This window comes from Cydia splendana, chromosome 3 (genome assembly GCF_910591565.1).
Source record: "Cydia splendana chromosome 3, ilCydSple1.2, whole genome shotgun sequence".
Classification (NCBI taxonomy): domain Eukaryota; kingdom Metazoa; phylum Arthropoda; class Insecta; order Lepidoptera; family Tortricidae; genus Cydia; species Cydia splendana.
In genome coordinates this window covers 26190909-26262997 of record NC_085962.1, presented here as the reverse complement: position 1 = coordinate 26262997, position 72089 = coordinate 26190909, and the positions used below count along the sequence as shown (strand labels likewise).

At 38.6% G+C, this 72089-nt stretch overlaps 1 protein-coding gene across 1 annotated transcript; it reads left to right on the top strand.

The window, feature by feature from the left end:
* The first annotated feature begins 33906 nt into the window (after positions 1–33906).
* On the top strand, positions 33907–62981 carry LOC134806711 (uncharacterized). The gene is made up of 3 exons (XM_063780035.1): positions 33907–35147; positions 48201–48372; positions 62651–62981. The coding sequence occupies exons 1-3, from the start codon at positions 33929–33931 to the stop codon at positions 62979–62981; spliced, it is 1722 nt and encodes a 573-aa protein (XP_063636105.1). The 5' UTR covers positions 33907–33928.
* The last annotated feature ends 9108 nt before the right edge of the window (positions 62982–72089 follow it).

The following is a 72089-nucleotide window of genomic DNA, read 5'->3' as shown; positions in this document are numbered from 1 at the left end:
CCTCTAGAACATGCCACGTAAAGCATTGATCTTTTAAAGTTCGAACTTAAATGGACCACAACTTTATCCATCGTTGCTCCTTGGCTCTTGTGAACTGTTATCGCCTCAGCCGGAACCAAAGGGAACTGCGTTTGGCGGATTTGCAGATTCGAAGCTTTCCACTTCTTAATAATGTAAGAAACACATTCTAAAGGGGTTCAGCTCTTCTGTAGCCTCCTTTGAACCGATTTTCTTTTATTTTGCCCTGCTTTTATGTCGTCCAATTCTAACCACAGTCTTAGTGGTCTTCTGTCTCCCGTTGATTTATTAATACCATAGTCAATGGCTCTCAATCTGCCAGTAGTCCCGTTTACCAAGCCATCCTCAGTATCCACGTTTACAGTTATCATGTACCTAGCTGATATTTTTAAATTTAATTGTTTAGGTAATCCGTACGTTTGAGCAGTAGGTAAAGATGAAATCGTTTTTAAGGCGCGATTTTTAGCCGTTTGATTCGGTTCTCAGAAAACTTCATCCAAGGCATCAACGATGGCACCTTCAGTGACCATTCCGTTTAAAACTCTTTCGTTATGCGCGTTAACTAAAGCATTACTGTTAAATAAGTGCACAGCATCTCTGGCGTCCGTAGGTAGTTCGTTGATTTTGAAACATCTCTCACTCATTAACTCCAGGTCTGCAGACGTCATGCTTCCAGAAGCTAGATTGTTTAATGCAGTTGCAAAATTTTAATCGTTTCTCTGCCGCATTATAATTTTTAATTCGAATAATTTAAATAAATTCCACAAAGATGGGCCTGCTAGTGATGCAATGGTTTTACCAGTAAAATTTTGAAAAATCCAGTTGTCTCCGACTGGAGGTAATTGACGCATATCACCAACAGCAATAATTGATATACCTCCAAATAGAGATGTTGTTTGAAATATTTGCTGTAAACGGCGGTTGATTTGATTAAATATTTTTGAACCAACCATTGAAATTTCATCAATTATGATTAGTTTTAGATGAGCTAATTTGCATGCGAGTGTATTTGACACCGAAGCTGATAATTCAGGCATCGTGTGACCAACTTGATTGATCGGTAAATTTAAAGCACTATGTAATGTTTGACCGCCAATTCCGAAAGCCGCCTTTCCTGTTGGTGCAGTCAAAAGAATTTTGATATCGTCTGGGTTGGACCCAGGCGATGAATTGAAAAGTCTTGTCAAACATTGAAATAAGCTGGTTATGAGTAAGCTTTTTCCCACTCCTGCTCCTCCACTTAAAAATAAATAAAATGGCTTCCATTCAGGATCCTGATTATTATGAAAGTATTGTAAGACATGAATCAGAAAGTCGCGTTGGTCTACATTTAATTTTCGAGTCAGTTCCAAATACGCTTCCTCAGGTATAAGAACAGGTGCAACAAATGTAGCAGGTTCACCTCTCCACCAAATCCAGCATTTCCCCCAGGCAAAATATCATCTGCAACATCTGCAATTTGGTCTTCGTACTCGTAACCCTCTAGAGGCCTTCTGTTTCCCTGACCTACAGCCACCTTATCACTTTCTTCACTTTTTACCTCAGCTTGCCTTATGGCATCTAGAAGAGCTTCAAACTCTTCAGCACCTCCGAGTTGATTAAAAGCGATACTGTTTGATCGTATTGTGTCAGCTGCTAAATGGAACTTGGCTTCTAAATTAATTGAATCTGTCAAAAGTTCTTCTCCTTCATTTCTCCAAGGTAGATATAACATTAGTTCATTAGTTGTTCTCTATAAAACTGTTCCGAATCTGTGGTACGACTGAAACGGCAAAACCGGATAACACGGGGCTTCTGTCTACGCCTTATGTAACCATCATTGTTTAACAGCGCTATGCAATTACCCACTGTTTCTTCATTTCCACAATTCCCTGATAATATCGTTTCACAGTCTTCATCTTCATTACTTTCATCCCCTAAAGATGTTCCACCCCGCTTATTACCTTTTTTGGAAAACATGTAAAATGCAGCAAAATAAGCAAGGCTCATGTTTTCAAATTCTTCAGTACGTGGACGATTGACATAGTGATCGATCAGATTAGGCATAAATATGTCGCTAGATTTAGGATCCATAGTTTGTAGTTCTCGAGTGCTTTTCAAAATTTGGACTCGTTTTTCGGGAATATTTGTATTAATGAACACTTCACTTTCACTGCCACGTGATAAGGGAAGGCTTATTAAATAATATACAGCCTCTTGTGCTGATATTTCAGAAGCATTGAGGAACACATTCGATATGGTTCGCAAAGATTCTCGAACTGCTTTATTCCCTTTTCTTGTCTCTTCGACTGCTTCTCTGAGAAGTTTTGACATACCGCGATCAGCTTTGTTAATATAGTTAACTATGTGTAGCGAGCAAGCAAACGGGTCTAATATGTACTGAATATCCATATTGGCGCGATGAAGTTGTATAATTTTTTTTGAGTAAGGATTTATATAAACATCTTTAGGGTTTCGCTTTAATATAATTGTTGGTCTGGAAATAGAAGCTCTAATGGCAAGGATGTACTGTTCTCTATTAAGTCCAACATATTGCGACAAGCTCTCAAAAGTTATTATGTCTTCAGGAATATTATTAAGTTTTTCTTTCAGTTCACTCGCCATTTTTTTTTGTTATTTTTATACGTAGGTTCATCTTTATTCAGTTCTGTTAAAACTATTGTGCTATATGTTATATGGGTAGAATGGTATATCAAATCTGCATGGTCGTCCCGGCTTTGGGTGACAGGTATGTGTATGCTTATGCCGCTGTAATTCGATGAGTGAAGTCTCAATGTCTTCGCTGTTAGAAGTTATGATATTATCAATAAAGTTAACAATCTGCGGAATTACCGTTACATCACCTGGCTTAAACACAGGTGCTCCTTGTAGCCACAGCATTATGTGGGCATGAGGAGAACCACGGTGCTGGAACTCTATTCTGTAGTAAAAATGATCTATTTTAAATGTACCGAAAGGACCTGACGTACAAGACCATGTTTTTCTTAAAGCTTGAAGTCGAGTTTCAAAATACGTAGCGCACATATAGGGGTCGCTTTGGATAAGGCGAGCTTTATCAACATAAGACAGCTGTTCTGCTTGCTCCTTAGATATTTCCTCTCCGTCCACAGTCTTTTTTAACAATTTAATTAGTTCAGGCCACTTTGTTTCTGCCGCCGAAAGAGTTACAAAAAGTGTTGGAACACCAAATTGCCTAACCATAGCGAGTATTTTTTTTTTCTCTGCTTCCCAGTGAGCTGGCGAAGTTTTTATTCCTCTTAAAACTCGATACCCGTCATCTACTTGAACTAAACTATCAACGTAAGCAGAATCTAACATATTCTCAACTAAAATAGGTTCCCCAGCTCGATTTTTCTTTCTAAGACACATCGCAATACTATTTTGCACTCTGATAGTTTGTTGCTTTTTTAGAGCAGTAAATAGATAATCAGGACGGACGTCACGACGATCTTCTCGAGATATTTCTGATTTTGTGATAAATTGACCATATTGACCATATGACTTAATTTGACCTTAAATTCTCTTTTCTTACCACAATGAATTTTTACAAAAGCTAATTCTTCCATGTGTTCGTCGAAAATGAGAGATAGCGGCCGTTTTCCTTCACCTGGCGCAATTATTAAAGTGAAATCTTGATCTAGTAGGGTTTCATTACCACCAGGATTAACTTCTTCGTCTTCTTTATAATAACAAAACTTCCGTGAGACACAGACATATTAAATATATTAAAAACGGATTCGGTACGGAGTGAAACATGTCGAGCGTTTAAAATACGTGAGTGACCCGTTTTTAATATATGTAATATATCTTCGTCTTCATTTGTATTCTCATTTTCATTATTCAGCTCATGACACGTACATACATCTTCATTACTCTCATCATCAAATGACCAGTTCTCATCAATTTGAATGTTTAGATCTTTATAAAGATTACATTGAATCAAGTACAGAGCAGCTTCGCATACTTTTTTGGGTCTAATACGCTCCTTGCGTCCGTGTTTATAGCACATTTTGCGTTTCAGTTCTACTGTAATAACATGCGTATCTGATACTGCCCTAGGTAATGAAGTAACCATAGTGTTTACTTCAACAGGTACATTTATTACATTTCCTGCAAGGCCATGCTGATATCCCAAGCCACTTCCCCTTCTAACAATTTTTATGAAAATATGTCGAGCACATACTAGGCGTTCTTCGAGAGGAGTAAGATCTTTCAAGACGTCAGGGATTTCAGGAAATATCAACCCATTTGCTCTGGCTAAACGTGGAACTTTGAAACATTGTATATCTGTTGCGCACGTGTTACAGAAAGAACCTTTATCTGCCTCTGGGTGGAGATGGACAAATATATTATTAGCGTATTTGTGACAAATAGTCATCGGTATATTTATGACTTTTTAATCTCAATGAAGATTTTGAAATAAATTTTATACTCTTTTTATGCCACAAACGTCCACAACAGTGAAATGGGTTAGAATGCCCTTCTTGTATTGCAGAAATATAATCTTGGCGAACTGCTTCCCAGTTGGACATAAACCTTTCTTTACGGGACTTGGCTGCATTTTGTTCATTAATTCGATAACATGCATCTTGACGAGCATCACGATGTGCTTGAGTGTTTCGTATTTGCTCTGCTTCGCGGTATTCAGGCTCGAGTCGAGCTTCACGATGTGATTGAGTGTTACGTATTTGCTCTGCTTCGCGGTATTCAGGCACGAGTCGAGCATCACGATGTGCTTGAGTGTTTCGTATTTGCCCTGCATCGCGGTATTCAGGCTCGAGTCGAGCATCACGATGTGCTTGAGTGTTTCGTATTTGGTCTGCTTCGCGGTAGTCAGGCTCGAGTCGAGAAATACGATGTGCTTGAGTGTTTCGTATTTGCTCTGCTTCGCGGTCTTCAGGATCGAGTCGAGCAATACGATGTGCTTGAGTGTTTCGTATTTGCTCTGTTTCGCGGTAGTCAGACTCGAGTCGAGCAACACGATGAGCTGCTGTATTTTTTTGCTGTGATGATTTTGACCGTTTTTTAAATAAAGACCTATCTTTTTGAGTTTGCAGTCTGTCTCTTTCCATTTCCTTCAATCTTATTTCCGGTTTATTTCTCGATGCCCTTTTTTGTTCAGCTCTAGTTATTTGCTTTTTTTGTAGATTTTTTACCACAAAAATATCACGCTTAGGATTCCCCCGTGGCCTCCTCGGAATTGATGGAAACTGTATCAGTTCTCTACTCTCTAGAATGCGCAACAAATGGGGACGCATTTCTGCAATGATGAAATTTTCAAACGCCGGGTTTCGTTTCAATGCAAGTGATGTAGCATAGGCAACAGCAAAGACACCACAGTCGTAATTGTTCGACTGCTCCTGTACATCGGGGAAAGAAGTTGATGGCTTATGTGGAAATAGAGCATCCACAAACGCCTGCTGTAAAGGCGGTATAAATTTGCCCTTAAGACCATCATATATGCGCAATGAGTCGCCATTGTAGAATAGACACACCCAGTGTCCGACCCCACTGTAATTCTCTCCATAGTAAAGTAACTGGATGTGGCTCTGATTACGATTAATAGGTGATATGTCGGACACAGAGTTCAAAAAATCCATTGGACAGGGCTGGGAAGACGTATATCGATGTAAAATGTCATGAAAAACATTAACACAATCGTCCTCAACATAATTAGTTTCATTTAATAAGTATTGGAAATCGAAATTAATGTTTCCGAAATCCATTTTTATTAATCAAATCTTTGTTACAGATATCTAGTTAGCGGAATAGATAAGTAGGTCAATCATACAGTAGATACCTAAAAAAATGCAAAAAGAAGCTAAATTTATCCACTGAAACGTTCAAGAATACCGTGATAGATATTTAATGCTTGCCACTAAATAACTACAAAACAACCTAAAGTTATAAAATAAACTAATTGGTAAATAAATAAATAAATAAATATTATAGGACATTTTTTACACAAATCGAATAAGCCCCACGGTAAGCTCAAGAAGGCTTGTGTTGTGGGTACTCAGACAACGATATATATAATATATAAATACTTAAATACATAGAAAACTACCATGACTCAGGAACAAATATCTGTATCATCATACAAATAAATGCCCTTACCGGGATTCGAACCCGGGACCATCGGCTTCGCAGGCAGGGTCACTACCCACTAGGCCAGACCGGTCGGTAAGTACCTATAGGTACTGACTTAGATTAAGTACTTGCGTACACCTATCTACTTATGATATCTAACTTAAAATAATACCTAATTAGTTATGAGAAGATATTTATTTCGTATTATTTATTCCAATTGCACAGTTAACTAACTTACGTAGTTAGTTACGCAAAAAATATCACCTAGATACTACAAAGTTTCTATAACTATGCTAAAAATCACCGAAATTTCGAGTAGCAAATTGCAAACTTATAGGCAAGATTTCGATGCGCAGACGACGCTCGTGCGGCTATAGCTCGCTGCGCGATGTTACCGCCCCCCCCGCTACCCGAACGGTGGAGCGACCGTTGCCTAGCAACCGCCTCGCGCCACGAGCCCCGCGCCGCCCGCCGCTAACGGAGCGCACGTACCTACCGCGTTTTGTTGATACACCATGTTGATTTATTATTTTAATTGTTTAAACATTCCATAATTTTAAACAAACATTTTCACCTAAAATTTTAATTGAAACTTGACATTTACACGCCAATTTTGCTAAATTACCTTCGTAATGTATACCTATCAACATTCACTTCTGTATACAGATAGCGAATCACGTGTAACAGTTGTACCTACTACGAATAGCAGTCCCAGTGCTGTCGAATACATCTTAATTTGAACTTTAAATTAAATATTTCAAGTTTCTACCTGTTATCGTTATTGGAACTGAGAAAAAATAATAATATAATTATTTATTTGTATAGTGAATATATAACTAAATATTCTGTGAATATTTCAAGCGTCCACCTTGTTGCAGTTATCAATATTGAGCGAAAACGCGCAAAAAAACACGTTTGTTGTATGGGAGCCCTTCGTAAATATAAATGGCTGCTATTTAACTGATCACCAGATTTAGTAAAATTTAATACCAAAAAAATCTATTTTACCACCCTAAAATAATGAATAACCACCAAAATTATAACACCATTTTAATGTGAAATGATTACCAATTTTATTACACTTTACTATCCTTTTAAAGGAAATGACACCAAACTAATCATTATTAACCCAAAAATACTAAATGATTACCAAATTTCAAACCCCATTTTAATGTGAAATGATAACCAAATTTTTACATCTTGCTATCCTATTAAAGAAAATGACACAAAAATAATCATTGTAAACCCAAAAATAGTAAATGACCACCAAAATTAGAACTCCATTTTAATGTAAAATTATAACCAAATTTTTAAATCTTGATATCATATTAAAGCAAATGACTCCAAAATAATCATTGTAAACCCAAAAATAGTAAATGACCACCAAAATTGTAACCACATTTTAATTAAAAATGTGCAAATATTTAATATAATTACCGTTATCCTATTAAATTAATTAATCCACTTCGTCACCTTTTTCTAGTAGCATTTTATTTCTGTAACAGTCGTAGTTCTAACCTAACCTAACCCACTTTTCTTGCATTTCGTTTCTGTAAGGGTCGCAGTTCAAACCTAACCTAACCTAACCCACTTTTCTAGTAGCATTTCTTTTCTGCAGGGGTCGCAGTTCAAACCTAACCTAACCCACTTTTCTAGTAGCATTTCTTTTCTGCAAGGTTCGCAGTTCAAACCTAACCTAACCCACTATTCTAGTAGCATTTCGTTTCTGTATGGGTCGCAGCTCAAACCTAACCTAACCCACTTCTCTAGTAGCATTTCTTTTCTGCAAGGGTCGCAGTTCAAACCTAACCTAACCCACTTTTCTAGTAGCATTTCTTTTCTGCAAGGTTCGCAGTTCAAACCTAACCTAACCCACTATTCTAGTAGCATTTCGTTTCTGTATGGGTCGCAGTTCAAACCTAACCTAACCCACTTCTCTAGTAGCATTTCTTTTTTGTAAGGGTCGCAGTTCAAACCTAACCTAACCCACTTTTCTAGTTGCATTTCTTTTCTGCAAGGGTCGCAGTTCAAACCTAACCTAACCCACTTTTCTAGTAGCATTTCTTTTCTGTAAGGGTCGCAGTTCAAACCTAACCTATCCCACTTTCGTAGTAGCATTTCTTTTCTGTAAGGGTCGCAGTTCAAACCTAACCTAACCCACTTTTCTAGTAGCATTTCTTTTCTGTAAGGGTCGCAGTTCAAACCTAACCTAACCCATTTTTCTAGTAGCATTTGGTTTCTGTAAGGGTCGCAGTTCAAACCTTTTTTTTTTTTTTTTTTTTAGGGGGGAAAATGCATTCCGCATACCACCCGGGTGCGGGGGGTGACCCGAGTGGTTATGTGGGACTCCCGTCTAGGCTAATGAGGCCCACGGTATACCCACTAAAAAAACCCCCCCATATACCTCGCCTCGCCGCCCTATTGGTGGGGTTACAGGAACGCTTGCGTACTCATCCGCGACCCCACCGGCGGCAGCCGCCCACGAGCGGCTCCTTCGCAAATGCCCGAAGGCCCTTCACGCTAGGCGCGCCAGATGGTTCGACGCGCCTTCCTCCTCCGCCTCCGTTCTGCACTGTAGCGGACCCCCCCGAGCCCGCCACAAGGAAGCCACGGGCGCCAGAAAGTTCTTCGGCGCCCGGCGACAGATCAGGTCTATGGTTCTGTCGCAAAACCACAATTCGGCTGCAGAGGACAGGGAGAACGGCACATCGTAACACCGACACTCCTCTTCCTCTGCAGCCCCACCAACGCCGCTACAGCGGAACGGCACCGCCAAGTTCGCAGGGGATAGGGCAAGTGGCGATCGTAATACCATCACGCGTCTTCCCCTGCGATCCCACCTCGGCCGCCGAGGATAGGGAGAACGGCTCACCGCAATACCGACACTCCTCTTCCTCGACGGTCCACCTCCAACGCGTCACAAGCGGGCTTAACAAGCCCACTTGGAGCGTCCTCCTCGGGCCAGCCCGACCCTCAAACAGGCCGGCCCTGGTTGCCTCTTCGCTTCACCGTGGGTGACCAAGCCACGGTTACTAAGCCCCTCCACCACGACACGGTGAGCAACCCGCGGGGGGAATCGCAGTTCAAACCTAACCTAACCCACTTTTCTGATAGCATTTCGTTTCTGTATGGGTCGCAGTTCAAACCTAACCTAACCCACTTTTCTAGTAGCATTTCGTATCTGTATGGGTAGCAGTTGAAACTTAACCTAGCCCACTTTTTAGTAGCATTTCGGTTCTGTGAGGATCGCAGTTCTAACCTAACCTAATCCACTTTTATAGTAGCATTTCGTTTCTGTAAAGGTCGCAGTTCAAGCCTAACCTAACCTACTTTTTTAGTACCATTTCGTTTCTGTAAGGGTCGCAGTGCTAACCTAACCCACTTAACTGATAGCAGTTTGACTTACTTTTCTAGTAGCATAACGAAATGCTACTAGAAAAGTAGATTAGGTAAGGTAGGTATGCGGTGCGGGGTACGGGGGGTTGAGCGGGAGGGGCTAGTAATTTTGGCATCAGTTTACTTTATTTGGTAATGTATACATTTTTTGGTAATCATAGTGGTTTATTTAGGTGAAAATATCGCATTAATTTGGTCTTCAAGATTTGGTGATCATTAATGATTTTTGGTGATCATTCAATATATTTGGTATTTGAATACAATTTGAAGTGCAGTCGTAATTAAAATGGTGGTACTTTTGTATTTTTAGGCCTTATTTTTTTGGTGTTCAGTAATTTTTTTTGGTAAGCATGATTTTTTTATTTAGGGTACCAAAGTATTTTTTGGTGGTCATTATATTTGTAGCCAATAGGCTGCTATGTAACTGATCACCAGATTTAGTAAAATTTAATACCAAAAAAATATATTTTACCACCCTAAAATAATCAATGATCACCAAAACTATAACACCATTTTAATGTGAAATGATTACAAATTTAATTACATTTTACTATCCTTTTAAAGGAAATGACACCAAACTAATCATTGTTAACCCAAAAATTGTAAATGATTACCAAATTTCAAACCCCATTTTAATGTGAAATGATAACCAAATTTTTACATCTTGCTATCCTATTAAAGAAAATGACAAAAAAATAATCATTGTAAACCCAAAAATAGTAAATGACCACCAAAATTAGAACTCCATTTTAATGTAAAATTATAAACAAATTTTTAAACCTTGCTATCCTATTAAAGCAAATTACTCCAAAATAATCATTGTAAACCCAAAAATAGTCTATGACCACCAAAATTGTAACCACATTTTTAGTAATTTTGGCATCAGTTTACTTTATTTGGTAATATGTATACATTTTTTGGTAATAATAGTGGTTTATTTAGGTGAAAATATCGCATTAATTTGGTCTTCAAGATTTGGTGATCATTAATGATTTTTGGTGGTCATTCAATATATTTGGTATTTGAATACAATTTTAAGGGCAGTGGTAATTAAAACGGTGGTACTTTTGTATTTTTACGCCTTATTTTTTTGGTGTTCAGTAATTTTTTTTGGTAAGCATGTTTTTTTTATTTAGGGTACCAAAGTATTTTTTGGTGGTCATTATATTTGTAGCCATTCCTGAATACCTAAAACCTACATTGAGCCCCGACATATATATGATTCATATTGTTATTATATTATTTTATGATTTCTTTGTTTTTTCCGCAGGAAAAAAAGGAAATTGGACAGTAATGAAGACCAAGAGAATATTGTGCAATGCAGGGCTTCTCAAAATTTAGAAAATGTACAGCTCGAACAAAATCAATTCCTCACCCAACAACTTCGTATATATGAAGAGAGTCACGAATGCATTACCCCCAAAGTCATTCTACAAAGAAACACAGATATTCCAGGTGATGGTAATTGTCTATTCCACTCACTCATACGTGTTCTGCAACTTCAAATTTCGACTTGTGATTTGAGAAGACAGTTACGTGATTCACCTTATTTAAACTCCTGCCACAATCCACAGGAAGCATATAACATACTCTCAAGTAACAATGAATATGGAGATTTGGATTGTTTATACTTGTTTGCAAAATTTTACAATCAAAATATTTGTGTGCATTTCCACTATTTCAACGTAATTTCAAAAAATGAAGACACTCGCTTCTGTCATTTTAAAGCAAATGATACACATAACTGGATTCATCTTGATCTTCGTGAGCTGCACTTTACGCCCTACTACTCTCATGATGAAAAGAAGGAAGAAGATGAAAGAAAACAAAAGCAGAAAAACAAAGAAAATTGTAAGCGGTATAAAGATAAAAAAAGAACATCAAATTTACAAACAGGCCCGTCCGCCAGAGATATGTTAGATGTACAACCAGTCATTCATACTTCACAAATTGCAGGCCCATCTACCGGAGGTGTTCCATCAGTTATCTGTAGTTCCCAAATTGCAGATTTATTGTCGAGAGATGTACCTTCAAGTCTATCAATACATTCTAACTACAATTCTATCGAAGATATAGTGCGTCAAAGGCATTTTCCTTCTCAAGTTGTGGAATCATCTCCACCTAATATACATCTTCAAACATACGCTGCTTTTCAACAGAATTCTTCTGCTCATCGACAATTTAAAACAGATTTTGTGGAAAATGGATTTGGTCATGCTTGTGACATTTGTGACAGACTGTGGTTTAGAAAAGATTTGAAATATTTGCAGAATAACGATGCAACTCCAAATATTGAATTTATAAGAACATTGCTCTCAAACACTGCTATACTGAAAATTAAAATATGTTCGACTTGCTTTACAGCCATTCAAAAGCAACATATCCCACCACTATCAGTTTACAATGGATTCAAATATCCACCACTTCCAGACTGTCTTAAAGACTTTCCTTTGGACTTGGTAACTGAAAGGCTTATATCGCCAAGGATTCCATTTATGCAAATTCGAAGGCTTCGGCAGGTTCACGGTCAATATGGAATATACGGGCAGGTGATAAATGTTCCAATTGAAGTAAACACAATGGTGCATCAGTTACCAAGACAAGTGGATGATGATCATGCCATAACAGTTCACATTAAAAGGAAAAAAAATCACAAATCTAGCTACGTGTATGGTATAGTGACGAAAAGAAAAATAAAAGTGTGGTTACGATATTTAAAGGATACTCCTCTTTACAAGTCCTACGGCGTTTTAGTTGACGATGGTTTTTTGAACGATAGAAGTTATGACGTTGAAGATGAAATCATCTTTGATGAAGATGGCGACAATGACATTTTAGAACAAATACCCATCGAGGAAAGTTTAATGGCACAGCAGCAAACATTAATGTGGAAACACGATATGTACTTGCGAATCGCTCCAGGCGAAGGTACTTTTTTATTTTTATTTTCATGTTTCTTTAATTTATTGAACAAGAAGATACATAATATATATGATTTACTTTTGCTTTAATTTTTAGGTAATGCTCCAAAGAGTTTGGTATTTGATGAACATGCTGAAGAATTATCTTTTCCACAAATATATTTGGGGCAATTCAGAGAATTTAAGCGTGCGGTCACACCCTTCATGATGGCTACAAGTGAACTAAGGAGATCTGATAGACGAGGAGTAACCCCTCAACACTTGTTGTACATGGCTATGAAAATAATGAGAATTAGAATTAAGGACTCTCTTCATATTGCATTCAAGCATGTCGGCCAAGGTATTGCAATAACTAAAGATCAAATACAATCTGATGATTATATTCACGGCTGCATTGAAACTAATTTGGCATTCCTTCGTTCTATTCCGAATTCAGCATATTATTGGGCAGAAAGAAAAAGAGATCTTTTTGCTATGATTCGGCAATACGGTAAGCCAACTATTTTCTTTACCATAAGTGCTAATGAGATTAGATGGCCTAAATTATTACAATTGTTGCATAATTTGAAAAATAATGCGGAAATATCGGTTAAAGAGGCTGCAGATTTGCATTTTATTGAGAAAAGCACTCTTATTAATGAAGATGCCGTGACATGCGTTATATACTTTAATAAGTTAGTCAAAATTCTTTTAAAAATATTACAATCTAAAAGGCACAGTCCTTTCAAAAAATACAGGATTTTGCATTACTTTACAAGAATTGAATTTCATCGAGGTAGTCCACATGCGTATATTTTAGCTTGGTTAGATAATGCCCCAGAAGACGCCCTTAACAGAGATTATAATGAAGCTATCGATCTTATCGATTTTCTGGTGTCAGTATCTGCTGCCGAGGCTTCTGGTGATATCCGATTACAAACTCATAAGCATACTTTTACTTGCTATAAAGGTATAACATCAATACGACAACAAAAATGTAGATTTGACGCTCCGTTTATGCCAGTTAAGAAAACCATGATTTTGACGCCTATGCCAGATACAGACAATGGTTTCCAACAGTACAAGGCTAAATATAATTCAATCCAAAAAAACTTGGAAAAATACGAATACAATGGTTTTCAATCGTTCTATGATGAAAATGATATTGCTTCAGATGACGAATATGTCAAAATTATTCGAGCAGGAATTAATAGACCACGAGTTTTTCCAAAACGTGAACCATGTGAAAAGTGGAATAATCCATTTAGTCCATTCATATTCAATGTTGTCAGATCCAACACTGATTTCCAATTTATAACTGAAGAATATTCTTGTGCAGCTTACATGGTCGAATATTTTAACAAAACTAACAGAGGTGTTAGCAATTTACAAAGACAAATAATTGAAATAATGGATGAACATCCTGAGTTTAATTTATTTGACATTACTAAAAATATTAGCATTAATCTTTTGAACCACACTGAGATGACGAGTCAAGAGGCTGCATGGTATTTATTGAGAGAGCCAATGTCAAAAAGTTCAACTGTTATTGTCTATATACCAACCATTTGGCCGGTCGAAAGGCATAGAATAAAGAAGACAATGAAAGAATTAAGTGAACTAGAAGATGTTTCAACCGACGTATGGAAGGAAAATTGGTTCGACCAGTATGAGAAGAGACCTGAAGATTTAGCAGATATTTCTCTTGCTCAGTTTGTTGCTAAATATTATAAAAATAACAAGGGTGACTATGTACTCAGGGAAGAACCAAAAGTTATACGATATCGCAATTATGATATGGGTACAGACTACAATGATTGTCGGAGAGAAATGGTTACTTTGCACCTTCCGTTCCGTCATGAAGAATCGGATATTCTTGCAAAATCGCGATATCTTCAGTTATACGAAGAAAATGAGGCACTTATTCTAGATCGAAGTAAAGAGTTCGAATCAAATCTTGACATCGAAAAAACATTGGAAATCTGCAGGGAGTTATGTCGTGAATATGTTTCCGATTATGGAGAGGAGGTAAACGACGTCATTGGCAGAATTCCTAATGAAACCCCATTTGCTGAATTATATGATAATCCAAACGCAGATTTAAATGATGATTTACGGCTTGCGTTGTTTGATAAGCTTGGAGCAATTGCTAAAAAGAAAGAGAATATCTTACCTTATCCAGAATTTTATGGGCTTATGCGCAAAGCAAACGAGGAACAGCGAGAAATTTTGGTTCACACTATGCATCATTTAATATCAAACAACGACCCAATGCAAAAACCATTGCTGATATATTTGACTGGGCCAGCTGGTAGTGGTAAAACGTTTGTAATAAAAGCACTCATGGAGATTTATAATAGATTTTCTGACACAGATGGATTTTTCAACGCATACATTGCTTGTGCTTCAACTGGAAAAGCTGCTTCAGCCATAGGTGGAACAACTGTGCATAATGCTTTAAGCATATCACTCTCAAGGCTATTGCCACTCAACATCGAAAAAGCTCATCAATACAGAGCGCTATTTGAGTTCATTAAGGTTATTATCATTGACGAAGTAAGCATGGTTTCAGCAGAATTATTAGAACAAATTAATGAACGTTTGAAGCAAATAACTGGATTGTTTACTAAAGCTTTTGGTGGATTGGACGTGATCCTTATCGGAGATTTGCGCCAATTACCCCCTGTAAAAGCCACACCGATCTTCAAGCAAATTAAAAAAAAAAATACGGGGGAATCAATTTGGCGAAAATTTTATCAATTCGAACTCAAGAAGGTAATGCGCCAAGAAAATAGACTTTTTTCTGACATTTTAACAAAAATCGGTAATGGGTTCATTCTAACAGAAGAAGAATTAAATATGATAGAATCCAGATTTGTAACTAAAGAACACGGACAATCACTATGTCCGGAAGGAACTAGACTTATGTTTACGAATAATGGGGTTAACGAATACAACAGTACAATTTTGAACAGTTTTGAAAATAAAATTGTTTCATTGGCATCGGATGTTTTCGTTGGTTGTCATAATGCAGAGCAAGAAAATTTTGTAAGGCAGAAGTTACATAAAATGAAACCTGACGACACTGGTGGATTACCTTATGAACTAGTTCTAGTTCCTAACCGACCCTATATGATAACTATAAACATAGATGTCGCTGATGGTTTATCTAATGGCACTGTAGGAAAATTACTTCTCATAGAATCTGATGAAAATGATAAAATCGCAAGACTTTGGTTCAAATTCTCAAAATCCATTGGTCAAAAACGTGCAACAAAATTTAGAAGCAACATTGCACGCTTGAAAATCGACAAAGACGCTCTTCCAATTTCTGTACAATCATCGTCAATACTACTCAACAAAAATAAAACTATAGTGGCAAAAAGAAAACATTTTCCACTGATTTCGGCTTTGGCAATGACAATTCACAAATCCCAAGGAGGTACTTTCGATGCTATTGTTTATGAATATAATCGTTCTCATTCAAGAGAATTGGTGTACGTTGCGTTATCAAGAGTAACTAGTATAGAAGGTTTGTTCTTAGTCACTGAAGAAAACGTAAGGGCGAGCTGGAAATTTTATCATGGCAGAGTAGGAAACCCACAGGTGGAAGATTCAAATTCAACAAAAAATCAAAAGAGATCAACAACTCATCGAGTAGATTTATCAATTGCATTGAAACGATTACATGAAAATCCTTTGCAAACCATCACCAAAACACTTCTTGATTTTATTTCTAAGAATAATAGATTGTCTATTTTTTCATTCAATTGTCAAAGTTTACGTGCGCATGTGGATGATCTAGCAATTGACGCTCTTGTTAAAAAGATAAATGTGTTAATTTTATCAGAAACTCATATGGGTAACGATGAAATAATTGACATTCCGAATTTCATCTTTGTTGCGAGTTTCAGAAGAAATGATCGTCCAGCGGGAGGAGTAGCTATTTATCAAAATATGAACACAATTCATTATTGCACAAATTATATGGATGTGCAAACGAAATACACCAGCATGTTTAATCCTACTTATTCTGATATCGGCGATATGTGTATAAGTCGTTGCCACTGTGGTAATAATCAGTTCATTATTATGGTTGCCGTTTACATTTCTCCAGATAAGTCATTGCGTGCTATACGAGACTTCTTGTATGAAAATTTATTCATTTATTCTCATGACGCATCTGCATTGCTTAAAAAAAAAATTGGGAAAAGCTTTGATGATTTGCCAATGATTTTGAGTGGAGATTTCAACATAAACTTTGCAGACGATAAAAATCAATTATTAATTGAATTTTTAAATAAGGAATTTGGTTTAACGATGTCGAATGATCGCAATCTTAGCACTACGAAATACAAAACTACTATTGATGCGGTCTTTATTAGACATTTAAATAGGTTCGAATCAAAATTGTTCGTTTCTTATTTCAGCTACCATAAACCTATCGTATCAGTTTTAGCCAATCTCTAAAACTGATAATTAACCGATGATGGTTCTAGTAATGATTCGTGAAAGAGTCGTTGAAATTATGGATGGAAGTTGTTTTTTTTTATATTAAATTGAGAATCATCAGATACCTGCTATGTATATGTTAAAATGCAAAACGCAGTCCTCCAATTGCACCATGCCAATATGTAAATTTTATCAAAACACGTGTTACTACAGTAAAAGTATAGAGACGGCAAGACTGCATGTTGTAAATTGTCAGATGATGTAGAATAATTGTATAGTGAAATAAACTGAAATAAGCTGTTCTCTGCAGAAGAGGTATATCGTATAATAACTAAAGTTATTCCTCATAAAACCACGAGAGACCTGTACGGAATTTCTATGGAGCTTTTATTCATCGCCGCGGCTCCCCTGTCACCAGTACTAGCGGGTCTGTTTAACCAATGTATCTTTGAAGGTGTGTTTCCCTCCCCCTTGAAAATGAGTAAAATATCTCCTCTGTTTAAGGGGAAGGGAAAAAGAGAAGACATTGATGCCTACAGGCCCGTCTCCATTATACCGGCGGTGGCAAAAGTATTCGAGAACGGTCTTAGTTCTCGCTTAATGGAGTTTTTAACAGCCACTGATGCCCTGTCCGAACGTCAATACGCCTACCGCGCGGGCCGCTCGACGTGTGCGATGACGCGCGAGTTGGTGCGCCGTGTGTTGGATGCTCGAGAGTGTGGCCAGCAAGTCGCAGCGTTGTGCTGCGACTTATCGAAGGCTTTCGATGTAGCAGACCACGGCGTACTCGCTATTAAGCTACGTCATTACGGCATTGGAGGCAAGGCCCACGCACTCGTATGTGATATGCTGCGCGGACGGTCACAGGTGGTTGTGTCTGATGGAGGCAGAGTGAGGTCAGAGCCTATATCTACAACAATGGGCGTTGCCCAGGGGTCGTCGGTATCCAATATACTTTTCTCATTGCTTCTCAATGATCTTCCAGAAGCCATAGTAGAGGGAGAAGTATATATATATGCCGACGACGTAGCCGTGGTAGTGTGTGCACCTGACATTGACAAACTCGAGCAATGTCTAAATAAAGTCGCAAATCAGGTGTCACAGTACTTTAGAAGCAATGGCCTGGTACTAAACCTTAATAAAACACACTTTCTCCACTTCTATCTCGGGGGTAGAGGCCCAAGAAACCTTGGAGTGTTTGTGGATGGTGTCCAAGTGGGTCAAGTGAAGAATACCACCTTCCTGGGTTTTGGGCTCGACAGAGGACTGCAGTGGGAATCGCACATAGGCAAAGTGTGTAACAAGCTAGCAAGTGCCTGCTTTGCCCTGCGACGTCTGGCGAGAGTGGTGCCCAGGAGGGTGGTGCGGTCTTGTTACTTTGCCACTGTACACTCACTCCTACAATACGGCGCAGAGCTGTGGGGCCGCGCTGCCGAATGGGAGCGTGTCTTTCGCATGCAAAAGAGAGCCGTCCGAGCGATTGTGCAAGTGAGTCAGAGTAACTCTGCGAGACCTCACTTTAAGGACCTTGGGATACTCACTCTGCCCTCCATTGTGATTTTCCAAGTAGCTACATACGTGCGATGTCACCTTGACGAGTACTCGAGTGGATCCGATATTCATGGACGAAACCTGCGAAACGCCCGAAAACTCGTGGGCGTGAAGCGTAGATTGGCAAAATCCGCAAAACTCACCCATGTAATGGGACCAGCCGTTTACAACCGTCTGCCACCACACGTCACAGATGCGCCGTCACTGACCAGCTTTAAATTTAGGCTTAAACGATGGCTTGTAGAGCACACTTTCTACAGTTTTGCAGACTTTATGAATTAAGTTATTACCTATGTTACCGTAGGTACCTATATCTTTATTTGACATTTTATTTATTGTTCTAATTTTAATTTTATTTTAATTTAAATTTATTTTGTACTATACCTACTTTGATGTAACATTGTAAAATGACATGTAATATGAATTATTATTAATAAACGAATATGAATATGAATATGAATATGAATAAAAGAACGTGTTAAATGTAGTCATTTATTGTTTAATCCTCCTCCTCGTCGTTGGCGCCGCCGCCCGACTGGCCCTTGCGCAGGTTCTTCCTCTTGATGCGTCCCGGCCCCCGGCCGGCCGCCGCCGAACGGAGACTTCAGCAAGAAGTCGATGTACTTGCCAGAGTCCAGTCGCACGATGAACAACGGGATGTTGCTTGCGGCCCCTCCTCGCGTCGGTTTCCTCAATGCTGAGGGTATCTCGTCGAAATAAGTAGTTTTGTGCGGACCACTCGGCGCCATACACTTTTATCTGCTGCCTCGTGGAGAGCGTCGTGTACGGTGGTGTCGAGGGTGGTGCGGACCTGGTCAGTCCAACGTATCGGGCTTCTGCCCCTAGGTCTGTTTCCTTCCACTTTGCCAGTGACCACTAATTTTTCGAGATTATCGCTGCTTTTCCTGGCTATGTGTCCGAAGTACTCCAGAATCCTTCGTAGGCAGGTGGTAGAAAGCCTCGCCTGGATCTTGAGCTCCTGAAGAATCGATACGTTGGTGCGATGTGCTGTCCAGGGAATCCCTAGCATCCTGCGCCAGCACCACATCTCAAAAGCATCAATGCGGTCACGGTCGGCTTTCTTTAAGGTCCACGTCTCTGCGCCATATAAGAATATGGAGAACACCAAAGTGCGCACAAGGTTGGTCTTGGTTTTCAGGGTGATGCTCCTGTCCTTCCATATCTTTTGAAGCTGCGCTATAGCTCCTTTTGCCATCCCGATTCGACGTCGCACCTCAGCTTCGAAAGAGCCATTATTACTAATGCTCAAGCATTAGCCCAGGTATGTGAAGTTGTCAACTACCTCCAAGTCAAGTGTTCCGGTGAGCTCAAGCTTGCCTGTGCGATTTACGATCATTATCTTCGTCTTGGATCTATTTATAGAGAGCCCTAGTTCTCCGCTTATGCGTTTCATCCTATCCAATAAGGTGGCCATCTCAATCTCATCTGACGCTAGTAAGGTGGTGGTAATTACATTATTGAAGTGAAAACTTCTTTAGCCGCGCTGTGCACTTTTTGTGATGGGGAAAAAATGTTAAACTCGCAACAGGTGTCACGTGACCGTAAGATTCGTAAGACGTAAGACGGACACGTGACCTGATCGAAAAACTGTTACAATGTCATTGAGTTTTTCTTTATTGATTTAAATGCCATCTATATAGTGAGTTTCCCTCTAACTGGTACTAATATAACTCGAGTACTAACAGTGATGTGCTTAGGGGTTTCAAGTAATGCGACGAAATAACGCTAGATGGCGTTAACCTCAATTATACATAGTGCTGCGGACATTTTGCACTAGATGGCGCTGTTATTAATATTTTGACGTAAGACGTAAGACGCTTCGTAAGACGGACACGTGACCTGATCGAAAAACTGTTACAATGTCATTGAGTTTTCACTTCTACCGGCACTCCCGGAGTGCAACCCGTTGTTTTTTGTTATTATTATTATGTCTGTCTCTTACAAATTCTCGGGACCATGGGGTCCCGGACATTTGGAAGGCGTGCGTGGGGCCGAAGCCAACACGTAGAGGCCCCTTGTAATAAGACAATTTACTCTAAATGTAGTGTGACACCAACCGACGAATATCCCTGTTTGCACTATAGTAGTGCACCCAAGGACAAGCCCCGGTTAGTGTAGGACTATTGTGAGAAAAAGGTACAAAAATAAACCGGGCTATTGGGTTGAGTTGCTAGTGGACTAGTAACCGGGACTATGGAGGAGACTATGGCACCTGCCCTGCTCATATGTTAAAAAAAAACATGAAAAAATGGGCCAGGTGGTGACTCGCCAACTCACAATATGGGTCCCCAAAAACGGCCGCTCGCACGGAGCGACAAGGGGACAACATCACGTGAGCGGCTCAGGGCGTGGAGAGCTGTGCACCGCTTTCTACCCAGTGGCTGTAAGCAGCCACTGTGCCAACTCGCGTCTTAGGCATATTTCACTTCCGCCCTGCGAGCATAATAATATAGCTCTGACACCCCACTCTGGATGGCCGGTTAAGGCAAGCCAGAGATGAGAGTCCTGCGGCCCCTGCTCAGTGTTCATTCACTCCAGCCGGCCAATGAAGGCGAGCCGGAGAGAGAGGCCTGACCGACTCTCGGGGGTATGGGACCCAAGGGACGTCACTTCCCATTCAGCTCGCCACAAGCTGCCCTGGGGGCTTATTATTATTACTAGCTGTGCCCGCGGCTCCGCCCGCGTGGAATTCGGTCTGTGTCAGTAAGCGGCTAATTTCTAATCCTAATTTCTCTCCTTCTTCCCTGGAGGCGGAACTTGAAGTAAAGTTGACAGATGGATATGCTAAAGGACTGTAGTCCAGATAAAATATTTTACAGTTAGGTACCACTAAATAAAACTACACTCCTAAATCTATAGGTTTTTTCGCCCTTATTAAAATTTTACACGTGATTTAAACGACAGAGTAGTGGGTGTATATCGAACGATACAGTAAGGCAAAGAGTAAAGTAAGTATATAGGTAAAGAGAGCCCTCTTGAAGCATTTTATGGAAACTCATTTGAAAGCGCCATCTCTGATTGTCCCCCGAAACTAAGTATGTATGTGTGCGTGCACAACTACATATGCATCCATACGTGTACTTTCGTCCCACATAATATTAGGTCTACTTGGTCGATTCCATCCAGTCCATTTTTGTTTGGTTTCTTGTAACAAATAACTTTAATTGTTTACAAGAAAATAAACAAAAAATGTACTTGTAAACCGCCCAAGTAGACCTAACATTATGTGTAAAAGGTTAATGTTATCAATAATGGAATAAAAAAACAGAATATTAAAGTAAAATGTTTATTGCTTTAATTTTGTTGATAGCGTAAGTAATTAAATAAGTGCAGGGAAAATAGTAACAGAGACAACAGAGTAACTGTACTCGTAAACTTGTTCTCATTACCTCTCGTGCTTATATCGAGGTCAAAACATGCGAAATATTCCAAAATTAGTAGTGTATAGAGAGATTAAAAAAGTGGAATCTTGACCGTTGCAGAGTCACGAGAAGCGAGCAAACTTTGCTGCCGAGAGTAATACATGTTTTACACCACATTATCGCTAGGAAAGTACAATTTTAGGTAAACAATAGAAAAGAAAGCGTGAGGTAAAAAAGCATTCACACACAAGAAAATACATGTTAATAAGAAAATAACACAACACAAAATAACAAACACAATACACAACACATAAATCAGCGAATGCAGAGAACTGGAATTACTTCTCAACGACAAGGCGGAGCAACAGAGATACAACTCAACGCACTTTCTGGGGGTTTCACAACAGGGCATGTGTTTTCATTCGGGCTATAATCGAATTTCCTCCAGAATCATAACGAATAAAATGGCTCAACCATCACTAAAATATTTTAAATTTAGGTACCCTCTTCCAGTGACAGCAAAAAAATTGCATGTCTTGGCATGGTCTTGGCGATTATGCATGTGTTGCCAGCATAAACAAACAGCATAATTAATCACATTTTAACAAAATTCTTATTTTGTCGCAAAATTAATTGAAAATTATAATAATTACAAATATTAATTCGTACTTATTTTAATTTAAATATTAATGCCACTAAAATTATATAAATTTTATAGTGACATCTGGTGACGTAGTTTGTGTAATCGGAAGTCAACTAATGTTGTCGGGAGCAAGATATAGAAGTCGCCTGTATCTTTACTGACGTTAACTACATTTCCTAGTGTCCCCCCCCTGCAGTAAGGTATACGCGCGCGAGCGAAGGCGAAGCGGCCTGCCTGGCTCGAGCGCCGCTCACCGTGGTCTTCTTCAGACTCCTGAGGAAGACCACGTGGCCCTTGTAGCCTCAATGCGTTGCGAGACTTTCGCGAATGATTCGATTTTTTTCGGGAAGGCATGGAAATGCGTATAAAATGCGAGTCCCAAATCGTTTGACTCCGCAAACGACCAGTGCCGGATTAAGATATTTTGATGCCCTAAGCATTTCTAGACCATGGTGCCCCCTCTCCCTAGGGTCATCAAGATTACGTTGAATTTTTTTAGTAAATTGACTGACGTTCATTGCCGCATTACAGCTGAGAATGGAAATCAGTCACATCATTTTATCACGAAAATTGACAGTGCCGCTGCGGTAACGTTGCAACAGAGTACCTAATGCTGCTGCAGTCGCCACGTGAATGTCACCCATATAACCATTCCAGTCGCAGAATCACAAAGTGGTAACTAAATGTCAGATGTGTCGTAACAGAGTCCACACAATGTGTCTAGAATTGTTTCGAAACAAAGTGTCGTCGCCGTGTCTACACTTTTCCGTAACAAGGTGTCGACACATTTGTGTGCACTTTGCGTGCGGTTTGCGACTAAATCTGACAGCAAATTTGTGACAGCAAATGTCAATATAAAATACCTCTTGAAAACCAAGGTTTGTCAAACTACTATTAGTGTCTCGTGTGCTCGTAATTCTAGTAAGTCATCATGGGCAATGCAAATGCAAATGTCAACCTTTTTAGCAGGAGATCTAAGGTCCCGTTTTCTAAGGGGACCTTGCATTTTGGAGACAAAGCAAACCGCTTGGAACGGGTGTTCCTGGGGGTGACCTGAGCTGATTAAGCCCGGTTGCCAAGAGGTTCCCCCCAGTAGGTGGGCAGGGGAGGGGGGGTAAAAGTGCCTCCGGCGCGCCTCACTCTAAGCTTTATATCTGCATACATCTCGCAACTATATCAAGTTTCGTGTCATTTTCGTATAATTCGAGGATGAAGAATTCAGTTCTGTGACTAAATTTTCACTCACCCATACAAACAATTCGAAAAATTCAAAATTCAAAAAAAATCTTTAGATTTTTTTTACGAAAATCCTCTACAAAATGTATACTATGAGGATTTGTTCTAGAAAAAAAATACCTGTGAATAGCACAGTTCTCCTACTATACAGAATAGTAAACTTGTCAAACATTTTTTTTCATAACTCTGTTAAAAAAAATGTTTTGTGTCGCGCAGCGTACTTGCATTGTAAGAGTGGTATGCAACGTTTAGGATTTTTAAGTATGTTTAGATGATTTCTGATAAGTTGTTATTCTTCTGGTAGTAGATTACATTAATAAATTACTTTTGGACGTCATATATATACAAATATAAATTAAATATATAAATAAAGATGTTGGGAAAACTTTCGCTAATAGAGTTAAGTATTATAAATGTGATAAAATTAACATAGGAGATATTTGACAAAAAATGCGGGTTAAAATAAGATTTTATATTGTTCGTAATTGCCATTACATGCCCATTTAGGTTTTTTTAACGCAGTTGCACCTCCCTGCGCATTTTGTTTTGCAGCGGCAACGAATAAGCTCTAAACAAGCAGCAGCCGCCGCAGGTAGGCTTGTCCATATGGGCTCCCAATAACCTTGTTGTTTGGACCAGCCCCAGTCAGCAGGGCATGGTGGCTGTTGATGTGGGGCTATAATCTGTCCCCAAACATATACCAAATCGCGCCGTGCGCCAAAAACCGCCGTGTCGCCGAAATAATTTTCAACCAGGTTGACAAGGTGCAGAAAACCCTAGAGGAAAAGCAAACCGCTCTATGTGCGTTCCTTGATGTTGAAGGTGCTTTCGACAATACGCCCACAGAGACCATACTCAATGGTATGAAATCAAAGGGAGTAGACGAAACCACCAAATGGGTACATAGCATGCTCTCAAACAGAGTAGCCACTCTGACCATCAATACTATATATATAGCATGAATTTTATACCTCTAAAGGGTACCTACAAGGAGGCGATTTATTCCCACTATTATGGACCCTAGCAGTGGACCAACTTCTTGCAATCATGTCAGGCCAAGACTTTGATACACAAGGATATGCCGACGACCTTGTAGTCATCGTCAAAGGCCCTTGCCTCAACACAATATCCAACCTAATGCAAGGAGCTCTAAACACAATATTCAAATGGTGTAGAGAAAATGACTTGTCCATTAATCCGAGCAAGACTGTAATAGCCATTTAACCATTCACAAGGAAACGGAAGCTCGATAAACTCACAAAACCAAAACTTAATGGACAAATAATACCGTTCTCGGCAGAGGTCAAGTATCTAGGGGTCACCTTTGACCAAAAGTTAACTTGGAACCCTCACCTGAGAAACATTATACAAAAAGTGAAAATGGCCATGTGGTCATGCTGTCGAATGGCAGGAGCAAGATGGGGCTTAAGATCCAAATTGCTATGTGGTTATACACAGCGGTAGTGAGGCCAATTGTCACCTACGCCTCCGCAGTCTGGTGTAACAAAACCAGCCAAAAGACAGCAATAGACACTCTAAACAGCCTGCAACGCACGGCTTGTTTAACAGTAACAGGCGCCTACTCCTCGACACCGGGAGCGGCCCTAGATGCACTGCTGGACATCATACCACTCCACTTGCAGGTGCAAAAGGAGGCCAAGCAGTGCGTCTACAGAATATGCACGCTAAACAGGCCAAAATGGCGCTCTCAGGCATTAACCAATCTAAAGGCCTGGGTTTTTGCAAATAGAGCCCTTAGCATGCCCACTGATGACGAATGTCATCTCACCAAACTGTACACAGTAGAAATACCTCCCAGAGACAAATGGATCAACAACCAAATGTACGTCGAAGAGGGAAGCCACATCTGGTATACAGATGCTTCCAAGAAAGGCAATGATGTAGGATGTGGGATCTATGGTGAGAGATCTAAGCTCAGAGCTAGCGTCAGCATGGGCACATTGGCCTCAATCTTCCAGGCAGAAGTCTTCGCCGTCAACAAATGTGCGGAGATCAACCTGGATAGAAACCTAAGACACCAGCTTATCTACATCAACTCAGACAGCCAGGCTGCTCCGCTGGCACTAGAATCCCTTGAGTCAAACTCAAAACTAGTCCAGAACTGTAAAACAAACCTAAATGCACTGGTTTACTCCAACAAAGTTACACTTAGATGGGTACCAGGGCACTCCGACATTAACGGAAACGAAGAAGCGGACGAACTTGCTAGAAAGGGCGCAGACACACCCCTGGTCGGCCCAGAACCCTTCTGTGGAAGCACAAAACGAGATGCATATTCTCTGCTCAGAAACTTATAAAAAACGAGAGCAATCGATTGGTGGAAGTTCGTTAAAGGACAAGAACACTCGAAAACTCTGATCAAAGGGTTCAACAGCAAAACTGCTAAGGAGCTTTTAAGACTCAAAAGGCACAAAACCTGCGCGGTGACCAGAATACTGACTGGACACTGCAAGTTGAACAAACATATATGTTTCAAATTGGCAAGAAACAAGATGCGACATGCAGGTTCAGTCAGGAGTTAGAGGAGACTGCAATGCACATTCTCTGTTCTTGTGGACTACTAATGTCAAAAAGAAGTACCTACCTAGGGCGACACGTAGTGCAACCCTATGAGGTACAAAACATTACGGCCCAAAGAACTGGAACTTTCTGGATGCAACGGGCATTAGTAATGAACTTAAAGGGCCGTCACAATAGATCAATGCTGGTCAATGCGACACTCAAAGGCCCATAACACCACAATAATAATAAAACGTCCCGCGGGGGCAGCTTGTGGCGAGCTAACGGTGAGTGACGACACCGCGGACCCCTATTCCAGAGGGCCCTGTCATCTGGCCCTCGCCTCTGTGCTTGCCTTGATTGGCCGGCCAGAATGGAGTCGCAAGAGCGGGACCTATGCTCCAGGTTGGAAGTGTAAAATGTCATAACGCCGGCGGCCTGCTGAACGGATTACCGGGATCTGGCTACCGCAGACTCACCTCTCGACAAACTCACAGCCACTCCAAAGTGTTGCCCTGTTGTCGCACTGTGCGTGCGGCCATTGCGGGGCCCACTCAATGAGTTGGCGAGTCACCACCTGTCATTTACAATTTTGAGACTGATTGTCACGGCAGGTGTCCGCTAGTCTCTCCCATGGCCCATTATCCAGTCCATCCAACTTTCAAATCTATAGCCCATGACCTTAGTTCCCATCGCAGCACAAAAGTGCTGCACTGTAATAGTCTTTGCACCTGGCGGGGACCATCTCCGGATGTATCACATTATTCACATTGTGCGTTCGGGGATAGTATCCACCACATGTATCCCTTGCTTTTAGATTAACGTGCCTTAAAGGGCCTCTGCGCTGTTGGCTTCGTCCCCACGTACGCCTCCCAAAGGTCCGGGACCCCATGGTCCCGATATATGGAAAAGACATGCAAATAATAATGTTAATTTTATCACATTTATAATACTTAACTCTGTTGGCGAAAGTTTTCCCAACATCTTTATTTATATATTTAATTTATATTTGTATATATATCACTTACAGGAGTAATTTATTAATGTAATCTACAACCAGAAGAATAACAACTTATCAGAAATCAACTAAACATACTTAAAAATCCTAAACGCTGCATACCGCTCTTACAATGCAGGTACGCCGCGCGACACAAAACATTTTTTTTTAACAGAGTTATGATAAAAAATGTTTGTCAAGTTTACTATTCTGTATAGTAGGATAACTGGGCTATTCACATGTATTTTTTTTTTCTAGAGCAAATCCTCATAGTTTAAATTTTTTAGAGGATTTACGAAAAAAAAAATTAAAAGATTTTTTTTGAATTTTGAATTTCTCGAAGTTTTTGTATGGGTGAGTGAAAATTTAGTCACAGAACTGAATTCTTCATCCTCGAATTACACGAAAAAGACACCAAACTTGATATAGTTGCGAGATGTATGCAGATATAAAGCTTATAGTGAGGCGCGCCGGAGGCACTTTTACCCCCCCTCCCCTGCCCACCTGCTGGGGGGAACCTCTTGGCAACCGGGCTTAATAAGCTCAGATCACCCCCAGGAACACCTGTTCCAAGCGGTTTGCTTTGTCTCCAACATGCAAGGTGGTGGACCTTAGATCTCCTGCTATTTACAGAAAAGTTTTTAAAGAAATGCAATAAGCTACTTAGGTCAGGCAACGAATGCTCCAAAAGTTGTAGAGGGAAATGCTCGGAACACAATTTTTGACTCCGTAATTCGGTTTGACAAGTTAGGAGGTGAACATATCAAAAGTCCCCGGCCGTAGCCCTTGAGCGGGGGGGAGAGAGGGGGCTTTGAAGGTCCCATTTTCCGGTTTTCCGATTATATCTCGGAAACTATGCATCTCAGCGACATGGCCACTTATACAAAATGAAAGTTAATTTAATTTGTTACAAGTTTATTCAGTCAATTTTTTCGATATGTTGAATAGTTTTTGAGATATCCGCTCTTGAAAGTTTATTTAGGGCTCTCAATTTTATCTTGATATATCTATATCAGTGAAGGTGCTAGGCCGTGTTTGGTATCGTTTTCGTATAAATCTGGGGTGCTGAATCCATCTAAGGTATCACATTGACACCATTCCACAAAATAAAATAAAATCTTTTTAGGGTTCCGTACCTCAAAAGGAAAAAACGGAACCCTTATAGGATCACTCGTGCGTCTGTATGTATGTCCGTCTGAATACACAAAATAGTTCTTTACCTATAGATGACAGGAAAACCTATTAGAAATGTGCAGTCAAGCGCGAGTCGGACTTAATGTACGGAACCCTTAATACGCGAGTCCGGCTCGCACTTGTCCGGTTTTTTTGAAACTCCTCTTGACGCTTAACCGCTGAACCGATTTCGTTGAAATTTGGTATAGAAATAGTTTGCGTCCCGGAACAGGACATAGGATAGATCTTATAACCAAAATCATCTTTTGAAGGTGTGAAAAGTGGCGCGGTGCTTCAGAGATAAATACCATTTTTGTTCTGCAGAAGAGGGCTATTCGAGCAATATACAAAATGAACCATAGAGACTCACTTAGAGATAAATTTAAGGAAATTGACATAATGACAGTGCACTGTCAATACATTTATGACAATATTCTGTATGTACATAAAAATATTGTAAAGTTTAGGAAAAATTGTGAAATTCATAATATTAATACTAGAAATAAACATAAGCTCGCAGTGCCCTTCACTCGGCTCCATAAAATTAAAAAATCATTCATGGGTAATTGTGTAAGATTTTATAATAAACTTCCAAACCATATTACTGAATTATCTATTAATAAATTTAAGAATTATGTAAAGCGTAAACTTATTTCTAAAGCTTATTATACCACACAAGACTACATGAATGATATTACAACGTGGGATTAATTGTTATTCGAAATGATTATTTATTTATTAGGTATATTTGATTATTGATGAGGAAATGGATATTCCGATGTAATACTATCTACTTCTTTTGTTACTTATGCTTTTTTTTTGACATTTAGATTTTATTCTAGAAATTCTAGACTAGTATTTTTTTATACAATCTTTTTAATGTTTGACGATCCTTTTGTGAAATTTTTAGTGTTAAATTTGATATGTATAATAATCCAATTTTATTATGGAATAATATTAACATCAATAAATTGCTCTGATAATTAGATTAAGATTAATTACGATTCATAAGAGCTTGTTGCTAGGCCTACATGAATAAAGTAAATTTTGTTTGTTTGTTTGTTTGTTTGGCGTGGAAATTTGTACGGGAAATCAATAAGCGCTGAACCGATTTATATGAAATTTGGGATGGTCTACATCTTTGATTTAGTTAAAAATGATAAAAAACATGACTTCAAACCTAAACTTAAACAGTATTAACTTCAAGAAGTCAATTCTGAATTCCCCCCTACACCTCATTTCACACATTTAAAGGATGATTTTTGAGATAACTTATTATGTCCTGTCTCGGGACTCAAAATATATGTGTACCAAATTTAAATTAAAACTGTTCAGCAGTTTAAGCGTGAAGAGGAGTTTAAAAAATAGTATTTTAATAAGTTTATATGTTTTTACTTCGGAATGGTGTCAATGTGTCATCAATGGTGTCATCAACCTTAACTAACTTTGGTACTGCGAATTTATACGAAAACGATACCAAACATGGCCTCGTAGCTTTACTGTTGTAGAAGTCAAAATAAAATTGAGAACCCTAAATTCTTATTACTTGGCCAAACTTGTGTAGACGGAAAAGGTAAAATAAAAGTCTTCGGCAGGAATATAAGACACAAATATATTTTTTTTGCGTTACTTTTTCAATCATCAAATATAAACATACCTTGATTATAGTATTCTAGTAAGATCCTCATAGATAAACAAAAACATTTACTTAAAAAATTACAAGGTCGAAATGTCACGGAACTTGTGAGAGTAATATGTGAAAAATAAAAACTTTTATGACAAAAAAAATCTGGACACAATTTAAGAATCACCCAATTGCGTCGAGGAATCATCTGTATTTTTGCTTGTTTCATTACCTCCTCGCTTCTTTTTTGTCCTTTGTATTCTGTAGCAATTTGTTAGATCTGAAAATAAAGATAACTTGCGTCGTCACGGATGTCGATTTATAGGTTTTAGGGAGTGCAGAATTCGAAAACGATGATCATTTTATAATCCAAGATGGCGGCTACGTATTTTGTCATAAAAGTCGTCATGAATATCGTTTTATAGGTTTTAGGAAGTGCCGATTTCGAAAATGATGACCAGTTTGGAATCCAAGATAACTGCCGTGCACTTTGTCATAAAAGTCGTCATGGATATCGTTTTATAGGTTTAAGGGAGTGTAGAATTCGAAAATGATGACCATTTTGTATTCCAAGATGTCTGCCGTGCACTTTGTCATATGACCCGTCATGGATGTTGATTTATAGGTGTTAGGAAGAGTAGAATTCGAAAATGATGACCATGACCAACGTGCACGGCAGACATCTTAGATTCTAAAACGGTCATAATTTTCGAATTCTCCACTCCCTAATACCTATAAATCGAAATCCATGACGACTTTTATGACAAAGTGTACGGTAGACATCTTGGTTTCCAAAATGGTCATCATTTTCGAATTCTGTACACCCTAAAACCTATACATATAGTAGTTCGCCCCGAACTGTGAACTCGCGGTTCGCCAAACAGATCAATTGAATGCAGTGCTACTTAGTCTGAGATGGGCATTTCGTAATTGATTCCTGATTCCACGATTACTTGAAATTACTTTGTAATCTGATTACCGATTCCTAGATTACTTTGTAATCTAAAAATACCGAATTACTAAGTACAATTCCATTTGAGGAATCAGGAATCAATTTTTCGAATACTACAATTACTAGTAATAGAAATCAATGTCGATTCTTCATTAGGTACAGGAATATATATTACTTGATTCCTTTCAGATTACATTTCGTACTACTACATAAGTACTATCAGAAGTACATTTCGATAGTAGATATAGATGTTGTTGACTTACTAGGATGCATCTACCGATACCTTAATTGAAACAGGTGTGCAGATTTCGAAATTGATGACCATGACGAAATAAAACGACATCCATGACGACTTTTAACATAGTGCATGGCGGCCATCTTGGATTCCAAAATAGTTATTATTTTCGAAATCTGCGCTCCCTAAAACCTATAAAACGACAGCCATGACGACTTTTATGACATACTGCATGGCCGCCTTTTTGGATTCCAAAATGGTCATCATTTTCGAAATCTGCGCCCCCTAAAACCTATAAAACGACATCTCGACGCTTATCTAAAACAAGTCGGTATCACGAAATAGTCCATTTTGCAAATAAGTATAAGACAAGGCGCAGAATACGCTAAAGTTTATCGTGACTAAGACTCCCGTGTTCTAGTTCAAAAATTTACCACCGTGGCAGCACTGTGCCGTTATGTCATTGGTGGGGAGTCGACGCCATTTTATCTGCAAGACCGCCCGTTGGCCAGTTGAGCCATAGCAATTGACACGGTCACTATGGTTGTTTGTAGACTAACGGCACATCTCGAAATAATACAACAACACACCTTAACCTTTATGTACAATAGTGGCATAACACGAAATAGTCCAGTGGAACAGTGGTAACATTTTGTGCAACACAGAATTATTAGTGGATGGGACACTATCCGTGAAACAGTAAGTACAGATACTATGAAGTATTTGAACAAATTAAATTATTTTTCAGAAAATATTTTAATTTGTTTTTATCAAGTAGAAACACTACTATATAAATTATAAACTGAAATAAATGTCATATACTAAGAAAAAGTGACCAAGGCCTCCAGTGCCCCAGGCTGGAATCGAACCAGCGTCCTCTGCTATCGCGGCAGGTGCCTGAACCACTCGGCCACCGGGCCACAGCGACATTAGTCAAATTTTCCAAGTATATGCACTTCCTACTGAAGGCTTGTGGCGCCCCCTAGCCATCTCTAAGGTAGAACAGTATGGTTCGAACCTTCTATCTGGATCATTCTCATGATGATACCGAGCTAGCGAGAGAGATGGCGCTGCCAATCAATACTATGAAGTATTTGAACAAATTAAATTATTTTTCAGAAAATATTTTAATTTGTTTTTATCAAGTAGAAACACTACTATATAAATTATAAACTGAAATAAATGTCATATACTAAGAAAAAGTGACCAAGGCCTCCAGTGCCCCAGGCTGGAATCGAACCAGCGTCCTCTGCTATCGCGGCAGGTGCCTGAACCACTCGGCCACCGGGCCACAGCGACATTAGTCAAATTTTCCAAGTATATGCACTTCCTACTGAAGGCTTGTGGCGCCCCCTAGCCATCTCTAAGGTAGAACAGTATGGTTCGAACCTTCTATCTGGATCATTCTCATGATGATACCGAGCTAGCGAGAGAGATGGCGCTGCCAATCAATACTATGAAGTATTTGAACAAAGTAAATTATTTTTCAGAAAATATTTTAATTTGTTTTTATCAAGTAGAAACACTACTATATAAATTATAAACTGAAATAAATGTCATATACTAAGAAAAACTACTACTACTACTATACTTTTTCTTAGTATATGACATTTATTTCAGTTTAGTAAGTACAGATGTTATGACTTAATAAGAAATAAGCGAGTATTCACGAAAATAATGAAAGTTGACTTGTTCACGTAAGCGATATAAGCTCCTATACTACATAAAATTAGTTAATTAGAGGTATACTATACGAATTCAGACCATGTTCATTATAATTAAGCATCTTATAATTTGATTCAAAACGAATACAGTCACTACAGACGATAAATAACTATCATGCTTAATAATCTTACGTGGATATTTTTTATAATAACTGGCATTCTTACGTATTCAAGTAATTATTATCTATTAAATAATAAAATTAACATCTAGTACCCTTATGGGTACTAGACGACAAGACTTATTGAGCAAAAAACTTATAAATCTATGTACAGGTTGACTAAAATAACATACATACAGCGAATGTTACAAAAAATAATTATGTAAACAAAACCTTAATGTCAAGACAGTAAAGTAGTGTATACAATGTCTGTCAGATTATTTTTCTAACATTGGCTGTATCGATCTCTTTGTAGTCGACTGTACTTACTTCACACTTTTCTGTACTTATGCTATTGTATTAAACTACATAAATGTATTTTTTTACGACTAACTGAAGAGTTTTTGCGGCGTTTCTTCTCTTGAAATGTCACTTTTCGAAGCGCTTGTAGAATAAGTCTTATAAAATTGCCCATTGTGTCCCATAATTATTACTTTCATGGACAACTTTGCGTCTGAGAACCAGCCTTTCTTTCGGTAGATTATAACTTGATTATACACTTTGGTTACAGAAATGAACACACGAACAGGAAAAATGTTCCAAAATCTAAAAATCAACCTGAACATTGGAAAAAAACGGCCACCTTGTAGAGCAGATTTGACTGACCATGAAGATTATTCATCAGACGACAGTGTGAAAGATCCCACGTTTACAGACTACCCACGACGTCGTTCATATTCCTCTTCGAGTTCTAGTGAGAATGGCGTAAGTGCACCCCGCAAAAAACGGAAACTACACTCAAAAACCAGCTGCAGTGTACTAAATGAAAAACCAGATATTATGGTATGTGCAAATCCTGAAAATGTCATAAAATTTCAAAAAAATTACAGCACGAATTTTAGGGGCTCGGTAACGGAAAAAGAAAATAATACCTTGATGTTAACTAGCATGAAAGATACAGACTCACAAAATATTGACGTTAAAGGTCGAGATAACACGCATGACAGCACTCAAATATCTGCATTTAATGTGACTTCCAAGGAGTGTATTCAAATTCCTCCTCCGAAATCTCCGCCGAAAGCTTCGAGCTTTTCTTCAAGCTCTTCTTCCAGCTCTTCTTCCAGCTCTTCTTCCGGCTCTTCTTCCAGCTCTTCCTCGAGCAGTTCAGAAGATTCCGAAGACGATTCAAACCAAGTCCGAGTGAAGAAGGTCAGTATTTCTAATGAGGTATCCCATATCGAGCCATTATCTTCCCCAGTGTATAATGTTATCGACAACTATCCGAACACTGAACAAATCGAAATACCTTCCTCATGCAACTCCGTTGCTGATAGTGAGGAGGATGACAACACAAATACTCAATTGAGCTCAACTGTGAACGATAAACGAGCTCGGCAGGGTAAACCGAACATCAATATTGTTCCTTACTCTTCCACTGACGACTCTTCCAGTTCAGATAGCGATACCACTCCTTCAAATGGATGTCATAATAATGAAAATGATACAACTGGATCTAACATTGCCGAAAATAACGAGCCTTCTTGTAATAATAAAGGGACACGAAAAAGAAAAGCGGCACCTGAGAGTTGGATTCGCAACACAGCCAAGAGACTGAAAAATAATGGTAAGTCGTATACTTCAAGATCGAACCGTATTGTACCTGAGAAAACATTGAAACCACCCTGTACTATAAAATGTAAGCGAAATTGTACCCAAATCTTCACCGAAACTCAACGCAAAATAATCTTTGAAAATTACTGGGAAATGGGTGACTTGCAGCGACAACGTGAGTACATTTTACGGCATATTTCTCCTATCTACCCAAAATACTCGTACAAAGTTCACAACAGCAACCGTGGTCACAATAATGCATTCTATTTCACTGTAAATCAGCAGAGGATAAGGGTGTGCAAGACATTTTTCAAGGCCACATTAGATATCACAGATCGTGTCATCAGAACTGTAATACAAAAAACTGAGGATGAAAATGACAGTTGTGTTTTATCTTTAGATCAACGTGGTAAGCACACAAATCACAAAACCGTTGACCCGGAAATTAAAGACAGCGTGCGGGAGCACATTAATAGAATCCCTAGAGTAGAAAGCCATTACGGTCGTGCTTGCACTACAAAAGAGTATATCGATGGAGGCAAAAGTATCGCGGACTTACATCGGGATTATACTAAAGAACGAGAATTGAAAAATCTTCCTTATGCGAACTATTTAATGTATAATCATATTTTTAACGAACACAATATTTCATTTTATCAGCCCAAAAAAGACCAATGTGAGGATTGCGTTTCTTATGCGAACTCAACAGAGGCGGAAAAAGCAAAAAATAAAGATAAATTTGATACTCATATAAATGAAAAAATGCTAGCGCGATCTGAAAAGGATAAAGATAAAAAATATAGTTCCAATACTACTATAGTGTGCGTCTACGATCTTCAAGCAACGATGCCGTGCCCAAAAGGGGACGTTTCCACATTTTATTATCTTTCGAAACTGAATGTTTACAATTTCACAATCTGCAACATGAAGGATAACAATGTGTCTTGCTATGTATGGCATGAGGGCGAAGCTAGGCGCGGAGTTGCAGAAATTGGAACTTGTGTTATGAAATACATAGAAGATCTCAAAGTTAAGGCAATTCAACTTAAATCTAAACTTGATGTCATATTTTATTCTGACAACTGCACTGGCCAACATAAAAACCACTTTATGATCGCACTTTACGTATATGTTGTTAATAATTTTGAGCACATAAATTCCATAACACACAAATTTTTGATCAAAGGGCACACTCAAAATGAGGGTGATAGTGCTCACTCAGTTATAGAAAGGCAAGTGAAAAAAGCTCTTAAAACTGGTCCCATATACTCACCAGATCAATATTATTTTATGATTCGGAATGCAAAAAAAACTGGAAAACCATATAAAGTAACAGAGATGATGCATACTGATTTTATCGATATCAAACACATAGCGTCAGGATTGGGGAAAAACTATAAAAAAAACACAGATAACAATGTAGTAAAATTATCAGACATTAAAATAGTGCAAGTAACAAAGGATGAAACAAATAAATATTCTTTCTTATATAAGACTTCATTCAATGAATCAGAAACCTACAAAAGAGTTTTGATTGATACAGGAATAACCAGGAGTTCGAGAAACAACAATGAAAGCTCTATAAAACCGGTTTATCAACAACGGATCCCAGTAGCAGAGGCAAAGAAGAAAGGTCTTCTTGAATTGATTTCCAAAAATATTGTCCCAAGATCTTATAGCAATTTTTATAAAAATTTGTAAGACTGATGCTGTAGACTGATTTGGTCCAGTAGTGAGATTTTTGTTGATTTATTATTAAGAATAAACTAGTAGGATTTTAAACTATATTTAATTTAGTAAGAGTCCTTACACTTGATTTATTATTGCTCAAAAGATCTCATTAAAATAATCCTAAACTAGCAACTGTCAAGGACTTTTAATAATTTAATTTTATCTATGGTGTTACCATGGCTGTGATTAACTATTAGAAGATTATTGTTTTTTTTTCTTTAATAATTTAGAGAAGTATTACTTCTGAAGTTTGTTTATGTTGTAATATGTTTTGATAACGGAGAAATAATTATTTTGTATAAACTTATACTAGACGTTACCTAATAATAGACGCATTTTTATAATTAGAAGTTACTAAAATACAACCATATCCTATGTTACAAACTAAAATATACCGTTATTACCTGTAAAGTTTAATAATTATTATGACACATGTCGTTTTAGGCCATTATTGTTCAAATAAAAAAAACAGTATTAAAGAAACAAAACAAAATAAGTCACTATTCTTTATAAATGTTTTTTTAATGTTTGTTTCAAAGACGAATAATACATTATTGTTCATAAGAAAAATTATCATTCTTGAAACATTTTCTATTGTGACGTTAATGCGCATAAATACTTACTTATTTTGAGTTGTGACTCGATTTCATCGTGTCACAAGTCTAAGTGTGGTATTTCTTTACGGTTTTTTGTATTGATTTATGTTTTATTCATTTTATTTTTGTAGTTTTCGAATTCTTATATAAAAAAGGAATCTGTGACTGTAAGAAGATTTCCGATTGGTTTTTGTAATAAAAAGTTATGAGGAAGTATTTTTCGTGTTTTTTTTAAATGTCTCTTTTGGAAAAACCTATATTTTTAGATACCGAGTTATTTTAGATAAGCGTCGTTCTATGACGACTTTTATGACATAGTGCATGGCCGCCATCTTGGAATCCAAAATAGTCATCATTTTCGAAATCTGCGCCCCCTAAAACCTATAAAACGATATCCATGACGACTTTTATGACATAGTGCATTGCCGCCATTTTGAAATTGAAAATGTTATCATTTTCGAAATCTGCGCCCCCTAAAACCTATAAAAAGACACCCATGACGACTTTAATGACAAAGTGCATGGCCGCCATTTTGGAATCCAAAATGGTCATTATTTTCTAAATCTGCGCCCCCCAAAACCTATAAAACGACACCCATGACGACGTTTATGACATAGTGCATGGCCGCCATTTTGGATGTCAAAATGGTCATCATTTTCTAAACCGGGGCCCCCTAAAACCTATAAAACGCCATCCATGACGACTTTTATGACATAGTACATGGCCGCCATCTTGGAATCTAAAATGGTCATCATCTTCGAAATCTGCGCCCCCTAAAACCTATAAAACGACACCCATGACGACTTTTATGACATAGTGCATGGCTGCCATTTTGGAATTTTCATAGACAGTTGTACATTTTTACTTTCATTATGGAAATCAGTCACATCATTTTATCACGAAAATTGACAGTGCTGCAGCAGTAACGTTACAACAGAATAATGCTGCTGCAGTCGCCACCCGAATGTCACCTTTATCATATCTTAGAAAGTGATTGAAAACGCTAGCGAAGCGAGCGCGAAAATTTTTCGATATAAAAAACACAATTTGATAAACAGTTGTACGTTTTTACTTTTTGTCCCAACCAGGCGCGGATCCAGGATTTCATACAGAGAATTTAAGGGATGGGACAGTTTTTTTTCAGCCTACCTTCGCATAGGGCTCGATATTTAAGGGTCTCAGCGAGGTTGTTTGATGCAAGAGAAGTGAAAAGATGCAAGAAAGCAGAGCTTGGAATTGACCAAGTTAATTTAATTGGCGAAGTGTGAGCAAGGCAGAAGGCCCAGTTGCGAAAGAGGAAAGCTTGGATTTGGATCCACGTCCAAGTTACACTTAAGGCAGAAGATCAACTTTGCCGTAAGGCAGAAGGCCTCGAATAAGACCTAACGCCGAACTGCAAAAGAGTGGCTTGAAATCGAATCTATGCATGTAATCATGACCCTTCTACTGCTCGCTCTTCGGCTTCACTCGAAAGCGCTACTTGGTAGGATGCTTTTAGTTTTCGGCTTTCACGGGGCCCCTTATAACACTTTGACAGTTATGTCTCAGGATCGCGGCTAAGGAGCAACTCGGCTTGGCCGACAAATCTGGCGTGCAAGAGAGCAAAATTCGCTATTAAATCGGTAACCTATGTCGAAAAAATCGGCAGGCTGCAAGCCCGAAAGCAAGATATTTTTCCATGCCTTTAAGGGCCTCCGCGTAAGGTCAAATCGAAAGCCTTCGTTGGAGATGTTCTTATGTACTCTCTTACTTGATCCCTACGACCCTTCGTTATTAGATGGGTACTTGTACACGTATAAAAGTTTCATGTAGGTACCTACTCCACGACGATTGCAATGCTGATGCAGCCTGCGCGTTTTTTTGCCTACGGTTTTGGTGCCCCTTAGACGTGGTGCCCTAATCAAGTGCTTATTTTGCTTAAAAGGGTTAATCCGGCACTGCAAATGACAGAGGTCAATGTTTTTTTTTCAAAGTACCCACCTTCGTGGCCATTATTAAGTGCTGTATACGTATGAATATGGATTTGATATTGATGCGATATAATTACGATTAGGTATAATTCACGACGGAGAAAATTAATAATTTTAAATAATTATGCAATTATACGCGCGTTGATATGTGTGTTTATTTTACCACTACGTACTATGTAAACTCATTTTTAGTTTTCTTGAGTACTTAATGTTTACTCAGCTCCCCAAAAGATGGCACTGTGCAATGAGGGGCAATTAATTTACTGTCGTTTAATTTTGTTGTATTATTAAATCAACATAATTATTCAATTAAATTTGTTGATATCCGTACCCTCTCTTCTAAACTTAAGAGTTAATTTGGCAAAATCCTTCCTCGGTGGCTTATTCATGTCAACACGTATTTAATTCAGCGCCATCTGTTAGTTTACCAGGGTACTCTATAGTGGTAGCACATATTTGAATAAAGTTTGCCCCTCCTTCCTAAGCAGCGCCATAAGATTCAGGGGCAAACTTAAGTCAATCGAGTGTTGTGGCTACCCCCCCCCCCCCGTTTTAGGGGTTGAATTTTTATATCCTATAACCTGGCCGGAGATGTTCTCGACAGATTAGTAAAGTTTGCATCAAAATCCGTTCAGCCGTTTTCACGTGATGCGCGTTCAAATAAACAGACAAACAGATAAATAGATAAACAGACAAACAGACAAAAATTCTAAAAACTGTTGGAACGTGTTCTGTTATCGATTCTAAGTATCCCCAGCCAACTTTTTTTCGAATATCTTCCATGTACAGACTTTCGACCCTCTTCAGCTTTATTATATGTATATAGATTATTAATCGTAAATAACGATATTTAGGTAATAATAGTACAATGTTTTATATTTACAATTGTTTATGTCTTATAGAACATGCATTTGAAAAAAAAAACAACGGGTTGCACTCCAGGAGTGCAGGCAGAAGTGAAAACTCAACGACATTGTAACTCAAAATATTAATAACATATAGTGCAAAATGTCTGCAGCACTATGTGTAATTGATGTTAACGCCATCTAGCGTTGTATCTCGCATTACTTGAAACCCCTAAGCACATCACTGTCACAGAATAAGTCATATTAGTATTATCATACAGAACGTGTCACCTAAATATATCACCTAAGCGTTTATTACCTGGGGAGATACTATGGGGACGTAAATAATCAAGAATATTTAAATCTAAATAACAATTTATTTAATTAACTCTAATTCTAACATACACTATCTCGTTTAATGTTTAAAGATAATAAGTCGTAGGTATTAAGTTTAGATTAAGTTTGAGCCTAGTAATTAAGTTTATAGCTTAGAGTAGTAAAGTAAAATTTTATTTAATAAGTTAAGGCGTTAATCCTATTTTAGTTCGACTAATTCTAAAAATTATGCTAGGACAAGAGTGGGTTCGAAGCCTAGATTCTGGGTCTGTCTACTAGAGAGTTGGCCGGTCTTCCAGTACAATACCCCACGTCCCTCGGATGTGCGTAGCGTGGTGGAGATTGGCTTAAGGCCAAGAGACGATGCGAAGCCAAGGTCAAGGTCAACCAAGGTCAAGGTCATCCAAGGTCAACACGGAGGCAGCTCACGACGGTAGCTGAGCCATCGGAGGTAGCGCTTAAGGCTTCATCAAGCCCAAGGTCATGGTGGCATAAATGCCAACCCCGTAGGAAGTTCCTGGAACGCGTCCAATAGTAAAATTAGGCCTGTGTTCAATATTCGCCCTGGACTGGTAACCATCACACGCTAGCACTAACAAGGGTGGGTATTTATTTACAATGAAGCAATCATTTAGTGTGATGGGCAGTCCAGGTACATGAAAAAGCGGTGCGGTGAAACGAGCATCAGATACTGGCATAATCATACTACAGTATGGCAGACAAGGTACTAATTTAATTAAAATAGCGGTTTGAAAATAAATTGCGCAAGCAAACCCGCAGATAACGCTAGTATTAGGTTGTAGCAACATCAGATACTGGTAACATTACAAGAGGAAAGCGGTGCAGCACAGTAAGAGAGTCATTATATTTATTAAGCGAACCTTTCCTTGTAAACAACGCCTACATGTGTTGCGAATTAAGCAGATATCTTTTATTTTCTAAAAACAAGCGCTCTAGCACATCTTAGGTATTATTTATAAGCAAAAGCAATACGCAATTAAATCGGGCAAAATCATCTTGCGAAGAAAAAGCGGAAAAGAAAGAAATAGAAATGTAAGGATAGAAGAAACAACAGCCCTTTTATGCAGGAGAAAAGCTTATGGTCTAAAATTATGAAATTAGTATTATTTCTACAGCACTACTGATTCACATTAATCAATACAAATGTTTCCCACTATTAAACATGAAGAAATTTAAATGAAATGTATGGATAGCCTCGAATATTAACACGTGTACAATCTAGACAAAGAAAGTCCAAAGGTTACAGCTAGCGGTATTTCTCGGTTGCTAAGTTACATCAATTGGCTAAAACAACTTAGGCAAGTTAAAATGATTAATGCAACACTTACCCAATATGGGAATCACTGATTTTAATGTAAGTACTTAATTAAAATTCAAATTAAATATTTAACACGTCCGCGCAGTAGCGATCGCTCCGCGAACAGGATTTAATATAAAGAGACGCAGCCTGTGCGTAGTAATGCTGAGAGCGGAATGCCGCGGGCCGCGGCGCCCGCGAGCGCGGGGACTCCCGCGGTGCGCGACGGAAGGGCGGGGTGACCAGCGGCCGGGACCGGTCGGCCGTACGTATATATAAAATACCTATCACAGCATTCACAGCGTAGGATATCTGTCTGTGCGTTGAAGAAAGAATAGTTATTTTATTATTATACGTATGAGAGTATAAATCAAAATTAATAGTAGGTTACAAAATATAAGTATTTGTTTACTATAAATACAAATACTTTTATTATTCGATGAGCGTAAGTAGTTATAAAATAAAGATATCTAAGGCAACAAATAACTTTGCGAGCGTTAACTATTTAACATTCACGTTATACGTGACAAACGGCCTCGCACCGCCCCGCCCCGACTCGAATTACCTCGCCCCGCGACAGAAATCTGGCGGACTTCTGACGTATGTACTGTCAGTTCAGTTAGCGACGCGATGACGGAACGTTCAAAATGCCGGTGTATTGTGCTATGTACCGTACGGGTATTATGTGGGTATTATCAATTAGTAGAAATAAATAATGAAGTTTTCCAATATTTAAAACACGAAGTATAAGTAAATAAGGTTTTGTATATAAATAATAATATCATACGTCACACACGCCTACCAGTTTTTCTGTTCGTTAATTAAAAACTTGTCAATGTTAGCCAACATTTAATGTAAGTCCAAGTAATATTTGTGTAGAATGTGTTCTACACAGATATTCCTCGTTGTTAGCGCTCTGGCAACCCAGCCAGCTTCGAACCAACCAATGATGTGTGGAGATGCAGCCCAAGATGCCAACATGTACGGCGAGATCAGCGGCCAATCAGAAAGTGCGATGCTAGCGCCAATGTTTCGCCTATAAGACTCATCCCCAGGCAGCGGACCACTCTCATCTCATCTCTCTCTTGCAATCTAACCACCATACCTAACGCGCGTGTCCTAGACTTGAAAAGAACCTTTATTGTACATTTTCACCATTAAAAGAATGGTATATTTTTTAATCCATAGTTTTATTTAAATAGCCCAAAAGGCTCAAACATAAATTGGCGACCAGTGACAGGACACGCGCGGAATACCTTGAGGCTTTTTACAGTGCCTGAGCATCAGCCGCCATCTTGGGACGCCGTGGGCCTGGAGCCGGCGCCGACGCAAACCACCAGCGAGCAACTCTGCTGACCATCGCCGCCAGCCCGAGAACCCGAAGAACAACGAGGGAAGGCAGCGGCGACTGGGTCCGGGTCAAAACCAAGAGGAGCGTAGGCGCATAGCAACAAGGCGGCAGCGCGTGGCGGCTGGCGAAACGAGGAAAGTGCCGTGAGGGGTGCCCAACATAACCCGTTCTTACCTTACCCCCTTGCCACCTAACCACTTACCTTTGCCATTCTAACCTTAAATACCTTTTGCATTAACTTAATTTTCAACTTAAAATCCTTTACTTAAATTCAGCTTAAAATCTAAATTCAACTTAAACTCCTTTAATAAAACTCAACTTAAAATTCCTTTGCCTAAATTGTAACGTAATAGTAGAAGAGCCGGCCGCAAATTTTCTAACCGACTTGATTCCACGATGAAATGCACAATGGTTTCCCATAAAAGTGATGCTAAGACCGAATTCGATAGTCTGCCACGGCGGAACTTGCCGAAAGTACGAAAAAGAAGGCCACTTCCGGTGCGAAAAAAGGGGGCTGATTTAACCCATCTGATACCGAAATAATAGTAATGACAGCAGTTAGAAATTTACATGTAGACACAGAAAAGCGAAGTCTGCCAGTATTTTTTTGCCGGAAGTGCTTGGCAGACGCGCTATGAACCCTCATTTCAGGAATGTATAAGTATGCCAAGGCTTTTCCTGCCGAAACACCTTGGCAGACGAGATTATGTGAGCAAGGTAACCATCGGTTACCCTACACTAACCCATCTGATACCACCATGAAACCAATTCCAGTCGGTAGGTATGAACCCCCATTTTAGGAATATATAAGTCTGCCAAGGTTTTTCCTGCCGAAACACCTTGGCAGACGAGATTATAAGCAAGATGACCATCGGTTACCGTACACTAACCCATCTGATACCGCGATGAAACCAATTCCAGTCGGTAGGTATGAACCCTCATTTCAGGAATATATAAGTCTGCCAGGGCTTTTCCTGCCGAAACACCTTGGCAGACGAGATAATGTTAGCAAGGTGTACATCAGTTACCCTACATCAACCCATCTGATACCACCATGAAACCAATTCCTGTCGGTAGGTATGAACCCCCATTTCAGGAATATATAAGTCTGCCAAGGTTTTCCCTGCCGAAACACCTTAGCAGACGAGATTATAAGCAAGATGACTATCGGTTACCGTACATTAACCCATCTGATACCACCATGAAACCAATTCCAGTCGGTAGGTATGAACCCTCATTTCAGGAATATATAAGTCTGCCAAGGCTTTTCCTGTCGAAACACCTTGGCAGACGAGATTATGTTAGCAAGATGTACATCAGTTACATGAAACCAATTCCAGTCAGTTGGTATGAACCCGCATTTCAGGAATATATAAGTCTGCCAAGGCTAGGTCTTACCCATCTGATACCTTGTTTGACAAGTCCAGTCTGCCAAGTCAAGTCTGCCAAGGCCTTGGCATCCTCCTGATATCCTGATATTCCTGAAATGCGGGTTCATACCTACTGACTGGAATTGGTTTCATGTAACTTATGTACATCTTGCCAACATAATCTCGTCTGCCAAGGTGTTTCGGCAGGAAAGGCCTTGGCAGAATAATATATTCCTGAAATGAGGATTCATACATACCGACTGGAATTGGTTTCATGGTGGTATCAGATGGGTTAGTATACGGTAACCGATGGTCATCTTGCTTATAATCTCGTCTGCCAAGGTGTTTCGGCAGGAAAAGCCTTGGCATACTCATATATTCCTGAAATGAGGGTTCTTACCTACCGACTAGAATTGGTTTCATCGCGGTATCAGATGGGTTAGTGTACGGTAACCGATGGTCATCTTGCTTATAATCTCGTCTGCCAAGGTGTTTCGGCAGGAAAAACCATGGCAGACTTATATATTCCTAAAATGGGGGTTCATACCTACCGACAGGAATTGGTTTCATGGTGGTATCAGATAGGTTGATGTAGGGTAACTGATGTACACCTTGCTAACATAATCTCGTCTGCCAAGGTGTTTCGGCAGGAAAAGCCCTGGCAGACTTATATATTCCTGAAATGAGGGTTCATACCTACCGACTGGAATTGGTTTCATCGCTGTATCAGATGGGTTAGTGTACGGTAACCGATGGTCATCTTGCTTATAATCTCGTCTGCCAAGGTGTTTCGGCAGGAAAAACCATGGCAGACTTATATATTCCTAAAATGGGGGTTCATACCTACCGACTGGAATTGGTTTCATGGTGGTATCAGATGGGTTAGTGTAGGGTAACCGATGGTTTCCTTGCTCACATAATCTCGTCTGCCAAGGTGTTTCGGCAGGAAAGGCCTTGGCAGACTAATATATTCCTGAAATGAGGATTCATACATACCGACTGGAATTGGTTTCATGGTGGTATCAGATGGGTTAGTATACGGTAACCGATGGTCATCTTGCTTATAATCTCGTCTGCCAAGGTGTTTCGGCAGGAAAAGCCTTGGCATACTTATATATTCCTGAAATGAGGGTTCATACCTACCGACTAGAATTGGTTTCATCGCGGTATCAGATGGGTTAGTGTACGGTAACCGATGGTCATCTTGCTTATAATCTCGTCTGCCAAGGTGTTTCGGCAGGAAAAACCATGGCAGACTTATATATTCCTAAAATGGGGGTTCATACCTACCGACAGGAATTGGTTTCATGGTGGTATCAGATAGGTTGATGTAGGGTAACTGATGTACACCTTGCTAACATAATCTCGTCTGCCAAGGTGTTTCGGCAGGAAAAGCCCTGGCAGACTTATATATTCCTGAAATGAGGGTTCATACCTACCGACTGGAATTGGTTTCATCGCGGTATCAGATGGGTTAGTGTACGGTAACCGATGGTCATCTTGCTTATAATCTCGTCTGCCAAGGTGTTTCGGCAGGAAAAACCATGGCAGACTTATATATTCCTAAAATGGGGGTTCATACCTACCGACTGGAATTGGTTTCATGGTGGTATCAGATGGGTTAGTGTAGGGTAACCGATGGTTTCCTTGCTCACATAATCTCGTCTGCCAAGGTGTTTCGGCAGGAAAAGCCATGGCAGACTTATATATTCCTGACATGAGGGTTCATACCTACCGACTGGAATTGGTTTCATGGTGGTATCAGATAAGTTAAATTAGGGTCCTGGTGGCCACCTTTGAGAGCGTCTGCCAAGCACTTCCGGCAAAAAAAATACTGGCAGACTTCGCTTTTCTGTGTCTACATGTAAATTTCTAACTGCTGCCATTACTATTATTTCGGTATCAGATGGGTTAAATCAGCCCCCTTTTTTCGCACCGGAAGTGGCCTTTTTTTTCGTACTTTCGGCAAGTTCCGCCGTGGCAGACTATCGAATTCGGTCTTAGCATCACTTTTATGGGAAACCATTGTGCATTTCATCGTGGTATCAAGTCGGTTAGAAAATTTGCGGCCGGCTCTTCTACTATAAATTCAACATTCCCATAGATAACTTAGTACCTACTTTGACTCTGACATCTCTGACCTTTACTTAACCTCACTTGACAACTTGCTCTAAAATCTAAACTTAAATATCATTGAATTCCCTTACAACCTAACCTTAAAAGAGTGATTATTGTGTAATTATTGCCTTCATTTGTGCTTTACTTTCAGAATAGTTCTTCAAAGTGTGATATCGTGTGTGAGCCCGCTTCCTAACCTCAAACCACGTTGGCATATGCCCACTGTTAACTTTATTCATTCTGCTTAAACGCCTGTCAGGGCTTTCTTAATTACATAAACTATAGTGAAGTGTTATTATTAATTCCATTTTAAATTTAAAGACGTACTTTTCTAAAAAAAAACAGTGAAATTGCATGTGCCATTTTTATTTCGTAACGAAACCATTTGATCACTCATCATCATCATCATCATTTCAGCCTATATACGTCCCACTGCTGGGCACAGGCCTCCTCTCATGCGCGAGAGGGCTTGGGCTATAATCCCCACGCAAACGCGAATTTGATCACTCATTCGCGCTTAATTCTTCGCATTTAAAGGCCCAAACTTGTGTTCTTTTTAAGTTTGACATAAATAGTTTTTCCCGTACGCTGATCTTTCAGATTCTTTTTAACTTCACCCCTGCTTGCATCTTGGTTTGTGTTCGCATATGCACATATTCTTTTGCACGATTTCAGTGGACAGCCTGTCGAAGTGCGTGCCGCGTGCCACGGAACCGTGCCACGCCCACTTCTGTCATCACGTGGCAAGTTGTCCAGAGTAAAGACGCAAGCTGACGCGACACATCAAGGGACCACTGCGTAGCTGGTGAAGTCAATAAGGGGCGTAAGCTGTTTTGCCAATTTTTATTTTCTGACGTGGATAACTTTAAACTTGCATTTTATTTAAAATTTTATTGTTGGACTTGCTAGCTCAGCTAAAAACATAATTCAACATGATTGAAGCTGCAAAAAGGGAAGCTCTATTGGCAGAACTGCGTGTTAAACGTGGCTCCATAAAAGGCCAGGTTTCTAAATTCCGTGGCTACTTAAAAACAATTACAGATGATGAAATTCTAACCGGTGTTAAATTTAATGAGCTGACCTTAAGATTAAACAAAGTTATAGAGTTGTCCACGCACCTTGATGAGCTGCAAACTTCGATAAAAGTAGCTAATTCTGACAATCTCGACAGTGAACTTTCAGAACGGGATACTAATGAGACCCATATTAACACTGCCATAGCTACAGCCCAGAGTATACTGGAGCGCTCTCAGGCTCAAAAAGTATCACCGGAGACTTCTGTCAAAACCTGTTCATCAGGCGGCTGTCACTCGGAGCATCCTGGCTTCAAGCTGCCTCAAATTAAAATCTCTAAATTTGATGGATCTTATTATAAATGGATGGAATTCAAAGACCTTTATGAATCATTAATTCATAATAATGAACACATTAAACCTATCCATAAGTTTCATTATCTGAGTTCCTATCTTGAAGGAGAAGCTTCGAGAGTCATAGCAAATTTAGAAGTTTCCGCTGCCAACTACACTGAAGCCTGGAAACTTTTGTGCGACAGGTTCAGTAACAAAAGGCAACTAATTACTAACCACTTAATTGCCTTATTCAATTTAGAAACAATACAGCGAGAATCTGACAAATCATTAAGATTTTTAAGCGACCATGTTACTAAAAACCTCCGTGCCCTTAAAACATTGGGTCAACCAACGGAGCACTGGGATACAATGTTAGTACATTTGTTAGCTGCAAAATTGGACACTACTAATTCAAAATGGGAAGAACATAGAAACACACTTAAGGAGTGGCCAACACTCGAAGATTTTAGGGAATTTTTAAAGAATTGTGCAGATATATTGGAAAACCTCTACCGCTCAAAGCGGGATAAACAAACTAACCACAAGCCAGAGCCTGTGGCTAATAAAACTTCATTTAAACATGATAAAAACATAAAAACCTTCATGATTTCAGAGAAGCAAAGTGACAACAAGGGTCGGCCGTGCGTCGTGTGCCAAGGTGATCACAGGGTGTACGACTGCCCAGCCTTTAGAAAAATGTCAGTCGACGAGCGCTGGTCGCGGGCGTCCACCCTGAAGCTGTGCCATGTCTGCCTCCGACCGGACCACGAGACCCGAGCATGCAAGTTAAATGGCTGCCGCGTATGTAAAAGACGTCACAACACGTACCTACACACCACAACAAATAACACTTCTTCTAGTGGAGCTAACATGGAACAGACAGTCCAGCCAACCGATAGTACTAGGGTTAATGTCGCATGCTCCTCCACTATGCTAACTTCTGACAGTGCAGAGGTGTCTCACACCTTCACTGCTAATACTTTGCTTACCAATAGTGAAGCATTGCTCTCAACAGCTCTAATTGAAATAGTTAACCCTTTCAACAATAAAAAGGAAACTGTGAAGTGTCTCCTAGATAGCTGCTCACAGTCGAATTATCTTACTGAAGCATTAAGACAACGTTTGCAACTTGATCTTCAGCCTCTAACTGCCTCAAATGTTACAGGAATAGGAAACACGCCTCTGACCTATAAGCCTGTACGTTGTGCAGCTCATATTAAATCTAAAATAAGCGATTTCAATGCCAATCTAGACTTTCTAGTTTTAGACCAAATAACTGATCGCTTCCCAATTAAATATGTTGACGTTAGTTACCTTAAATTACCTGCTTCTATGCAACTGGCAGATCCAACTTTTAATGTCCCATCCCAAATTGATATGCTATTGGGAGTGGAAATGTTTTGGTCAATCGTAACAGGTGCTGCAAAATCAATGCCAACGAGCCAGCGCACCTTCCTAATCCCATCTAAACTTGGGTGGCTGGTGGCGGGCCCGGTAGAGGGAGCCACTACACATGTCAATTCGGAAACCACACGTAGCCATCTTTGTTTAACTGATCTGTCGGCCCAAATGACAAAGTTTTGGGAGACAGAGGAGCTGCCGTCAGACGCAGACTCCATCAAAAATGGGAGTGAGTTCGAGTGTCACCCCATAGAAAAACACTTTGTTGAAAATACCTATCGCCAATCTGACGGCAGGTTTGTAGTACGTTTACCTTTAAAAGACACACCAGACTGCCTAGGCAACACATTTAACATAGCTAAGAAGCGCTTATTTAATTTAGAAAAGCGCTTTAGTAAACAACCTGAACTTAAATCAATGTACGTTGATTTTATAAATGAATATAAAGACTTAGGGCATCTGTCGGAGTCTAGGCAATGTTACACAGCGAACCACCTACCTCATCACCCCGTGATGAAGGAAAGTGAATCTACTCGATTAAGAACTGTGTTCAACGCTAGTTGTCCAACTACCTCTGGTTACTCTATCAATGATATCCAGTTGGTAGGGCCAAATATACAAAACTCCCTGTTTGACATATTGCTTAGATTCCGTCAGTACAGGTACGTGCTCTCTGGTGACAGAAACCTACAAGTGACTCTATGGCGCGAAGACGAGCACCTACCTATACGCTCTCTCACTTTAAATACTGTTACGTATGGCTTTGCGTCAGCGAGCTGGCTAGCGGCTCGCTGTCTGTGGCAGTTAGGGGCTGAGAGCAAGGATCCTTTGGTTAGGACCATAATACAAAATGATTTTTACTGTGATGACTTACTAACAGGTGCAGACTCTGAACCAGAGCTGCTTCATATACAGGCCGGCGTCTTTTTATTTATTTATTTTTATTTTATTTTATTTTATTCTAAACAATATACATTGTGTCGAATAGTAATACATGCATATAATTAGTACATACATTAAAAACTAAGGTCAAATATATCTTATCTCTACCAAGTACAAATTCAAAAACGAGGTCTTAAAAAAGTTAACGTTACAAATACAAATACCTTAAAAATACAATTCCCATTAAAATATGTCCTACACAATTTCATTGATATAATATAATAATAAAATTTAATACTTCTACAACAATAATAATAAGACGAAAAATAAATAAAGAGAATAATAATAATGTCAACAATAGATCAATAGGTAGGTATGTCATTTACATTTAAAAAAACCATTAAAATAAATAATAAAATTGGTAACCATTGCAATACTAATTAAAAGATCCATTCAAAAATTCATCGACAGAATAATAACACTTGTCAACAAGAAAAGCCTTTAACTTGCGCTTAAATACTTTGCAGTCGGAGATCTGTTTATACTCTATCGGCAGTTTATTAAAAAGATGAACTGCCTGGCTCCAATTTCACCACGGTGACAGGTGCGACAATTGTAAAACATCACTGCTGCTGACGTCACAGGCATTCATGGGCTACGGTTACCGCTTACCATCGGGCGGGCCGTATTCCTGTTTGCCACCATCATTGTTTTATTAAAAAAAACTTTATTATATCGGAAAACAACAGATATTTCTCTTGCTAAGTTTATGACAATTGTCACAAGAAACACTACAATTGTCACGAAATCCGACATATAACTCATTACCTGTCAAGAATTACCTACAATTCTTCTAAATCTTGACAATTGTCAGAAACTTCGCAAAAGAAATATCTGTTTTTTTCCGATATAATAAAGTTTTTTTAAATAATACAACGATGGTGGCAAACAGGAATACGGCCCGCCCGATGGTAAGTGGTAACCGTAGCCCATGGATGCCTGTGACGTCAGCAACAGTGATTTTACAATTGTCGCACCTGTCACCGTGGTGAAATTGGGGCCTGGTAGCTTGCCGAATGTTGTACAACTTTGAATTTAGGCACTAAACTATTTTTAAGGTCTTTTCTTCTTGTTGCAAGCCTTACAGCTCTGTCGTATTCGCATTCAGTGACCTCCAAATTTTTGACTAGACCTGATAGCAGAACTAAAATATAAAGGCACAGTCAAGATCTTAAGCTTTCTAAAATGCTCCCTGCATGATTCCCATTGTGGTATTCTGACTATAATTCGGATAGCTCTTTTCAGCATCAAGAAAGCACTTTGCGTATTATATTGATAACTGTTGCCCCACAATTTAATACTATATCATAATTTAGATTCTATGAGGGCATAGTAGACCACCTTAAGTTGTTCAACCTTCGCTTCCTCCCGTAAGCTTCTCAAAGCAAAACAACCTGAACTAATTGAATTATTCAACTCCTGTAATTGCGGTTTCCAATTAAGATTGGAGTCAATCAAAACTCCCAAGAATTTAACTACTTCTACTTGTTCAACTATTTCTCCATTTATATATAAAAGTAAGGAATCGGTGCATGTATAATAGGACTAGTATTAAATAAAATCGATTTAGTTTTGCTACTGTTTAAGGTGAGATTGTTAACTGTGAACCATATAGAAAATGCATTGAGGGCGCTATTAAATACGTCATTAAGTTTAGCTATGCTATCAGCGGACACTACAGCGTTGGTGTCATCAGCAAATAATACCAGCTTCAAATTCGGAATAGAGTCGTTCATATAATTAATTAAGTCGTTAACAAATAATATAAAAAATATAGGACCCAAAATGGAGCCTTGCGGCACACCTCGTCTTATATCAATCATACGAGATTTATGAACTGTCTCGCAATTATTCTCAATGTGTTTCAACTCTACAAACTGTTTCCTGTTTCTTAAGTACGATTGATATAATTTAAGAACGTTTCCTCTCACACCATAGTGTTCTAATTTACTCAATAAGATACAATGGTCAACAGTATCGAAGGCCGCACTTAAGTCCAAAAATACACCTGCTACCTTTTCCCCAGTGTTGAGTTGTAGTACCGTATCTTTAATTAGCTCATCAATAGCTTCACTCGTCCCAACACTCTTACGGTACCCGAACTGCCTTGTGTTTAATATTTGATATCTGTTGATATGATCTAACAATCTGTCTTTTAGCAATTTTTCGAACACTTTAGACAGTGTAGGTAACAATGAAATGGGTCTGTAGTTGTTAGGAATATTAGTTGATCCCTTTTTATGAATTGGCAGTACTCTAGCTATTTTTAGTTGATCAGGAAATGTACACAATTCAAAACATAAATTAAAGCCGACTTAATCATAAGATGTATGGCTTTTAAAATAAATAAGATTACAAAAAAAACATAAATTATAAAAATTAGCCTTCGAGCAACACGGAAGGGAGGCGGCATTCGCACTATTTCCCCTCTGCCGAGGTACAAGATTAGCGCGTCAATCTAATCTAACGCGGGTTAAAACTAGTTGCACTTGGATTTTTCACTAGACCGAGTCCAGACGCGCGCGTGAACACTGCTGCACAAAAATGCCTGTTTGCTCGGTTTTTTGTTATAAAAAGAGGTCGGGGACATCAAATTTACAAAAAGAAAGTGTTACATTTCACATGTAATATTTTTTTTTACATATCATACGTTTAATTACATTCAAACACAATTATTATATTTTAGTCTCATGTAATTGTTGGATATATCGATTTTGCTCGCTCAGTACAAATTGCGGATCGGTCGAGCGACAAATCCGACTTCTCATCTCTCAGAATACAATAACATACTTCAACGAAAATGTGTTAGTGTGCGTGTTGTGACACTTGTCACTCGTCCGTACACAAAAAGAGATCGAGGTTTGCAAGATTTGTCTTTGACGTGTGTCATTTTCTATGTATTTGTGTCGTCATTACACATTGGATTTTGTATGTAAGTGTGTGAGAAGTGCGACTGTGTGCACCTTTCCCCCCGCGAAAAATGGCAGAAAGATTTGTACGGTGAGATATCGCTTGGGCCCCTCCCTTCCGATGTGTCGGAAGCCGGTGTTGCTCGAAGAAATTAGCTAATGGCTCTGCTAATAGGTCAATATTGTCCTTAATAATCCGAATCGGTATGCCGTCATAACCTACAGATGACTTAGACTCCATCATCCTAACCAGGCGATATATCTCCTGAGGAGTAACTAAGGTATTGGTCATCTCATAAGTTACCCGGGCCACATGTTGATGGAGAAACTTTATCGCTGTTTTTTGGTCCGCTACACTTCCACTAGAATGATCAAATATTTTACAAAAAATATTACATAGCTCTTCTGGATCACTTACAATTTTATCTGTTTTTAATAACAAGTTGTTGGACGAAATGGATGGAGCTTTATTTCTATGCTGATTCACTATTTTCCAAATAGCCTTACTAGAATTTTTTGCATTATCGATTTGCGTCTGTACAGCATTTTTTTTTGGCATTTCGGATTACCTGCCTGTATAGCTTTCCATATTCTGTACGATATGTAGCTATTGAGTTGTCAAGGTGTTCCTTATCAATGAACGTTAGAAACCGTTTCATTTTGCTGGAAGTTTTTATGCCCTTCGTTATCCACTTACATTTCGCGTTACTTTTGAGACTTTTAGTGTTTTCTTAAAACTACTTTTAAAACAGTTCATAAAATTGTTAATGCCTAAATTGTTCCAATTTTCATTCAATAGCTTACATCTAAATTTATTGTTATTGATGGCATTGTAACACCTTCGTTCTCTTCGAATTAATAATTGTGGCTGCTTTTTCGCAGAACACGAAGAATTTGTTTCTATTCTACAGAGTAGTCCAGCATGTCCATCAGCTAAACCGTTGTGATCTACATCTATACTTGATACCGAGGACTCTGGCAAATTCGTAAACACATTATCAATGCACGATTCAGAGTTATTTCGCAAGAAGGTGGAAGCCGTTACTAGAGGTCTAAAGTTATAACACTTTAACAATGTTATTAAGGCAGTACTTCGACTATCATTTAAATGCAAATTTATATTAAAATCACCACAGATTAAACACTTTTTGTGGAAAAAGTGGTTTAGCATTATTTCTAGGTTTTCCATAAATGTTTCAAAATTGGACTCACGAGGACTGCGATAGCAACATATTACACAAATATTAGTTTCACAGTCTCGAATATCACATATTTCGAATGACTCCATTGAATACAATTTGTTACATATTGATAACTCTTCAATTTTTCTATCCTCACGAGCTAAAATTAAACTACCGCCCCTTTTTTTATTGGTTCTTACGTTATAAGTAGCGCTGGAAAATTAAGAAGCGGCGCTGTAATCTTGGTTAAGAAGTGTTCACTGACACAAACAAAATGCTGTACTATTATAGGTAAGCTATTCAAATATAATTCCAAGTCGAGTTTTTTATTGCTAATACCACACAAATTCTGATGATACACATTAATTAACACTTTATCTTTGTGTTCATTAGTTAAGCTAATTCTGTTTTCGGTTCTATCGAAAGGAGTCATTACTGATGCCTCGAAAAAACTGATTTTCGATAGGTATATTTTCTTCATTAGTCAAGTACGCGTGGGCTTGTCCCATAAATATTTTAAGACTAGAAAATACTGCTCTCATTCCAAATTTGGTTAATCTATTGGTTAATAGTTCGAAAACATATCTAAAGTTAGGTCCCGATTCGTGTCGAACAGGAAGTCATAGTTGTTAGTTTGCATATCCATCGCAAGTAAACTATACCAAACATCTCTACCTTATAGTTATAAATAAGTGCCCCGCAAACATATGTTCGAAGACAGATCATTTTATTGGTATGTGTGATTTTCCTAAGCGACTCTCTAATACAATTTATTAAATTAATACTATTTTGAGACTCATTTATGTCTTTTTCGCCAATAAAGATTATACAGAAGTAATTCATGGTAAAACTCTTCAACTTGTTCTCTAAGTTCGTAAGTAGCTCTATAATGCCACAGTTTGGCGCAACATAATGAGAGTATGTGGCATCTCTATCTAGGTTATAATCTATGGCATTCAAAATGCGACCGGTTGCTTGATTACTTACAATACATAATTGATTTTTAGGGTTATCGTTTTTGGAGGCCGCGACTAGTCGAGTGGCAGTGGTGTGTACCCGATGGGGCTTACTGGTTCCCTGTTGCGCATGCGTTAGACTCCCCTTCCGTCCCTGTTCCGGCGTCTGGCTGAAGTGATCCTCTTGTTCTTCTTCTCTATCTATGCTAGTTTGCCTTGACCGATGTTCTACTTTACTCGTATCCTGAGAATTTTCCGTTTCGCCTAAGAGTTTTGATTCGTCCGATTGGTCATTTAAACTTAAGGCTGGGTCCGGGCCGCCCGAAACGAGTGGCTTGTTTACTACAGGCACTTGTTTTCTGCATTTTGCCTGTGCTTTGGGTGTCCCCGTTGGTGATACTGGTGCTGTTCCCTTCAGCAGGCTCCGGTACAAATCACACTTCTTACGTGTCTCAATTAGGTCATCTTCTAGTTTGTATTTTTCACCTAGCAGCTTTTGGATTTCTGTATCTGCTCCCAGAAATTGTTCCTTAAGATTCTCTATCTGTTTTTTTAAGTCCTCTACTATAAAATTTTGTACTTGTGAGTGTATGTTAGGCAAACTATGTGTATTAGTGTTTCCTGTCATATTCAATTCAATCTGAGAATGTTCATCCTCACATTTTTCGGCTTCCGTGTGTATATTTCGGCTTAACGACACGTCAGGACAACTTGTGTTTAGGGTGTTTTCCAAAACTGAAAGATCTGAGCAACTTTCATCTTGGGATAAAGAATCAAAAGAATTCTGTACTGGTAGGTTATATTTTCGCCTTGTGGTGATATTTTCTGACGTAGGTTGAATATTCGTTTGTGAAGAATCTTGTACTTCGCTGTTATCTTCCGGCTCTAATACTTCTGTCTCGACCGGTGTAGCTATTTCTACAGTCTCTAGCTTACACCTCTCCTTTGCATTCTTTACGTTGACATTTGGCGTAGATGTTGAAGTACTAGATAGCCTTTTTTGTTGAGCTATAGTTTTGTATTCTTGGTCTTTTTTCTTATTACAGTTCATACAAGTCCACTTAGATTTAGCAGACCTATCCATTAAGTTATAACGTTTCTCAGTATTGGTGCAGGTGAGACAGTATGTTTGTTTGCAACATGAACATTTCAGGTAGTGTTTAACTTGTATTATTTTTTTACACTTTTTGCAGGCAGGATTCGGCGCCATGATTGTGTTACAAATTGTTAAGTTTTAGATTTTTTTTTAATAAAAAAATAAAATAAAATAAAAAAAACTTTTTCACCTGAGGATCGAACTTGAACTCAAACTGTTTGTTACATGCACATAGTAAAAAATAAAAATACAAAAAGTTATTCCGATCGTAGGAATCGAACTTGGTCGCACCGTTTCACAGCCGTAACATTTACTACAACGCCATGTATGCATAGACGCGCTGGACGAATTTTAGGACTGTAAGAATGTCTTTTACAAGTAGGTACACACGATGATATGCTGATATGGTAGGGGTCAAAGTTCAAAACAATTTAAATGTTGAAACGGTCACTTTTATATAATATTCTTATTTGCAATCACTTCGCAGTTTTTGTTGCATAAGTCACTGTATTACACTATTTTAACACGGTTGGTTGTCACTTAATCATAGTTTTGTTTGAAATTTAGTCTTAAAACAAACAATAACACGTCTGTAGTCATTTGTAAATTTACAACACTTCTTGGTCATATTGCACTTAGATAACACTTTCACAGTTTTTATGGATAGTTATTTACATGTTAGACTTATATTTATTTCATATTGTTAGAATTTCATCATCATCATCATCATCAGCCTACTCTCGTCCACTGCTGGACATAGGCCTCTCCTATTGCACGCCATTGAGCACGATTTGCGGCAACTCTGATCCAGCTCTTGCCAGCCGCCTTGCGAAGGTCATCGCTCCATCTAGTCTGAGGGCGTCCTACACTACGTTTGCCGATGCGCGGTCTCCACTCCAGAACTCGCCTACCCCAACGGTTATCGGTTCTACGGCTAATATGCTAATATTGTTAGAATTTACTATTTTTTAACAATAAAACATCGCGGAGCAAGATACAAGATACAAGATACAAGATATTTATTGATAAAAGTCAATGTTTTACAAGTCAGTAAATAATAAATCAATAATAATATGCAGTAGGTAGATTGGTACAGCATTTGCACAGTAATTTTTATATTACTATTAAATAAACAACTTATTTTAAGCGAAACAAATCAAGTAAACAATCAGTAAGTAGTCAAATAGGGTCGCATATAGCTTGAACAAACATGAGTTATTATATTATTAATTTCATAAAGTAAGTATACATTTGTTTATATTGTGTATAAGTATAGTAGATTACTTAGGGTTAGTGCACGTTTCGACAAATTCGTCGACGCTGTAGCATGCTAAGTCAATTAAAAATGTTTTAAGGTTTCGGTCAAACATTTTATCAGTTTTTGCCATCTTTATTTCCTCGGGTAGTAAGTTATATAATTTTACGCCTAAGATGCCAAGAGACTTCCGAGCTCTTGCAAGTCTGCACCCCGGGACGATTAACCGGTTTTTTCTACGGGCCTGCGAATGGGTAGCGTATCGATCCACGTTGGCCCTAACATACTTACAGGCAGTTAAAATGTAAACACTTGGAAGAGTGAGTATCTTACGGTCTTTAAATAAACTTTTTGCGGGATGATCATGTGACTTACCGCTAATGATACGAACAGCACGTTTTTGTAATTTGAAAGGCCTATCGCGGTCAGCCGCCGTCGCCCACAGGTCAGCACCCATGATAAGAACAGAATGAAAATATCCGTAGTAAGCTTTTTTCACATTTTCGTGAGACAATGTCGGTGCTATTCTCGAAAGTGCATAACATGCGGAAGACAGTTTACCGCACACATGGTCGATGTGGGGGGACCACGTGAGACCGGAGTCCAGAATGAAGCCTAAGTATCTTACCTCTTTAACTTGTGGTACTTCGATGTTATTTAGTTTAATATCTAGTTTGTTATTGATGTTATATCTAAGCTGGAAATATAAAATATTGGTTTTTTCTAAATTTAACAGCATTCCGTTTGCAGCAAACCATTGAGATATTTGTTGCATAGCAATTTCGACCTTCGAATTTAAAATTTGAAGGTTGTCGGCACTCACCAGGATGCATGTGTCGTCAGCATACGTTATGAACTCCAAATCAGGACTAGCCGATGAGATGTCGTTTACCAGGATCAAAAATAGGACATTCCCCATTGTTGACCCCTGCGGTACAGCAATATTGCCAATATTTTCTAAATTCGATTTAGAGTTCATGACGCATGTGCTCTGTTTACGGTTATTTAGAAAGGAGCGTATGGTATTATGAAACTGGCCACCAACACCATACCTAGATAATTTTTCAAGGAGCAAAGAATGGTCGATCATCTCAAAGGCGCGCGACAGGTCGCAAAAAATAGCAGCGACCTGTCGCCCGGCGTCGAGATGAGACAGCGTCCGCGCCACAACATCGCGTGTCGCGTCCGTGGTCGACCGCCCCGCTTGATAGGCATACTGTTGTTTATTTAATAAACCATTCCCTATGAAGTATCTCATAAGTGATGAACTCATAAGATACTCGAACACTTTGGACATAATGGGTATTAGAGATATTGGTCGAAAACATTTCTCGAGTTCCATTTCTCCCTTCCCCTTTTATATAGGTTGTACTTTTATAAGTTTCAATATATCTGGATATACTCCGTTAAGTAGGCACTCATTGAATAATAGCAGGAATAATGACACCACCACCGGCGGCAGATAATCCAGCACACAAGTAGACATGTCATTTATATCTTGGGATTTTTTACGTTTAATTGTTTTAAATGCTTTAACTATTTCAGTTAGAGTATAGGGTTCAAACTGGAATGTAGGCACATACATTGGTAAATAGTTATACAAATAGATAAGAGCAGAGCGATTACACGGCTTTGTATTGTTTACATTTGTTTGTATATAATACCGGTTTAGGCGGTCGGCAGCAGCGACGGCGCGGGCGGTATCGCTCTCACCAGCTGATTTAGAAATAAACACGTTTATGGCACTATTATTCTTATTAGAGGTTTTGCATGTTTCGGAGGCGATTACGCGCCATATGCACCGAGACAAGTTTTCATTCGATCTAGCTATCTGACTGTTTACATATTCGGAACGAGTGGTTTTCAACGTGGACCAATACAGTAAGTACTTCCATTTTTTCAAGGGTCAGTCGTAACTCACTATCATTAGGCGTTTTAGATTTTTTTAACTTAAGTTTGTGTATTCGGTAACGAATTTGTCGAACCGTTTCGGTAACCCAGGTACTCACATTGTTTTTTACCAACTGTTTTCTAAGTGGGAAACATATGTCAAAATAGTGTTTTATTACGTTCATCACTAAACCCATCTTAGCACCAGGACATATACATTTATCATGAATTTCAAACCAATTATATTGTTCCATGTTTGAAATAAAATTGTTTATGTTACTATTTGAAAAAGTTCGCTTTAATATATGATTACATGTATTTAAATTATTTTTAATATTTACAGTAACATTTATGCTTACGTGGTCAGACAAGTTAAGCTCAATACAAGATAAAGTTTGGATGTCAGATTTCGGAACATTAGTAAATGCATGATCAATACAAGTGCTGATACAGTACTTATTCTAGTAGGCATATTAATTAATTGTCTAAATCCATATTGTTTGATTATATCATTCATTTTACATGTCAGGCTACATTTCGTCAGCAAATCTATGTTAATATCACCGACTAACAAGATTTTATAATTTTGCATGATTGTCATATTTAATAATTCGGTTAGCTTAGAAAAATATAATTGTACGTCACCGCTAGGAGGTCTATAAATGCACACCACGATGAGGTCGGCGCCGATGCACTCGACGGCACAGGTTTCGAAGTGCATCTCAACTGACAGGTTTCCAACTTCTGGCTCCAATTTCACCACGGTGACAGGTGCGACAATTGTAAAACATCACTGTTGCTGACGTCACAGGCATCCATGGGCTACGGTTACCGCTTACCATCGGGCGGGCCGTATTCCTGTTTGCCACCATCATTGTATTATTAAAAAAAACTTTATTATATCGGAAAAAAACAGATATTTCTCTTGCTAAGTTTATGACAATTGTCACAAGAAACACTACAATTGTCACGAAATTCCGACATATAACTCATTTCCTGTCAAGATTCACCGACAATTCTACAAATATGTCGACTAGAATTAAATAATTCTTGTTTCACAACATAATTGTAATACATACAATTGTAGCAAAATGCCTGTCATGTTTGTAAGTATTTCTATAGAAAATATTTTATAAAATTGTAATATGTCACCTGTCGCTTGACAATTGTCGCTCGACATATGTCACTGACAATTGTAGCCGTGGTGAAATTGGGGCCTGGTCGCTCTATTGTTATTAGTTCGGTCCTGGCGTAAATACTTGCACTTGTTTTTGTGACAGCTAGCGCCATCTAGTTTGCGCTATACGACGTCTCACAGGCTTTAGCCTCTGGCTGCTTCAATTTGCGTAAATACCGCTCATATTCAAACGCGTTATTAAAGTCTGATTTCATTAATCAAGATGATCATCTAGCTTTGAGTCAAGTTTGTCAAACACTTGGACTAGGGTGGCAACCCAGCCAACACATATTAAATTTTTCAATTAAAAATGATCACTCTGATGAAACACTTACAAAAAGAACAATTTTGTCTAAAACGTTCCAAGTATTTGATCCCTTAGGTCTTTTAAGCCTGTGCACAGTCAAACCTAAAATATTAATTCAAACTTTGTGGAAAGAAGGCAAATCTTGGGACGAGCCAGTTTCGCCTGAAATACAGCGAATCTGGTCGTGATTTATTAAAAATTTGCATCACATTAAAGAACTCAGTATACCTAGATATGTATTGTGCGAGCCGCCCTCTACAATAGAACTACATTGCTTTTCTGACGCTGCAGAGACTGCATATGCAGCCTGCATTTATGTAAAAACCATTTCTAACTCGGGTGAACAACAAGTCCACCTGCTGTGTGCGAGGGACAGAATAGCTCCAATCCGGCGTACAAGTATACCAAGATTAGAATTAGCCGGGTGCTTGTTAGCAGCACAAACATATGCAGCCGTAGTAAGAGCATGGAGGCGTCCTGTCTCTCGCACTATATTTTGGACTGACTCTAGCTGTTGCCTGGCTTGGCTAAAGACAGACATATCCAAACTTAAAACATTTGTAGCAAACAGAGTAGCCGCTATAGTCAGTCTCACTCCCGGAGCCACCTGGAGACATGTACCTACAAAAGAAAATCCAAGTGATCTTGCAACACGTGGTGTGGATCCACAGCATGTCTCTGGAAACGCTCTGTGGTGGAGGGGCCCCGAGTTTCTATTAAAGCCTGAAAATGAATGGCCAGAGCTAAATTCTGTAGAGCCGGAGCTCCTGCCTGAAATCAAGGTAACGTCTATGCTTACAAGCACAAACGATGCACCATCTGTCATAGACTTTAATAGATTTTCAAAATATAAAAGGCTACAACATACTGTGGCTTATGTGCGTCGTTTCATAAATAACTGTAAGCCTAGCTTGCCTAAACTAACCGGCTCACTATCGCCGCCGCCGCAAGAGCTTACAGAATCTTTACATACTTTAGTTAAAATTGCACAACAGCAGTCATTTGCTTCTGAGCTTGAAACGATGCGCAAAGGTCACAGGTTGAGTCCTAAATCACACATTATAACTCTGAACCCATTTTTGGACTCGCAAGGTCTCTTGCGAGTCGGGGGAAGGCTAGATGCTTCAGATTGTAGCTACGAACAGAAGCATCCTATGTTATTACGTGCTAAACACACACTAACCAAACTCATTTTTACACATGAACACATACGTCTCTTACATGCAGGGCCACAGCTATTGCTATGCTCAGTACGGGACTTGATATGGCCTGTCGGGGGCAGAAACCTCGCAAGGAGCACGGCCCACAATTGTGTCACTTGTAAAAGAATCGCTGGCCAAACTTTCAAAAATATAATGGGCAATTTACCAGCGCAGCGCATAAAGGCTGATTTTCCATTCACGTCAACAGCTGTAGACTTAGCCGGTCCTTATTTAATAACAGATCGCCGTGGACGTGGATGTAAAATCACTAAATGTTATCTGTGTCTATTTATATGCTTAAGATATAAATGTGTTCATTTAGAAGCTGTGAGCGACTTGTCTAAAGACGCATTTGTGCTGGCACTCCGCAGATTTATCGCCAGGCGCGGCAAACCTGCGGAGCTGTTTTGTGATAATGGCAGAAACTTTGTAGCTGCAGCTAAAGAGATAAATTATTTTTTTTAAGTTACATGAAAACGGTATATCAGATTTTGCAGCTAGTCAAGGTATAAAATTTAAATTCGCACCAGCTTATGCTCCTAACTTTAACGGCTACGCGGAGGCCGGTATTAAAAGCGCCAAATTTCACCTCAAACGAGTTTTGGGCAATACACACCTTACCTTTGAAGAGCTTTCATCTCTTTTTAGCCAAGTGGAAGCAATTTTGAACAGTAGGCCTCTCTGCCCACTCTCCTCCTCCCCTAATGACTTTTACCCCCTTACTCCCGGGCACTTTCTAATTTTTAGGCCGCTCACGTCGCTGACTGCACCGCCACTGCAAGACCGGAACCCGAACCGCCTGGACCGTTTCCTGAGGCTAGAGCAACTACGGCAACACTTCTGGAAGCGCTGGTCGGCAGAGTTCGTGTCCCTACAGCAACAACGCTACAAATGGCGCGAGAGGCAACGCGATCTACAACTCGGGGAGCTCGTACTTATAAAGGAGGAAAGCTTGCCGCCCTTGCTATGGCGCATGGGCAGAGTCGTCAAATTATATAATGGAAAGGATGGCGTGCCGCGCGTAGCAGACATCAATACCGCTAGAGGGGTGCGTAACGGTCCATATAACAACTTTTGATATATTTTTAGTCGATATAACGATTGAGGGACATAATGCACTTTTGCTATAACAATACATGGTATATTCTTAGAGAGTCTAACTATCGTCAAGTATTATGAACTTGTAATATAACAACTTCTAATCTAACATTAACACCGTATAACGTATATGTGATATAATTATGTTCGATATAACGCTCAGTTGGCATAATGTAGTAAGTACTGGTATAATTTGTAATATTTACTACTATTATAACAACCTACGTATTCGAACTTAAGGCAGGTCTCAGTTAGGTACGACGACGAGCGAAGCGAGGAGGAGTGTTAGGTAGAACCGCGACCCTACAGCGCGCGAGCCGAGCGAGCGAAGCGAGCGTGCCGCGGTAGCGACCGGCGAAGCGCCAGAAGCGACTTTTTTTATTATAACCTCAACTTATTTTTATACATTTGAATACATTATACCATAAATACTTATAACAAATATTAATTATATCCAGTAAACGTTATATCGAATAGCTATTATATCGATTAAACATTATACCCCATGAAAATAGTTATTTTGTTGTTATATCAAAAGTTCATTATACCGCTTAAGTGATTATACACCATGAAATTATATCAAAAGTTGTTATATCTTTTGAAAATATATCAAAAATTGTTATACGGATCATTACACACCCCCGCTAGAGGGATAGTCAAGCGAGCACTCAACCGAATATGCCCTCTACCTGTACAACATAGAGAGTCCTGAAAGGGGATCTTTCAGCGCCCCGGAGTATGTTAGCGCTCTGGCAACCCAGCCAGCTTCGAACCAACCAATGATGTGTGGAGATGCAGCCCAAGATGCCAACATGTACGGCGAGATCAGCGGCCAATCAGAAAGTGCGATGCTAGCGCCAATGTTTCGCCTATAAGACTCATCCCCAGGCAGCGGACCACTCTCATCTCATCTCTCTCTTGCAATCTAACCACCATACCTAATGCGCGTGTCCTAGACTTGAAAAGAACCTGTATTGTACATTTTCACCATTAAAAGAATGGTATATTTTTTAATCCATAGTTTTATTTAAATAGCCCAAAAGGCTCAAACACTCGTAAATGTTTTAGTTTTACACTCTTTTCACAAAAAAGAACTTGTTACTCGGGACATTCGCGTTTGATTTTTAATTTAATAATTTAATGAACTGCAGGACTATAAACTGACAAAGCCAATTCAACAATTGAAGCGAAATAAAACATAGGTATACGTTTTGTTTGTTAACGTATTTCGATTGAATTATCCCACGCGGCCGGCGGCTCGTCGTGTACCGGTGTGAAGTTATCGGCCAAAGTTGTCGGCGAACAATAACCCGACCAAATTAAGAAGTCGAGATTTTCAATGTTTTTATTCGTCTTTAAAAAGAGCGTAAGTACATTAGTAAGGAAAAGTTGAATGTCATCAATTCTATTAAGAACTAATAAAACGCGTGTTGACAGTTGCAAACAGACTAATTTTATTTTTAAATATACCGTTAACCGAGGTACAAGGTTTTGCTTAGCCACTAACAGATGGCAGCAATAGTATATAAAATACATGATGATTTTGTTACAATTTTAACACCACCACCTAACAAAATCAAAAAATAAACTTATATTTTATTATACAGCTGTAATGCCTAATAATTTAACAAATTTATGATGTTTAACAGAAGTCAAACTTTTTGTTAAAACATCTGCTGGCATTTCAGCTGTGGGCATATACTTAATTTGAACAAAATTATTTGCCGCAGCCTCTCGGACAAAATGACAACGTATGTCGATAATTATGTTTTGACCTCCTGTGTAAAATAGGATTTGCAGCCAGTTTTTGTGCACCCTGGTTATCGTTATACAAAACAATGGTATCACAGCTACCTAAAATTTCTATAATGAGATTTTTTAAATAGATAGCTTCCTTACACGCTTCTGACATGGCTACAAATTCTGATTCAGTACTAGAAAGTGACACAGTTCTCTGTTTTCTACATTCATAGGATATTACACTATTTGACAATGTAAAACAAAACCCAGAATATGACCTTCGGTCATTGACATCTGACCCCCAGTCAGCATCTACAAAACATTCCAGAGATGAATTGTCCTTTTTATACACAAGACCATAATTTTTTGTTTTATGTAAGTACTTCAAAATTCTTTTAGCATGTTTCCAATGATTTTCATTGTGACAATTATTAAATTGGCTTAAATAACTTACACTATATGAAATATCAGGTCGGGTCAAAACTGATAGGTACATTAAACTACCTAACAATTGCTGGTAAGGATATTTCTTATCTTTACATACATTTTCTGATTTTTCACACTGTAGATTAACTTCCATAGGAGTTTCCGCTAACTTACTGTCAGTCATATTAAATCTATGAAGCAATTCAGTTACATACTGTTCCTGATCTACTGTTATCATACCATTTTTGACCTTGACCCTCATGCCTAAACATTGTTTTAACTGGCCTAAGTTTTTGATCTTAAAATTAACACTTAGCTCCTGTACTAATTGATTAGTAGCTGGTTTACTGTTGGAGAAAACAAAAAAGTCATCAACAAACAGAGCTATGATAATTTTAGTATCACATTCAAACTTAGTAAACAAACATGGCTCAAATTTAGATTTATTGTAGCCAAGGCTATGCAAGTACTCCTCTACTCTTTGATACCAAGCCCTAGACGACTGCTTGAGCCCATAGATAGCCCTTTTCAATTTTAAAACTTTATTATTATTATCATCACTGCAGTCAGGAGTAACAGGCTGATTCATATACACTGTCTCATCCAAAAAACCATTTAAAAAAGCAGTAGTTACATCCAAATGACTTACATCTAAATCAAGTTTTACAGCAAGAGCAAACAAAAGTCTTAATGTGGAGTATCTAAGCACCGGAGAAAATGTCTCATGGAAGTCGACACCTTCCTTTTGGGTGAAGCCCTTTGCAACTAAACGCGCACGATATCTCACTTTATTTTCTAAGTCTATTTTCTTTTTGAACACCCACTTACACTGAACCACTGTGCTATTCTCAGGATAGTCCACTAATTCCCACGCACTGTTCTCTTCAAAAGAATTTAATTCTTCTCTCATAGCCTCCTTCCAAAATGAAGATTCAGGGCCATTCAGAGCTTCTTTGAGACTAATACCTCCTTCAACTGGGCTTTGACTCGATTCCACACACATATTTGTGAATCCATATCTCTCTGGTTTCTTTCTTATTCTCTTGGTAGGTGAGGCGCTCGATGCATCTTGAACTGGTGCTTCTTCAGTCGCTGAAACGCTTACCTCGATGGGGTTAGTTCCATGGTCATCTGGGCCACTTGGAACCTCAAAAAACTCTGCCTCATCAGATTCAACTGAGGCATTCAGTTCTTGTCCGCCATGATCTGAGGTCTGGACATTTTGCTCCTTTTCAGCTTGAACCTCTACTTCTACAGAATCCACCTTCTTTTCAGGACATGAAATATCAATCTGCACGCTGCTCTCCTTCTCAACTCCCTCTTCAATTATAATCACATCTCTACTTGTAATTATATTGTTGCTATTAGGATCATACCCTCTATAGCATTTGACATTATCAGCGTAACCAACAAGTATGCACTGCTTTGCTTTCTTGTCCCACTTCAGACGACGTTCCTTAGGGATATGGACCATAACTTTACTTCCGAAGATACGTAAGTTACTAACATCTGGCTTCTGCCCCGTCCACATCTCATATGGTGTTCTGTTATTCAAACCTGATGCTATAGACCTGTTTTTTAAATATACTGATGTATGAACAGCCTCTGCCCAAAACATCTTGTCTAATTCTGCATCAATAACCAAACTTTTAGCCTTCTCTGCGATCAAACGAGTCTGCCGCTCAACAAGGCCATTCTGTTCACTCGTATATGGGTTGCTCTTCTGATGTACTATGCCTGAGTCTTGTAAATATTTTTCAAAGATTTTATTACAAAACTCTAATCCATTGTCTGTCCTAATGGACCGAATTTTCTGTGAAGTTTGGTTTTCAACCAACAATTTAAACTGCTTGAAGTGTTCGAAAGCTTCATCTTTTGTTTTCAAGAAATAAACAAAAGTCATTCTACTGTAGTCATCTACTAAAAGCATAAAGTATTTTGAGCCTCCTATAGATTTTGCCTCCATAGGCCCACATAAGTCTATATGTACCCTCTGAAGAACCTCCGTGCTCCTGGTACCAATGTGAGAAAACGGTAGCCGAGCTTGATTAGCCTCACAGCATACCACACAGTTTTCTTTGGTTATATTTATCTTGTCTTTCACTGACATTCCTGTACCTGTATTACTGCACCTTCATTCATTTTATTAAGGTCGTCACTATTAATATGACCATATCTACGATGCCAAATTCTTGCCGTCGTCGATAATAAAAAACAGCTGTTCGATTTAAGTAAATTCAGCTTATATACACCTTCAACTAAGTCCGCTGTAGCCACCAATACGTTATCTTTGTTGAAAATACGACACCCGGTCTCCTCGAATGAAACTGTATTGCCCTTGCGCAAGAGTTCGCTAACTGACAATAAATTCGTTGCTAAACACGGTACATATAACACGTCCTTAACTGGAATCTCGTATTCAATACGCTCAGCCTCTGTGGTGATGCACAAATCGCCACTGCATTCAACTGGTATTACGGTTTTATCTGCAACTACGATCTCCTTAACTCGAGGATCATTTGACACATTTGTCAACCATTCTTTATTCGGACTCATATTAGAACTCGCTCCCGAATCCACGTAGAAATCAGACGCGCTGAATTGCGCACTCAAAAATACTGCACTAAATGCGTTTGATTGCTTCCGTTTTTCAGTTTTATTGATCATTTTACATTGATTTCTGTAATGACCCGCCTGGTGACATAAATGACAAATAATATTTTTCTTGTTCGACGACTTGACATTGACATTTCGTGCCATAGACTCATTTTTATTAGTGTTGCCAGGTTTCTTCTGAAAACCTTTTACTGCAAACGCTCCGCTAGAGTGCGGTTCACTCAATTCCCGAGCAGTTTCGACTTAATGACATCTGCGTCGATAGAAATACCTGAGTGTTCGATCGCCATTATCATTGGCGAAAACTTGTCCGGCAATCCTGCCAACTAGGGCTTGCATTCCGGAATTCCGGAATTTCGAAATTCCGGAATCTCGGACAAATTTTCCGATATTACAATTCCGGAATTGATACCACTCAATATCGAAAATTCCGGAATTGGATTTAAGTACTTTTTGTGGGTTTTAATACGTTAATTATTAAAAATTGTTAAGATACTACACTGTATGGGTATTTTTTGTCGTTATTAAGTGCTTCTTAAAGTCTATTTTTTTATTCGGTAGACTAAAATAACATTTCATACTATGAAAAGACATTTTATGTTCATACTAGGAAATGTCATTTTAGTCTACCGAATAAAAAAATTGACTTTAGTCATTTAGTGAACTATTGTATAGGTATATTTTACTTTTCCGTTTGCTAAAGCAGTGGGACAATATGGGCTCATAATAAAATAATAAAAATACAATAAAGCAGAGCGATTTACTTGCTTAGAATAGTCTGAATACCACATAAGCGAACGTGTAGAATTGAAATTTAAAAATATTTTGACTCTATCTTGAATTCAGAGAGAAAGAGGTTTTCTCTATTAAAGATTTCGAATCCTGTAGAAGCTCATAATATATGATATTCTGAATCATAATTAGGAACTAGGAAGGAAAAAGCCAAACGTAGACCTTCAACTTCTTAAACAACACCACTACCTACTATATAGGTTAGGAAGAGTAGGAAGCTATTATATTTAACTATTTTATAAAATTATGCATCGAATGGTTTGCTAGCAACTATAGTTTTCCCAAATAAATCCCCCGTATCATAGAAGTGAATAAAGTAACCATATTAATAAGGTGGTAAAATGGGTGGTAAAAAAACGTACCTAATTCAAATTAAATTTCGCTTAAACAATACTAACTTTAATAAACGTAAAGTATCAGAATTTCACATTTTTTGTTGTTTTTTACTAAAAAATCGAATAAAAATATGGTAAACCCTAATTCCGGAACCAGTTCCGGAATTCCGGAATTGGAATCCAATATCGAAAATCAGTTCCGGAATTGGAAACCATCCGATATTGCAAGCCCTACTGCCAACAGTAACGATCCAATCCATTGTTCGTTTATTATCAAATCCCGTACCTTTTAACCGCTGTGATGTTTCAACAACTTGAGTTACGTATGACGTCATTGAATCACAATTCTCCAGCCTAATTGATATTAAATTACGAAGAAGGGTAATTTTTCTGGAAAAACCTCGATCATCAAACATCGATTTTAACTTGTCCCATAATTCCTTCGTGGTCTTCGTACTTTTAATATGGACGTATAAGGTCGGGTCGATTGTTAAAACTAGCTTCGCTCTGGCTTTTGCATCCAACGTCTCAGCTGCTGCAGTCGCCGCCGCCGTAGTTGGTTTACTTTCGTCGCCCTCTTTTTTGCTTAGGATGACATCAGTCATTCCCTCCAAGACGAGCAAATTCTCAGCCGCAAACGCCCACTCATCGTAGTTTTCACGGCCCTTCAATTTTGGCACATTCGCGATGAAATTTGAAGTCATTTTAACAAATAAACTACACTACACAACTGAACAATAATTCTGGACTAATCTGATCGCTTTTACTTTACTTTTAGTGAAAAAATTGCACTGGGCCCATAACCTAATAAAACTCGTGTTGACAGTTGCAACAGACTAATTTTATTTTTAAATATACCGTTAACCGAGGTACAAGGTTTTGCTTAGCTTAGTATATAATACATGATGATTTTGTAACAATTTTAACAAGAACATTTCATCATAAATTTTACTATGTAGCTGAAAAACATGCATCGTGAATGGTCGTAGAATTTTGTGCTTATCAAACAAAGAAAATCCTACTTTCTAGCCTACAAAACTCTTCAAGTCTATTATTTGTAAAAGCTATTGACAAAAGCTTGCATTTTTCTGTACTTTCTTTGATAATCAAAGATTTAACGATTGATAATAGTCAGCGCTCTAAAGATTCTAGACATATATTTATCAATTTGACCAACTTCCGGGCAGAAGACCACTGTCTAACTGACATCATCAGAAACTGTACAACAGAATCTTTAATAAAACGCCTTCAGAACCCACTTAGCGAGATAACTGTAGCTGCATTAGCTAAAATAAAGTTAGCGGCGGAACGATTTTGTAAACTCATTTCAACAAAAGAAAATTTCATAACTTACATAAACTGAAAATTTACATCGAGAGCTTTTATTTTAAGCTTTCATAATCCACCAATCTTGGTGTTCTAAGTAATTTTTTAAAATTATTCATTGCAGAGTCAATGGCTGAAATATTCCAAATATACATAACTAATTTTGACCCACTTCTAGACGAAAGACCACTTTCATTTTGACATCATCCGGAACTGTACACCAAGATCTTTCATAAAACACCTTCAGAACCCACTTCGCGAGCTTACTGTAGTTGCATCAGCTGAAAGGAAGTTATCGGCGGAAAAATATTATATCCTTTATTAATTCAGAAAAAAAACTTTGAATCTTACATAATTTGTGAATATAAATCAAGAGCTTTTTCATAAAGCTTTCAGAATCTATTCACCTAGGTGTTCTAAGATTTATTTTTTAAATTATTTATGACCTAGTCTGTGACCAAAATATTATAAATGCACATCACTAATTTTGACCCACTTCTAGATGAAAGACCACTTTCATTTTGACATCATCCGAAATGGTACACCAAGATCTTTCATAAAACACCTTCAGAACCCACTTCGCGAGCTTACTGTAGTTGCATCAGCTGAAATAAAGTTAGCGGCGGAACGATTTAATAAACTCATTTTCAACTAAAGAAAATTACATACCTTACATAAACTGATAACTTACATCAAGAGCTTTTATTTTAACCTTTCAGAATTCACCAAACTAGGTATTCTAAATATTTTTTTTTAACAATTCATTGCAGAGTCAATGGCTGAAATATTCCAAATACACATAACTAATTTTGACCCACTTCTAGACGAAAGACCACTTTCATTTTGACAACAACCGGAACTGTACACCAAGATCTTTCATAAAACACCTTCAGAACCCACTTCGCGAGCTAACTGTAGTTGCATCAGCTGAAAGGAAGTTATCGGCGGAACAATATTATATCCTTTATTAATTCAGAAAAAAAAAATAACGTTGAATCTTACATGATTTGTGAAATTCAATCAAGAGCTTTTTCATAAAGCTTTCAGAATCTATTAACCAAGGTGTTTTAAGATTTATTTTTTAAATAATTTATGACAAAGTCGGTGGCCAAAATATTCCGAATGCACGTAACTGATTTTGACCCACTTCTAGACGAAAGACCACTTTCATTTTGACAACAACCGGAACTGTAACCAAGATCTTTCATAAAACACCTTCAGAACCCAATTCGCGAGCTAACTGTAGTTGCATCAGCTGAAAGAAAGTTATCGGCGGAACAATTTCCTTTGTAAATTCAGAAACAGAAAAATAACTTTGAATCTTACATGATTTGTGAATATACATCAATAGCTTTTTCATAAAGCTTTCAGAATACACCAATCAAGGTATTCTAAGTACTTTTTAAAATAATTCATTGCAGAGTCAATGGCTGAAATATTCCAAATACACATAACACATTTTGACCCACTTCTAGACGAAAGACCACTTTCATTTTGACAACAGCCGGAACTGTACACCAAGATCTTTCATAAAACACCTTCAGAACCCACTTCGCGAGCTAACTGTAGTTGCATCAGCTGAAAGGATTTTGTCATAAAGCTTTCAGAATCTACCCAACTAGCAGATCTATGTGCTATAAAAGTTGAGAGCACGTTTTTATTTTCGCTTTTTGGTGCTATAAAAGGTGTAAAAACAGTCGAATAAAAGTCCTGTAAGCGTTTACTCAACGCGAAAAGGCGCACTTATACAGACTAAAAGTGTTATAAAAATCGAGTAAGCGCTGTATAAGAAGCAAATCGATGCTGCAAGAGTTGAGTAAAAGTGGATAAAAGCGCTTCTAGTGTTTTAATAG

Excerpts from the sequence above, each read along its gene's own strand:
- LOC134806711 (XM_063780035.1), top strand. The coding sequence starts at position 33,929 with ATGTTAACTAGCATGAAAGATACAGACTCACAAAATATTGACGTTAAA. Across the intron at positions 35,148-48,200 it reads GTATATCGATGGAGGCAAAA|AGAAGCAAAGTGACAACAAG; the intron begins GTATCGCGGACT and ends TCATGATTTCAG. Across the intron at positions 48,373-62,650 it reads CACGAGACCCGAGCATGCAA|GCCGCTCACGTCGCTGACTG; the intron begins GTTAAATGGCTG and ends TCTAATTTTTAG.